This window comes from Temnothorax curvispinosus, unplaced genomic scaffold (genome assembly GCF_003070985.1).
Source record: "Temnothorax curvispinosus isolate PA1 unplaced genomic scaffold, ASM307098v1 QBEX01016584.1, whole genome shotgun sequence".
Lineage (NCBI taxonomy): Eukaryota > Metazoa > Arthropoda > Insecta > Hymenoptera > Formicidae > Temnothorax > Temnothorax curvispinosus.
In genome coordinates this window covers 27472-78352 of record NW_020226364.1, presented here as the reverse complement: position 1 = coordinate 78352, position 50881 = coordinate 27472, and the positions used below count along the sequence as shown (strand labels likewise).

The window sequence follows — 50881 nt, the reverse complement described above, 5'->3', positions numbered from 1 at the left end:
GAGAGAGAGAGAGAGAGAGAGAGAGAGAGAGAGAGTAAGAGAGAGAGCGAAGGATCGTAGGATCGTCGTTCTTGCGGATGATGAAGTGGCCCTCTTGTTATCCCTAAATACCATGCGCGGCTCATGAGCAAACAGCGACCGCAGTGAGACTGCCCGCCGGTTAACACCGCCGGTCCCTATGGGGGCCCATAAGACCCGCGCCTTAGGGGGGCTGGAGCCCCCACTGGCTTCTAGCACCCTTGTTCAACCCATTATAAACAAGGCCTGTCTGGACCCCAATGCATTATATTCCGATATTCCTGCATCAGCGCTGGATTCGTAACTCGCGCGGCGGCGGCGCCCATACCCCCTTTCTCGCCTCCCCGACCCTCCCTCATCTTATAATTCTTCTATCTTTCGATCAAACAGCTCGTTCAAAAAAGTGTGCGAGATAATCGATATGCCGATCATTCTCACAGCGCATTGTTAATTTGTGATTATACACTGCCGCGAATTAATTGGTTATAATAGATATCGATATGACAAGCATGAATATGCATTTTACTTCGTAACGAAATAAAGACATATCCAAGCAATGAAAGAGAAATAAGTTTAAGAAGAAGCAAATGCAACAAAAAAGATATTTAACAATTTCTCGAGGTAATTATGCTTCTTTGACGTTAAACATAATGAATCGATTCATTCTAATCCACCGTGGCATCGAAACATGTACAAAGAACTACACTCGTTAAAATCAAGTTACAAAGTGATTACAGCGATTACTTATTGTAACGAGACGATAGAGGCTCATCGTACCTGCTAGCGCCTCACTGGAATAGAATGGACCGAACTGGCCCCGCCGGTGCCAACCAATCATTGACCTCCACCATTCTTCTGTGACCCACGAGGGGCCTGTCCGATATTTACGAAGGGCGCGCGAAGAGCGTTGATTAAATATCGTACTAATTAAATAATTTATTACACCCGCGCGCCCACGCCCGGCTGATAAACGACGGTCCATTCTTCTGCGGACCGTGGCGGGCCCACGGAACGCTCTCTCTCCCCCGACTCCAAATAGGATTTTCTCTTTCCTCGACGTTGGTAGTCGGCGGGTCGTATCACCGTTTAAGGGATAAAAGATCATCAGCCCGTGGAATTAATCCTCCTCGGACAACGCGCGCGCTTTAACGCCGAGAATCGAGATGTCCGGTAAAAAACCGGCATAAAAAATTGTTCAAATATATCAAGCACATTGTGGAAGTCAATTTAGTACGAGAAGCTTGAACAGTGTCAAACGTTATTTATAACTATCGCTTTCACTCAAAACAAAATCCTTTTGTTGACGCAACTTTTGATTAATTTCTAGTCAAAAGTTTCTAATAAAACAATATTATATAAACGAGAATATCTCTAATCAAAAAACCTTATGAACAAGGACATTTCTAATAAAAAAATATTGTAAACAAGAGTTGAACAAACAAATATTATAAATGAGAAAAAAGATTCGGTTAATACGATGCGCGATGGCTGTTATTCTTAGCCCTTTACTCTAAATTGTCCTTAAATCCTCTCTTCAGTTTCGACAGACAGATACGACGTACATGTGGACCTGATCTTGTCATGCCAATCTTCGTATAATCCCGGCTTAGGAACATTGCCTACAGCAATGTGACAGAAAATGGCATAACGATCTTTAGGCAGATGTCGTCTGTTCGAATTGTTTGCAAACAAAAAGCAACCGCAAGCGAAGGCTCTATAGAATAAACTCTCACAATAATTACAGAAGGAGATATTTATCTCACGAACACTCACTACCAATTACTGCAATATTAATTATTTAGTATTTTTTTATATCCAAGCCAATAACTTTAAAATTAAAATTTAGAGTCCAGAATAAAGTTTTAGAATTGTGATTAGAATTTGGCATTAAAATCTCCATGTATTTTTTAATGTATCTTTTCACTTTAAGTATGTGATAAATATGGTATAAAAAATCACACAATATTTGCTATTAATAAGAATAATGGAGCAGTTTGTCACGATTTAGCAATATATGTATCCCTAGACGACTTGTCAGACTACTCCTATTCGCTACAGTAGTATAAGCTGCGTCATTTATCGAACGATAAATTAACAGTAACAGTGAAAGGAGACCCCGTTCCTGGATTGAATCGTTTCCGGTCGGCGCGTGTTTCTCCCCCGTCATATTACCGAGCCATTACTTCCTCGTGGACGACCCACAGTCACCCATCCCGAGTTACTAAAGAAGTCACCCTTCAAAAGATCGCACGAGAGTAAACGCACACTCAATTCATTGATAAGTTTATATCATCAAAATTTATCAATCGATATCTGAGACATGTTAATTATGAGATTTTTTTCTAATTTTTCAGAAGCAAAGGGGAGATAAGAGAAATTTATTCATAAATCTGGAATCAATTTTTCTTTAGCTAAAAATATTTTAATAAACTTAGAACTTAGACTTTTTTTCTTAGGAATACCATACAATAAATCTTGAAAATCCACTAAAAAGAAGCATGTTATATTTCGTGTGTGCTCCGCTGCGTCTATGTAATAAAATAATATAACATGTCTCCTTCTTAGAAATAATAAACTATAAAATGTGTGTATATCTTCAGAATTTGATTTGCATCACTTCTAATCTAAATTTATTCATAATATACAATATCTTTAATGTTAGTTAAAAGCACAAAGATAATTTCTACAGACAGTACTTTAAAAATTGCTGCCACCTCGCCAGAGAGTCACCCTAGCTGGTGACAATCCGGCCTAACAAAACGTCACGGGACTCCGACGGCGATGTTGCGGAAACGGTCTCCGAGAGAGGGGTCACACCGGATCAGAACGAATCATTAGTGCCATCGCGACACAATGGCACGGCCACGTGGACCCTCAGGAAGTTTAGCGCGGCGGAGATTGCGAAACGCGCCGGAGAGAAAGACAGAATTCTCCGCTCACCCCGCTTTCCTTTTTTTCCTCCTACAATGCATACACGTGATATCTAAATCTAAGTATCCGAGATCCCGGAACGAAAGCGGATCCCGGACATTACCGGGAATAATTTACGATTTGTTATTCCGTCCTGATGTACTCCAGTCCCCCGCGCCGGATACGTTCCCGGCTTTTTAGCTGACAAAAAGCTCATTCAATATCACGATAGAAGACAACGTGTATTTTCTTTAATACAATTAATTTATCAGAAAAGAAATCAAAGAATCTTCTATGTTAATCAAATAAATTGAGAATAAATAAATCCATTGCTTCAGTTAAACTCAAAGACTTTCAAGAAATGGTATTTTTAGAAGCAAATATTTAAAAATAAAAAAATTATATTATTATTAGTTTCTTAAATATTAAGATTAATGATTAACACTTCCAAAGATAACGTGTAAAAATCATTTCTGTCCAATAAAATTATCACTAACGAAAAATTCAATGCATTCTCCGCACTTCTTGACTTCGACTTCGACCACAACTTTCTAATTTTATTTAGTATCTTGGTATTCAGCGCCCTCGCGTTCGCACGATTCGAAATTGTATGTGCGCGATCATCATGTCCAGCGCTAACCGAAATAGGATTATAGAAAATAAGATGCATTCAGAGGCAGCGCTGGACCGTGAAGACGTTCGAGGCGCTCGATGCTCGATGCATCCCATCCCTGCCTCTAGAGGATCCCGGCTTCGAGATCGCGGTCGGAGACTAGAAAATATTTCAGTCCCACGTGGTGGTTTCGCAACTACCTTCTCTATCTCTTCCAATGGTTACCTCCGCGACGCGTCGCCGGCGGACAAAAATGTACGCCGCGTAAACACAATGGCGCGTTGGAAAGCGGTCCTCGATTTTCGGGTATTGTGATCGCATTCTGGGAACAACTTTCCCTCCTGCTCTTCGCCCTCTCGTGCGGTAACCCCCGGAGCAACACGTCAGAGGGACAAATTTCACCCCTAAACGCGCAAATAAAGGATAAAAGCCGCTAAATTAGCCCAGCGAAAGCGGCATAAATCAAAATATTAGAAAACAGCCGCGTGGATGGAAGCGGTCGGTGCTGGATGAAGGATTTATGGGGTTGGTTCGGTATATCGAGTCAACGCAAAAGCGAGGGCGTGCCTCCGCCATCCCCCCCCTCTCTCTCTCTCTCTCTCCCTCTTTCTCTCGCGTCATCTCTTTCCTCTCAATGGCCTCTCTTTTCGTTTACACCCCCTGCACCCTCTCTGATGCATCCTGCAGCGCGGATCAGCGCGACTTTTGTTTAAAACATGATCTATCGCTTAAATACCTAAAACCGGACTATTTATGGGTCTGCCACCTAGGGAGGAGAGACGTCACCCCGGCAGGACAGTGGCAGGATCCTCCTCTCCTCTCCTCTCCTCTCCTACTCCCTTTTTTTTCGCCAAGAGCGATGCGCTTATGCAGGTGAAATCCCACGCCTTTGAATTCTCCCTACGAACGTGAAACGCTTCCTCGTCCTCTCTGTCTCCCTCCCTATCCTACCCCCTTTCGTCCTTTTTCATCGACGAGGAGCGCCCTGCGACTCCCCTCGAATGCAATGAAATTTGACACGTTCCCTTTATAACGGCAGATATTCTTTTATCATTTGGACACACTTTCCTAGCGACGCGATCGAGGGTTTGGGACTCTCTCTCTCTCTCTCTCTTTCTCGTTTGTTTATTCTTCACAACCTTACAAAGGTGCTATCCACAGTGATAGCAATGACAATATGGATCCTCGAGCTACAACAAAGCTACACAAAGCGCGGTCAAAGAGCGAATAGAGATAATATTTCCTTGGACATGCAAATATCTGTCGCGCAATTACGCGCTACTGCGCATTTTTTAAGTGCATCGAATTCTATCTCGATGTGTGGCTTTCAAGTACCAAAAACATAACATGTAAAAATACCCGGTAGAAAATTTCTGTTTTAATTTTTAGTTAACTCTAATATTAATAAAAATGTGAGTATGCGAGGGTTCGGAGAGTTAAAGGAGTGTATATTTCGAACGTATAAATATTTGGCATAAAATAACTTAAGGGAGGTTTCTACCTTGTTGGGTCAAAAAATGCATTTTTATTTTTTTAAATTATCGGACAGATCCATCCTTTAAGAAGATTAGAAGATTAGATGTAAGTATTAAAATTTTCATTTTATACCCAAAATAAACTATGGTAAAACTTTAAACGCGTTTTTCTCAAAACTACATTTTTCAAGTTTACGGAAGTCCTCCAGGACGCTCTAATTAACCAATCGACTTGAAATTTTGCAGACACGTTTACAACACGTGTGTCTATGGCATGAACCACGATTATTAAAAAATATTGAAAAGTTTTTTTTTATAACCAATTATTTGCAAAAAAAAAATTGAGAAAATCGACACCTATAAGTTTCAATGTGTGTGTGTGTGTCGCCATTTTGGCATTTTTTATTTTTTTTTCTTGATTTTGGTTCATGCCATACCCAGTGTTATATAGAGTAAGAATATGTTTCATTTTTTTGTTTCATTGTCACTTGTTCCGGCAGCAGTACTTCCGTAAGCCTCGCCAGCGTGCCGCCGTCATCGTGTCCCCCCTCTCCTCCTTCGCATGTGGCTCATTGAAAAAATTTGTACTTATTTAATAAAAGCTACTTAAGCAGCACACATAATTTCAACTTGCTATATTCAATAGTTTTCTAAAAAAAAATTCGTAAAAAAATGCATTTTTTTGACCCAACAAGGTAGAAACCTACCTTAAGTTAGTAGACTAAAGCGTAAGTGTAAACGTAGATGTTAAGTCGCGTATGAAATTGTCAAGTTGACAGATCACAGCTGTTTAGTGATGATGCTATTTTCTCTCGAAAAATCATCATGATGTCTACACACAAACGCCCAAGTTCCGAATATGCCAGAAATGCATGTGTGGGCGTTTCTGGGCACCTGATCTACCTACTCTCTACGTTATTTTCCCGTTTTCTACGGTAGATTTTCCGGGCGATACATGTCGATTCTCGTGGCGCGATAAACAAGATGAGGAAGATCGTTGTTTCTGCGACAAGAAGCGCCATGCACACGTATCCTTTCTTTCTCTCGCCCCTTCGCTCTTCATCCGTTTCTTCTCGAAAAGAGAGAAATGAGGAACGCACTTTAGATGGACGCGTCGATAGATCAACGAGCTAACGAACGAAGGGATCCTCCGCGACCGCAGCGAAATAAAACTGTCGAGATTTGCGGCGCAGATTGTGTCAACTTGACCGCGGAAGCTACGTTCGGATTCATAACTTTTGGCCGCTTAAGTGCTTGTTGCATCGACCTCGTTGAACGCATCATGCGCATCTTTATGTCATGTCCTGCCAATTAATCGATTAATATGTTATGACGGTGTGCGCGAGACGGCAGGAAACGGAGCGCGGGGTGACGGGGTCTTTACATATCGGCGTGCTTTATTTGCTGAAAGGAAATCGCGAACGCGAACATCTTTAGACTTTAATGCGTCGCTCCGAGGTGTAATTTTACAACCGCAGATGCGTAAGCGCGCATTGCGTCGAAATTATACAGAAGATCGTCCGGGGGCAAGCACGTCGCGATTGGTATTGCCAAGTAGGCGTCGTAAAATTAAAATATTATTGCAGTCATTAAAGCGGATTAATCGGCGTTTGGTAACGGCGGATATTGTCAAAGTTAAATTTCAATACAGAAACCAGCTCTATGGATTTTTTCTTACCGAGAGGTGGAATATTTTTAGAAAACTTTAGGTAAAAATTACAACGTTTTTGGAAGAATGCTCTGTAAAATAGAATCATATCAAGTTGCGAAAGAATATTGATGTGCATACAAATGTTATATACTTTTTGTTTATAATGTCAATAATGCAACTTGTGAGAAAATGCCTATAGAACCACATTCACGGATTAAGAGTCAATACCAATTTACCTTCATACATAAAGTGACAGACAGCTGTTATTTTAGACAAACGTCGATAAACTGCGTAAAAACAGATTGCGTGTCATCCGATTGCGGTGCAATGTGCAATCGCTGCCGTATCTCGTTTTCACGAAGTTATCGCAAGAGCGCGGCGACAACAACAGCAAGCGACGTTCGCCGCGTTGACGGGCCCTTACGTAAAGGTACCAAAGAAGCGATACGGCGACGCTGATAAGACTTCGGACCACGCATTGTCGCGGCGATACGTAATATGCGCGAGCGCGGCGTACTCGCGTGAATAATGTATATAGCTCGCCGTTATCTACGTGGCGACCGTTCGCCATCGACGCGGGATATATAGCGCGATAAGGAACGACAGAATCGGACAGCAGCCTGATGTCCCGGGCTACCGCGAAGATAAGCCGCGAAATAGAAAAAAGATCGGAGGCGGCGAAGCGCAAGGCGCGGCAAACAAAAGAGAAGGAAAGTCGAGAAGGAAGAGAAGAGGAAGAGAAAAGGAAGACAAAGGACAAGGAAAAGAAGTCGTAAATGCATTTATGTATCTCGCGTGATTGTGATCCATCGATGCTCGCCTCCATTCTACTACGCTTCAGCAGGAACGTACGTCTCACCCAGGACCGCTTCGGGCGACAAACAAGACTTACGAGGCATCAGTTAAAGACATCCAGCTAGTCACGGTGGCATTATAAAAAAAAACTTGCATGGCACAAATGTCATTTTATATTAATCGTGATTTAACGAATCCTCTTTCCTCGTCGCACGCGTAATAGAATTGTGATTCAATGATAAGTCGAGATCGTTTTGATCATGGTTGATTAATTAAGATTATGTGTGTGATTATAACTTTCTATATATAATATATAAAAATAAATATGCAAACTTATAGAAATATATAAAAATAAATATGCAACATAAATATTGTAACTGCTGCAAAATATAAGTTCGATCAAAATAAGTTCGAGAAATATTAATATATAGGTGTCACAGAAACTGCGACCCTGCTCTCTCCTCTCTCTTCGTTCCCCTGACCGACATCATCGGCTCTGTCTCGCACCTCGATTTTTTTCCCGTTGGCAGTGCGACGTGCGAGCGCGTTTACGAACTACGTCGAGAAACCGCGCGGCATCGATCGCTCAAGATGTATTCACGAAGGCTCGTTTTACGGCGCAGGATACCAGGTCGACACGAATCTACATTGCGTATCGTGATACGTGGTACACGCGGAGGAGAGGACGGATCGTTTTGGGCGATCGATCTCGGGAAAATTCAGAGTACCGTCCATGCGCGAGACCATCACACAAGTAGTCACTTCGATAAAGATCAGTCCAACGTCATTTGCAACGCAAGTTCCGTACTGGCATCTCAAAATATCAAGCTTGAAAAAAAAAGAGATAAAAAATCTCAAGAGGATTAGGTTTTTTAGATATGAAAAAAAGACGTTGAAAATTAATTTTGTGGCAAGATTCACAGATAAGATAGAATTAAGAACGAATACATTCGTATCACAACTGACCGTAACTGTTCACGGCATCACGTACGGCCGTCTTGATCATGGCAAAAATCCATTTTTCACCGAGATCGCGTTAGGATATGGCGCACGTTTTATCTGATTCTGACGGAGAACAGGCGAGAGACAAAACCGGGCAGGTTGACCGCGAAGAACGTGCCGTTCTCGCTTTCCGGTATATCGGGAATCGTCGGGTGCGCAACGAAGTCGGGTTCCTTTTTTTTTTCTTTCCCCTGTTTTCCTCCGACTCTCGCTACCCCCGGATAGGATTATCTGATCTTTGCTCTCATCGCCGAAAGAACAAAACGCAAGTGGCCCTATCCGGCCACCATCGTGGTTATGGTACATGATCTACGCGCCGCTGTCGTTATCCTCTGCCGATCGAGGATACTTACTCGTTGGTTCCGAGAGAGAGAAATCTCTTCTATCCCTCGGGACCACGGCTACCATCTTGCCGAGATCGTACCTTGTCCGACATGTCACGTCGGAGTCGCAAGCTGGTGACAGATATAATGGATGTTCCGTTGGTTGGAATAGATACAATCCGTTGTTCTACAAGAACCACCATGTTAATTGCTCCGATAGAAACAAAAACACTCGTTATTGTCGAGGTTGCTTGTCTTTAACAGTACTTTGTACGAAAAAGAAAAACGAGAAATCTTTCTCGTAATATTTGAGAAAGCTCTTTTATTTTTCCCTAAAATGTAAATAATTATTTAATTAATTTAAAGTTAATTAATGTTTTAAATGTCAACTTATATAAGAAAAGCGGCGGGACACACATAATAGATTTTTAAGCGATGTATAATAATTAAACACGAAAGGTGACATCAGAATATCAATAATTATAAGAATGGATAACGTTCGATATATGAATGCGTTACGTTTAAGCAGTTCGCGAACGTTTAATATTTTAATGATCTGTCAGAGAGCGGTGAGACTCGATTAATTTTAATAACACGCTTCACGGCGATACCTGTCCGACAGTCTTAGCGCTCCGAGGGTGCGACGTCGCATATCAGCACCGCCAGCACCGCCAGCACGACAGGTTATCCTGGGTGCTTTCCTTCACGGATAAAGCAGCGTCACGGCGTGATGCGTAAAGCCGGAAAAGTTCAACCCACGTTGTTGCACCCCGCAGAGAGAAAAACGATCCGTACAGGTGCGTCGGAAATCGCACCTACCACAGGGACGACAAGCGCGCCCGTCAGAGATGTGATAAGGCCCGTGATAAACGCTTTCTTCGTCCCATTAGCGGATGCAACCCATTTAAGATATGTTTAGTGACCGACCATAGTGGTTGCAGTACAGATTAAAATTATCTCTGATAATAGATCTAGTTTTACGGGAAATTATATTATCCGTCATGTTTTATGGCTGATGAATGGCTGACGGAAAATTTTTAACTAATAATTAATAATTCGGCTTATTTTTATCTAACTCTTCTCTCTCCTCGTTTCTTCTATCCCTTCCCCTCTATTTTTATATCTAGTTTTTAATTATATTAATAAAAATATTGAAAATAAAAAGTACAGATTATTATGTTTTATTTATTAATGAAAGTGTTTCTCAATTGCATCTTTTGCATTTCTTTGAACCAACATCGCCACAAAAGCATTTTTTAAAAAGCAATCTTGAACGTCATATATAATATATCAGAATAAAGTAAGTAGCGGTCATGTCAATCCCGCCGCGTCCTCGATGCCGTTAATAAAATAAAATAATGTGAAACGTGTACTTGGAAAAGGACAACTGGCAATTAAATGCATTTTGGAACAAGATTGCTCGAACGTGCTTTTAAAACGGGCACGTTTCGTACCGCCACGAGACACTTAAATGTTAAATGACAACCACCGATACGATACAGATCGTGGAAAACCGTCGCGATGCGCCGACTGCCGGAGGTGAAATTGATGCAATGACAAAGTAGATTGTCCGTTACGCTGCAGAATTCGGAGCTACGACAAAGCTATCTAATCTTCTTCATGGGTCAGGTCGATCACGGTGGGATCGTGAGAAATCGCGACGGAGGACGTGGGTAAGCGTGGAAAGGAAATCCACGAAGCGAAATTAAGCCCAACGGGATCGGACGTTCGTCGAATTCCGCGGGGTCACTTATCCGAGGCGAGCTATTCTGTATCTGCCACAGAATTCAACGTGTTTCTTATTCGCATTATCCGTGGGCATTTCACGTTTTCCTGTTCACGCGAGATTTTCAGTTTTCCCGGCAGCAAAGTAATTTCTCGATGAGACTGCTAACGATTAGTAATCTCGTATTCTACAATCGCGCGATTATGGTTAAGGAAACAATGTTGCTTTTAAAAGAACGACTGCAGTCACGTTTGAAATGAAATAAATAGATCGAATATTGCTATCTCGATGTTAAAAATAGTTATTATCAGTTTCGGAAACTATTCGGTCCAAAAGACAGAAACTTTCCACTAAAAGATATTTTAGCCATACATATGTATCAATTCTTATAAATTATTATGTACGTATTAATCAGAAACAAGCCAGTTGGGAACTAGCCGCATACATAATGATGAACGCACGGGTGCAGTCGAGCGATGAAAAATGTTTAAGCTCACTTTTCGAGGATTATCAATTTTTCGCTAAGCGCACGTACATCGTACGTCAGTCACGGTTTTATCTAACGACCGTTATCTGTCGGACATTATCTACCTAGTCTATTTCAGTACGACGCGACCCTGCATAGTCGCAAGTTGAGTCTTCCGCCTTTTTTCGCCTTCAATGCGAAATATTCTCTTTCTTTTCAGAATATTATTGTATTATATGCATAAAATACTGGAAAATAAGTCTCAAAAGCAAATAAAGCCAATCTTTACAATCCTAGGGCTCCTTTTTTCGATGCTCTTAAAGACACATGAAGATCAGGTTAAAAGTTTTAAAATCAATTGACTGTTTCCACGAGACTCTACCTGCGGCTGAACGATACTTCATCAGCGTCACTAATTGTAAGTGCCTTTTAAGACTTCGAGAAGGAAAGCGACTAACCATATTTTTTTACGGAATTACTTTAAATAAGCGTAAAAAGAGGATAATTATGTCATATTTACGAAGCTATTAGCATTGTAAGCGTAATCAAATATAACTAAACTAATGTAGATAAATGTTTATGTAAATAAATATTATAGAATAATGTACAATAGAGAAGCATATCTGTTACTCATTTTAAATACCCGCTAAAATTTGTCAAAAGCATTTTTATATGCAATGTTACCTCTCCTTTCCTTGATGATTAAAAAAATTACGTACACACAGAATACAAATTTTCGTTTTATGCAAATAACTAACTCAAGTTAAATATTCAAGAAACCGATTACTAAACATACATTTTGACAAAAACAGCGCATAGATAGAATCAATTAATTGATAAGAAAGAGACTTTTAAAAATACACTGAATATGTATATATACAAAGCACAAAAATATTATGTTAAGAATGTTAGGCACTGTTTTGCAACAATATTAATGCTCTTAAAGCTGTACAAGTTTCGGTTAATAAAAAAATTTGATTTTATAGATATCGGAGTATCACTTTTACACTAATCGATACCGCACGGTTTTCTTAGTAATAATTCCGTTCTGTTATTGAGTAATATCTTAAGCCGAGATTTCATTCGGAACGTAAGACCGAAGATCTTTTTAGCCCCTAAACAATAGCTGCGTCGCATCAATTTTCTCATAAATTTTCCCGCTCGCCTCATTTAGAGACCCTGAGGTTATCAAAATCACGTAGACCACAGTAAAATTTTCTGTAGCAAATACAATCATACTTTGATTCTAAAAAGACCAACAGTTTTCTACATATAATTTTTTTATTCCTCATAATTAATACAACACAATTTTGCATAAATTAAAATTGTTTCACAAAAATAGTGTAGATTTAGCGAGTTACGCAAATGTTTTATATAACGTGGCTGTTCATCATAAAGAAAGCGAGAATAAATTTCATGCACTTTTCATGCGTCAAACTGTCTGAGAAAGAACGAAACCTATATGACGAGTAATGATACGTTAGGACAAGTCTTTCTTACAACGTAGTTTCGGCAATAAAGGACCAAAAGACAAATAGAAAAACAAAAGGAAAGGGGAAAAAAAGAAAGAGAAAGATGAAGTAGAATAAACAGCAACGATAGAATCCCCAAAGGTCCAGGTAGATACTAATGAGCGCCTATTGTTTTTTCCCCATCGTTTCCCTACCCGGCATTGTCCTTACAACGGATTCTCAGCTCCCTGCTCATCAGTTAACATTGTCCACAGCATTAGGTTGTCCTTGTTCCAAATTCGAGGTGGAGTCGTGTGTGCGCGACCTACCCGCTTTCGAGGAATGCAACGGCTTGCCCTCGAAGGGCCGTACGACCGAGAAAAAGAACACGAACGAGAAAGAAGAAAGCGGGGTAGGAGGGTGGGATGAGAGCAAGACAAAGGTAGAGGACAACAGGCTCGTGGAACTCATGTAAACGAGATCGTACGAATAGCGAACACCACCATGGCGAAGACGAAGGTTGTGCCACGAGTAGAACACGCTTCCGTCTCATCTATTACCTGGTCGGTTTGTGTGTTTACTTTCGCCGCGGTAAAACAAACAAGTTCATTTTCATACCGCGTGAAAATATTTCACGCGTCGATGCAAATGCGAGAATAGACCGATTCGTCGAGGTGTCGTCCCCTGATCCCCATAATTAACCCTAACGCAACGGGGATCTGAAAATATTGTGACTTTATGGTGATACAAAGGTGGCATAAGTCAGAAGGTATCATAAAGATGAAAAGATATTGTAAAGATGAAGTTTTTGCTCAAGATTTTAAATATTAACGTTCTGATCACTTATACCTAAACTGTCATCAATGACATAAAATTTAAGAAAAATATCTAATACATTTTCCTTCGATTAATTTCCATTATACTTTAATCACCACCAAGAAAGAAAGATTATTTAACTTTCATATTAATAATTGCAAAAAAAAATATTTAAATTTTATATTATTAATATATGCTTTTATAATGTACATCCTTAAGAGTATATATTCGAGTAAATCGATTATGGTTCTGTCTACGAATGGTACTGAACGTGATAATCGCGGCTGGTGCTAATTCGCAACGCGCAAGATTGATGTCTTATCTCGAGTCAGACCCGACGAGATGAGACTGCCAAAGAAGACGAAGTGGGTTAGGAAGAAGAATGAGAGAGCTAAAGGATGGCAAACGTGCTTCGGGCGGCTTCGGGGAAAGGGGGTGGTGTAGTTGTCTTTTAAACGGAGCAACGTTACATACCCCCTGACGAATGGACAGGAGGAGGTGCCGATATCTCAACCGTAATTTATCACCCAGCTAGACCAGCTAGAAAATCGACGGGCCCCGCCACACGGGCCCACGGGAGGAGAAGAACGCGAACGGAAAATAGAGAAAGAGGAGAGACACGAAAAAGGGGACCGCGCTCCGTGCTGCGCTGCACTCTCTTAGGGCCCCTCAGGGCCCCGGGCCAACCCTCATTACCACGCCTCCAGACTTCCTAGTCATTATCTGGTGGTTCCAATACCGAGATCGAATTTCATCAGGAATCCCGACACTGACATTCCACAGAGATAATCACACCCATCCTTCGCTCATATGTGCAAAGTCTTTTCCCGTGGAATCTCGATTTTTTTATAATCGGTGCACAATGTGCATTACATTTCGCAGAATTATACTTTAAATAGCATCGTTTAAATAGTTCACCATTAACGTTTACTCGATCAATGTAAGCCATCAAAATGAACCATTTTTTAATATTGTAAAACATTGCAAATAATTGCGAAATTAGAATATACGAAAAATTATAAATATCGATATAAAATAAACATAAAAATTCAAAAATTTTCAAATAATGTTAGTAAAAAATAAAAGCAAGAAAACAAACTTACCCATAATTATTTAATATTGCAATGTTATACACTTCTACAATATACATTTATACACTTCTTTCTTGTATAAAACAGCTGATCAACCGTACGATACAATCAGGTGATGAAAACTTAATCGCTAGTTGACGCGCGATCTCAATTTTCCCAAAAATTCCTGAACGCCCCGAAAGCAGCGAAAATTTCTCGGGATAGGTCCCGGAAGATTCCGCTCGTGGGTTGGTTGTAAATAATTAAGGAGGTCCGACAAAACAAATATATCGTTTCGCGCAGTGTGATAGATGATGTTGCTTATTCAGCGTCCTGGGTGAAGAGGAAGAAGAGATTGGGAGGAGACGGAGGCGGCAGTGGGATACGTGAAGGAAAAGAAGTACAAGGAGAAAGAGAATCAAGACTCGGTAGGTTTTTAGGGTCCTTACGTGGACCCACGAGAGGGTTCAAGGGCGTGCTGGATGTGGATGTTGCCGAGGCAAGGAAGGCGAGGCAATTAGGAAGCGCAGCAGGGTGCCAAAATCTCTGCCCTCTTCCTCCTCCTCACCCAAATCAAACCACCACCTACACCCGCAGACTTCCTTCTTCTCTTCTATTACTTCTTCGGCGAGCTGCGCCTCCTCGACGAGCTCATCTCCGCCGTTGAGATAAGTCGTCGTTACCTTCTTCGCGCGAACAGTATCCTTGATACTGTCACTTGACTTTTGATAAATTGAATATCGTAATATCAATATAGAGCTATTATTCTACATTAATATTTTTGCATTAATTCAGAATTCGACACGTCCCAGAAATTTCAAAGCTAAATTATAATTTTTATAAAATACCTATTCAATTTATGTATAATATTATTACCAATTTTGATTTAGCATCTATCATTGCACATACAAGTTTTGTTATTCTTAAGTTTGTATGCCAAAATATTAATCTGAGTCTGTTTTATGACGAATATTTATCTTACAGTCAGTCAAACATAAAGTCAAATAAAAATTGCAAAAGTAACCTGAAAAGTAACCTGAAACATCTATATATTAAAGAAAATGAAAAACTACGTGTCAACTATTCAATGTAACTCTTTCTGAATTCAATGCATCTATGTCAGCGGGAAATCAATGATTGAATAACATGATAGAAAAAAAAGATTTTTTCTGCTTTCAAGCCATTTGTACCTGACATCATAAACATTCTGATGACACGTGCAGTGAAATTGTATAATATTGTCTGATACAGTAATTGTTAAAAAGAAATATCATTCAGACAGAAGATTACCGCGATTTTCTTTTAATCTTTGACTTTAAACAGTTTTGCAGGAAACAATAGCTTCTGTTAGTTACTACTGGGCGTTCATAATAGTTTTGTCGATGACTTGGTACCGACAAAAGAATTTTATTTCCTTTGACATTTAATCATTAATTTTCCCCTGGCACCTCAGAAAGGATTATATTGAGCAGTTGATATCCCAGGAAAAATTTTTTCATATATAATTATACCTATATAAAATATGTCTATATACATTTTCGTATATGTATAAAAAAAATAATTTAAAAAATAATTATAAAAATAACGTTTGCCTTATTTTTTTATAAAAAGTAAAATTACGATAAGATTATACATTAGTATTTGTATAATCACATTTTATATACATTATTATTACATTTATATATGATTAAATGTAGGCAATTTGTCTCATTTCTTCAAACTTAATTTTTTTTGTAAAAAAAAACCAATGCAAAAATTATTCTTTTAATTATTTTTAATTCTTCTTATTATTATTTTTCTTATATGTACAAACAGAGATTATACAAAAAAGAAAATTTATACGAACATACTTTATATATAATTACATATAAAAAATTTTTTCTCAGAATGTCATTTTTTTATCTCCTTTGATATACAAATGCTTCAGATCACTTTTGTGATTTCTGAGTTCACTTCGTAAATCAAAATATTTTCAAAGTAATATTTACCGCTTAACTTTGATGCGCTGCTATCGGCAGTAGACGCAACCTGATGCCTAACTCGGTAAAGTAGAAAAGTATTGGTTCACCCGGTATATAAGTATCGATTTGGTCTTACCCAGTATAGGTAAACTTATCGACTTGACTCAAGGTAGAAATCAACCTTTCATAGAGCAACTTTGATAAAATAAAGAAAATAATTTTTTTAAGTTATATAGATAATTTAATATACGACGACATAATTAAACAAAATTAACAACTTTAAAAAATATTACATGCATTAAAAACTATTTTCAGCATTAATTTAATTAAAGTTACTCCGCCAGATTACGCCACGGTTACATTAAAGAACAACAAAACAAGATTCTACATATATACATATATTTATATATTAAATTATTGAATCATATTAAATCATAGTTGAATGATTTAAAAATATATATAATTTTAATAATTTTAAAATTTGAATTTAATTTTAATTCTTTAATTTTGAGTAATAAAGTAAAAGATAATATCCTTTCCCCTTTCATAAATAATAAATCAAACTTTAAATTTGCATACATAATAATTGAGAATCATGAAATGCAGATTACGTATCTTGGATACGAAAAGTAGCAAGTCAATAAAGGGAATTTCAGAGTTGATCCGTTTCCATAACGACGGACACAAAGAGTCCAGTAGCGAACAAGAACAGTCCTGAGAAACCTTCTTACAAGAAGCTAGAAACGCGGGGAACGATATCACAATTTCAAAGAAAAATTTCTGCGCAATTAAATTGTGCAAAAAAAATTAACAATGATTACAAGAACGACGGAGCAATGCCGAATGTGCAATCGGGGATTGCAGTCTTACAATATACCCTTCGATACACACGAGAGGAAGGACACCTACACTTTCGTGAAGAGTCCAAGGGCGATATTACACATTCAAAAGAAGTACAGAAATCCCCCAATGTAAGTACAATCAATCACTTTTGATAGCAGATAATAATGTTATGACATAATAATGACATAACGTTATTTGAAGAGAGACTCATCTGAAACTCGAAAAATTGCTTGGCAAACATCGGCAAACTTGTAAATCTCGAATAATTTTCTAAAGTGCTAAATAAAACAATTTGTCTATAAAGAAGAATTAAGGAAATATGCATAATTAAGACTTTATTGTCGTCCTTGTTTAAACATTAAGACTTTTTTGTGATTTCGTTTCTAGGCAGCTTAATTTGTTTCTTTAACGTAATAAAGTGACATAAAGATCGTAATTTCACGATAGTAATAATTGGTAGTCACTTTACGCGATTAATAAAGAATATTTTTTTATATTTATAGTTGCACATAAAATTGTCATGTTGTTGTCGACGCAACAAGTGTACAATATACATATACTTGTAAACCATTTTATCCGTTTACGATCTTGTGCAAATGTATGCCCTAAACATTCTCTGAATTAATGATTCCGAACATTGTAAGTGACAGAAAACACAGATTATGTTCGCTTCTCTACGTAACCGTGGCGGTAAAGCAAGCTCTACATATTTAACACTATGCTAAGCTTACGCGAAAGTGTGAACTTTCAACTTTACAAAAGACGTACACACATATTGACGTCAAAATCTTATTCTACTTCTCGCAAGTTGTTTATTTATAGCTTTTTTTTTACTATTTCTCAATATTTCTCAAATATCAATGTACCAAGAAAAATCCATCTTCTGAAATTTTTCTACCTTACAATTCTCAATAAACTCATTTAAAACAATCTCGTTAAACTAAAAAAGACCGTCATTATATATCGATAGTAATATATATTTTATTAATTTCTCGAATAAAAACTTATAGACAACTTATAGAAAACACTTTTTTTTTTTTCATTAATTTACATATTTCGAGAAAATTATTAGGATTAAGATTTAGAACTAGAAAAAGAGAATATATCAATAACTGGAAAAGCCTAGCACATAGATAATGCAGCAGCCATTTAGTCTATAGATTATGCTTATAGACGACAAAGGGAATGACCGCGGCGGTTGATTTTATCGTTGACTATCGTACACGGAAGAATACAAAATGTGTGATGCTATGTATTCGCTTCACGCGATTTCTACTTCTATCAAAAGAAAATATTTATGCTGTACAGAGTGTACAGCTTAGAAATAGAAACGCCTCTTTCGTGACAGATTGAGGACTTAAAATAACTTTTCTTATTAACAAATTCAACAAAAATTTTTAATGAAAGCCAGGATAAGATTTGCTTTTGTGAAAAATTTTAAATTTCGTAAAACTTTCGGAATTAAGATTTATCATGTGCATTTAATCCTAAATATAATTAATTATCAACTAATTTGTTATTAAATAATATCACTATCAACTGAAAAAATATTAAATTAAACAAAATTACACGACTATTATTCTAGCATAATTCAATATAACAAATTAAGATATCGTTAAATATGTTCGTCATAAAGAACTCAAAAGCAACCCATTTGTACCGTTCTGTAAAATAAAAATGCAATAGTATTATCTGAAATAACGTTTTTCTGGTTGCTCATTGCGCACTATATTTAGCATAAAGCCATTTGCATGTTGCATAATAAATATCCAGCAAGTCTTATTGATTAGGATAAAGAAACGCATGCTTTATATACAGACGAGACATTCAATCATGAATTAATAATAATAATCTCTTACATAAAGCTGTCTTGAACGAGAGAATGTCAATTCTCTTTATAAAATAATTAAGAGATAAATAAGGTATATATCTATATATATGTATATGTACACATACATACATACATACATACATACATATATCATATACCATGTGTTATTAAAGAAATTGTAATATTAAAGAAAATTATTTTCCTAATTTATTCGGATGGATTAAAGAAATTAAAAAAAAAACCGTATAAATTCATATATGTACATGAGTGTCCTACTTATTTTATTGATTTTCTAATGACGAATATCGGCGCCCTAAACACATAATCGCACGCGACGTTTCACGCAAAACGCGAGAAACCAAAGAGAAACTTCTTCAAGGATTTCTGCAGCGTATTAACATTAATACGAAATACAAAAAAAAAATTACAGCTTTCATCGAACTACAATTTAACTTCTTCTAAATAAAAAGATTAACAAACAAATTTTGTATTTACCTGACACAGTCAGCACGGAATAAATCTTTCTTGTCAGAATTATATGAAAAATAGACTGGTGGTTCTATCTAAGAAATTGATGGAACGAGATAACGTTTTAGTACCGTAAGCTACTACCGACGATCGTAAACAGCCGTAGGTCACTATTTCCGATATTATTCGAGTATAGGTTGACCAATCAGACGATTACGCGCTCATGCAAGGACGAGAAAGACTATCCCATTATAACACCTTCTACGAACTTCGAACGAACTTGGACATAAATTTCTACATGTTAAATGTCACTTGTTATTTTCAAATTTCAATTTAGATCAATACTTTCTTGAGATATGTCAAAAACTTTGTTAATAATAGTATATTAATATACCGCAAATCTCTGTATTATCTGTTATATTTTATGATAGAATCTGTAGAATGTATTGGCATTATGCAATCTGTGATTGTGCAAGAATTATGTCTAAAATTGTTTGTACGAATTCTACACGAATTCACTCATGTAGGTCACTATTTCCGGTATTATTAGGGTATAGGTTGACCAATCAAGCGATTACACGAATTCACTCGTGCAGAATTTATACAAACAATTTTTATAGAATCTTTTTGAAGAATAAGCTACTTCAGCCCGCTTCGTTCGCTGAGATTTTACAGTTAGATTAATAAGCGTAATAGGTAAACGTCGGATGGAATATATTTTCGAGCAGCACGAAACCATACTGCTTATCGCAGCGATAAATGCGATTGCGATACTTATGATATAAGAAATACAATGGAGTTGTTTAATTAAAATTCTTCAAAAAGACTGAAAGTAATACAATATATGACAAAGTTGTAATTTACTATAATTTAAAATATATTATTGTAAAAAGTGTTATTACACACGTTTATTACAGAATATATGTTTCATATTCATATTATGTCTGATTATATTCTGAATCTAAATTTTTATGTACGTTATTTGCATAAGTCGTGTGGCAACAAAATGCCTTACTCATCTCATAATTCATTTTCCTACCTACGTCTATCACGCGCACACATGTACACACTTGCATTAGTAAATAGCTACCCCTACAAACCAAAGCAACTAGCAATATACCTTCTCGAAGAATAAGAAACCTCGACGCCAAGGTTACCCGAGCAACTGCAATCTTTTAGATGCAGTAAAAAAACATACATATATATATTTTTATTTTATTAAAAAAAAGAAGAACGAAGGAATAAAGAATGTCGCATGTCTGTATCTGGAACATGAGTGTCGTGTTTTCGCGACAGGCCGACGCGACGCGACGTGATCAAAAGTGCGGTTTCACCTTGAAGTGTTGCCAGGGTTGGAAGTTCCCGGGTAGGTTCCCTAGGCAGGTAAAACCCCGACAATATTCCACCCTTTGTCGGTGGACTTAAGCATGCGCAACGTTCGCAGTGGTCAGCGTTATTGAGTGGCCGGTCGCGGGGTGAAGATATACGTGCAACTTGGCCTATGCGGTCTATATCGGTCGATTCTAAGGACATTGTCCAGTCTCTGAACTCCCCCGAGCCAGTCAGTAATGCCGCGGCTACACTCGACGAACGATCACGACGTTTTTCCTCGATCTTCCGCGGTCAGCAAAACCGCCGGTTTGGCGTCAGTTTTGCACAGTACGTATTGATGTGAAGCGATTGTAAGAGGGATTGAAGTCGATATAATTTCAAAGAGCTCTAACTTCGATATTATAAACACGCGAACACAATTTCTGCGTTTATGTAGCACGAAAACGCGATTATGATATTTTCTTGGTTGTAACTTCAAAACTTTAAAATAATATGCGTCCCAAAATTGGCCTGATAATAATAAAAATGTTTTCAAACGAGTTGTTATCTAAATAATATACATGTATGCAAATAACTCACCAGATCTTATTACGTTTTTCACAAAATTTGCAATAATCTTCATATCTTATTATTTTTATCAAGATTAATAAAAATATTTCTTCTTACCATGAGTTCTCACCGTTAACTCTCGCAAATTGCTGTTCAATTAGATAAACTTGCTTATAGCTACACCTCTCGTGACTTCATCGGTGAATAATTAAAGAAATAATTGCGAGCGCCACGATCACGTTTCAGCAACTATGTATCATGTTCTCACTTCGCGAAAGTACAGACAAACAATGAGCGATCAATAGACTCTGAGCTCTGAGATAATAGCTTCTGAGATTTTCGAGGCACAATTACCTTCCTCCACACAATATAAACGCATAATAAAAATGTAATCTTCAAACTTTTGAAGGGGAACGCTTGAAAAGTTAAACACGACGCACGATTTTAATCCTCTTCGATCGATTCACCATGTCCGCCGCAAAATCGGGCGTCTGAAAGAATCGAAAGGATGCCGGCCGGTATTTCGACTCTGGCACCGTCAACGGATGCGGAGTCTTTCGATTATGAGACGAAGGACCCGCCGGCCTTCACGATCTTACAGAAGGATGGCCTGGACTCGAGTCTGCCGCTCTTACACGTCAACGAGGACGATGAGATAAATGCGTCGCAACTCACCAACTTGAGGAACATGAAGAACGCGATGAAGAATAATCTCTGTAATCGCAGACGCATCAGCAAGTCCAATGAACATCTGGTCTTGGCTAATCTACAATCGCATCAAGTTAATCCTCTGAAGAAAAAGCATCAGAGTAAAAGTCAAGATAGCTTAGAGTTGTTAGCTGAGGAGAGACCGTTTACGGCTAAGCCCAGCATCGTCTTATCAACGGAGGATTTCAATGAGGTGCTGAACGCGAAACTGAAAAAGATCCAAGAGCAAGCCGAGGCGGAGCAAGGCCGCAAGTCGCCCAAGAAATCGATCCAGAAGAAGCCGTTCATCACGACCGTGAAGACGGGGGAATTTCTAATGCCGCCGCCGGAAGTGGCGGCCTTGCTCGGCATCGCGCCCAGCAAAAATGAGGAGGAGGCGGCGGACGGATGTCCTCTGAAGAGCAGATTCAAACCACTGATATCGCTAGTCGGAGGCAAGAGGCCGGAGGTACGTCACAATAGCCACAATGCCCGATGTCCAGCCGCCCTAAAGGCTACCGTAGACTTTTCCCTCGGTATGATGAACGCCACTACCATCGCCACCGCCTCGACCTTGAACGAGCAGGCGAGGAGGTTCAAGAGGAGCGAGCCAGCGTAAGTGACGCTGAGGTGACTTAGTATATAGCTGCCTTCGTAAACACCGTTTAATTGGCATGTCGGTGTCGTGATTGTTGTCTTAAAATCAGGAGCGGATTTATAGAGAGAGAAAAAGAGAGAGAGAGCTGCCACGATGTTTCAGAAAAGCGCAAAACACTTTTATTTGCAAGAAAATTTGTCGATTTTTTAAAAGTTGTATTACATAAAACAGGAACATTACCTTTTTAATATCTTCTAACTTAATTATATTCTTAAAGAGCATTTAAAAATTATTTATCTCAAATCACAAAAAGTAATCCGCTCCTGTTTCTATTTCTTTCATTCAGAATGACGATACAAATTTTACCAAAAAACATTTTCGTGCAAATTGCAATATACGTATCTTACTTTAATTTTGCATCGTTCTCATCAAAAATTAAATATTTACGAAATGAGATAGACATTGCAGGAATGTAATCAATCGGTCTACTAAAAGAGGCTCGCTTATCGAGCTTATCGCCGGCACGCGTCTCAATTTAAAAGCGTGAAAGGTGTCTCTGTCCCAAAAGGCAAAATGCGATTATGAATTCAATTAAAGCGCGTGAATGAAGATAATGAATTCAATTGAAGCGCATGAATAAAGATAATATGAGAGGCATTCCGAAAGTAGAGAAAAAGGGTGTGTAAGAAGAGCGGGAATTGTTTTTCTAGCAGATTCCCGCAGACGCCGCGAGCTTTACCAAAAAAGTTGGAACCGATCGAGGGCATGATGAATATGCTGCCGAGCCTCCGCGGGTAACGAAAATAACCTTACAAGTGATACCACACTTATCACTGGTCTTTTAGTTGATAGCAGCTGCTTTTTCCCCGCTTTTTTTTCTTCTCGTCGGCCCGACGATTTATTCTCGTGCGCTTGTGGTCACGTTCGAGTTTCTCTCTGTCGTCGCTTCTGGTGCACCACATTCTTGAACGAAAATCGCGTACGACGTGAAACAACTGTTCTCAACCAATAATATTAACCCTAGAACCTCACATTGGGGTCCACTAGACTCAAACTTCACGCATATATTTTAAATTATGTAATTAAAACTGTTGTGTGAATCTTAGCTCTTCATTCTACTATGTGACTAGTCATTTTGTTTCTCTAGTTGCTTACTGTGCAAGTGAATAAAAAAAAATTAAAAAGACCCTCGAAAAGACCAGTATAAAAAAATAGGTAGCTAAACAAGTAGACAAAGGGTTAATTTTTATTTTTCTTCTATTATTAAATGGTTTTCATAACCAACTACTCTGCATTAATAAAATATAATCGGATAAAATACAAGACTATTCTACTCTTTAGTAATTTTATTATTTTCATCTAATCAAATATAAAAATTTAATCTTGAATCTTCAAAAATCTTCTTTGAATATGGGTAAATGAGTTCAGCACATGAAAATATGTTGTAAACGTTTTATTGCGTTCACGATAGAGACTGTCGTGATTGTTATCGAAACCATTAGCGTGCAGCAGGGTCGTAGACACCATCATCGTGATGTTTTGTTACTATGCGATTGAAACGCATGCTTCAATAAGTGCTAGTAGATAGATATATCTCGAATATAATCTTTAATAATGGATTATTTAAATTATTTCTTTTCTATATTATAATTTGCTGCGTAGCGACACGTATAATCTCTATTTTAATATATATCATATAAAATTAATACTGCTGAGTGAATAGTCTGATATCAGTGACTATTCACTGATTCAGATTTAGAGAGTATATATATATATATATATTTTTCGATAATAGTCGATGAGTTAGTTTAAGATTTTCTTACGTAATTAAATTAAAATTAGGAGCTACGCTCCTACACCCCAAAAAACTAATCTAACCCAACCCAATTTGTATCAGTGTGATAATAATATTGCTTATTAAAGCAATATCATTAAAATATAAATTTAAAATATGAAACTTTTAGTAAATGTGTACATTGACTAGTAAATTCATACATTGACTAGTAAGTGTATATATTTACTGATTTCACGCTTTTACTGTGACATATACAATTTTTAAAAATTCATTATTTTGTAAAAAGTTTGTCGATGCTTGCCTAAGAGAGAGATGGCCGTTTCATAATAATTATTTCTCAGCATGTTCAGCTGAACTTTTTTTAAATTTGTTTAATGTTACCATTAAGAATTGAGTTTTACTACAAACACAACGTTATTTTGCAGTGATCAATCGGTTCCTTTCGGGAATATTATGTTTGATCGCCGAGTGGCTCGCGGAAGCACAATCGCTTCCGTTCCTCTCGTAAGTACCTCACTAATTTTTCGAAACAAAAGATCCGTATTTTTTTTGTGAAATTCGTATTTATCTAGATCGATGGAGAACAATCAATAGCAGCGAGGCAAGCGGAAGCGAGACGAAGACATTTGGCGAGAAAACGTGCTCAAGTGCAAGCTTGCAGAGCCGTCTGCAGGACGGGTTCGCCTCCTCCGGTTCCTGGAAGAAAACACGAACCGGTGCAAACTGAGATTTTTCTCGAGGAGGTTAATTGAGAAGTCTTCATTTATATATTTCTTTATTAATAAATTGTTACTTTGCATTAAGGCAAGCTAAAGCATATATCAAATTTTTAAATGTATATTCAAGCTAACAGAGAAACCGGATGAATCCGAGGTAGCCACACAAACCGATTATTTCTTGGAAAAACCAGTACTGCCGAGCTATTATCCAGGCAAAGTTGGTCGAGATGTGTGCACTCAAATCGAACCCGGGGAAGTACGTGCTCTTAATATTTTCTTACAATAGTGGTGTTTTATTATAGTCAGATCGATCTGTAGAGCAAATTTTTTGCATCGCGATATTTCCAGCTCTTCGATTACGACACGGAAGTCCAACCGATTTTGGAGGTGTTGGTAGGCAAGACTATCGAACAAGCTCTAATCGAGGTTCTGGAAGAGGAGGAAATCGCTGCTCTTAAGGAGCAGCAGAGAAGATTCCTCGAATTGCGCATGGCTGAAAAAGCTGAAGAGCAACGACTGGCGGAAGAGGAGAGGAGACGTAGAGAAGAGAAGGTATATCGACTTTCTATTTTGATCTTTTAATATTTCGGCACTCTAATCCTTCAAATCCTTCATTTACTTTCTTTACATTATCATAAATAGAGAGCAAGAAAGTGTGTAAAATAAAGTAAATTCGTTTTCAACCCGCAGGATCAACGCCTGAAACAACACGAAGAGGCGGTGAAAGCTCAGCAGGAGACCGAGGAACGAGTCGCGGCTGCGGTATTGTTAACAGGATACATCGCCGAACTTTTGCCCGCGGTTCTGGAGGGTCTGAAGATGTCTGGCTACTTACTGGACGAGATCAAGGCTGGTTCGTGAGCTCGCAAAAAACACAATTTTTCTCAAATTTAATAATTGTAAAGGCTCTTTAATTTCTATCTATATTTATCGATTCTATATTTCTATTGAATTTGTGTTCATTTCCTCCCTCCCTCTTAATTATCTTGCTATTTATTTGGACGATAATGTATCGCGCATATATTTCCAGACGTCGAAGAAGGTTTCATGCCGTGGTTAATGAAAGAAGTAAAAAAAGAAATGGGTAATATGATTGAAAGCAGAGAATTGTTAATGGGTAAGGCTGAGCTTAAAGTAAAAAATCTTTAGAAGGCATTCGTAACTGTACTTTCTCAAATTTTATTTTTAAAAGACCAAATATAAAATAGAAAAGAGATTTATCTAATAGAGCTTTCTGATGTAGGAAATAGACATATACAAATGTATAACAATCATTTCACAGAAATTATTAGAGAAATCTTGGAAAACCGCGCGCAGACGTACAGGCAGCTTGGTGAAGAATATGATATTTCAAGAAACAAGAGACTAGCAAACGTATACAATTTAGAAGGAGGTGAAACTGATAGCGATTTTGTGAACTACGAATCACCCGCGATGGAAAGTCATCACGCAGTTTAGCGTGATAAATAATTTGGTACGATATCCTGTATATATTTGCGACATAAAGATTTAAAAATTTATTTTACCAGGCAAGTTGCGAAATTAAAATCTCAGCAAAATTTTATTTAACTATTAAATTAAAATGAAAATAAAAGTAAAATCTGAAAGAGTGAACGAAGATGTAGAAAATGCGTATTATTATTAGATCATAAATATTTAGTAATGGTTCGGTAGCAATTTTTTTATAACATGTAATTTTTGTTATCGCTAACTACATCACTGTCGTGCAATTTAAAAGACATTAATGATGCCGGAAAATGGGCAAACCATAGTTAACTTTTAGATAACAGGATTTACTTTAACCAGCACAAAGCAATATCCGAACCCGGTACCTTCTACATTAAGCAGTATACACAGCTGTGCAACAAATCCATCTCCTTCGCTTGCACCCTCTGACAGGTCACCGCAGCGCTCGCAATCCCTATCGCAAACAGTAACCGCCGAAAGAACGAGAAAGGCCCATCAGAAATTAATTATCGATTCTCGAAATCAACGCGGTATAATTGCTCTCGCTGTCATAGAAAAGATGCAAGAGCTAAAGATAAGCTTTATCCAAATCAATTTATCTTAAATCAAAATCGTTCTAAACTATACAAGATTTTTCTTTTGCTGAGGTCTTAATATGTACTGTGACGTAACACGTATTATGACATTTGTAGAAGACAGATATTTTTCTTATACAATATTTAATGTATTATTTGTAATACATATAATAATTCGTCATTTATTTGTTTGCAGTTTAGATTAACATGGAAACGCTGCACAACGCTTTCAAGAATGAGAATAAAAAGCTGATTATATTCTAAAAAGTAATTTGTAATTCCAGAGATCTAAAAATTTAAGTACATATGAAATAAACAAAAATATAAAAAAATTCATTCCATACGCACAACGAATATTTCTTACATTAGAAATTACTCCTGTTTACCAAATTAAGATATTTTTATTTTTTAATAATAATTCACGATCTTATAAGATAAGATTTGTGTCTCCCTCCCTCTCAAATCAGTTGTTTTAAAATTCGCTTCCATTCTCAATTAATCAGACTGTCGTGGATTGTCGTCCTAACCCACATTGAAGAGCTAACACAGCTGAGAATATTTCTCCTACGTCGAAAATAACAAATGCAATGTCACTAAAACAGGATGTGTTTTTACACTCGTTAGTCAGGCTAAAAGCACGCTAAAGCAACACCGCCAACAGAGCCAACTACTTGGATCAATCCAAGCCTCGTAGAAGAACTTGCGAAAACCTTAAAGTATAGAAAGATACCTGAGATTAATGAACTACAAAACGAACTGATGAAGTATGAAGGGAAAGAACTATAATCGCAATTGACGAAGCAGTTCCAGAAAATACTAAACAACGAAACTATCCCAAATGACTAAAAGAACATTATAGACATTCAAAAAAGAAGATAAAAAGCGGCTAGAAAACTATAGAGGAATAACTTTTCTCAGTAATAAAACTGCTCATCAGAATCATTAGAATCATTCTTTCGGAGCTAATATACATGAGTGAGAACAACAGGGTTTCCAAAAAAAATAGACACTTTATTCGTCGCCTGACAGATATAATATAATAGATAAATCAATAGAGAATCAATAGATTCGACAAACCATTTATGTACCTCATAGACCTGACCGAAACATTCGATCGAATTAGGTTTTATGATATCGCTGACAAACTAAAAGGAGCAAACATGCCTATGGGATATCAAAGTAATTGAAGCTTTGAACTCTAACACGACTCGTATATTTGTCAATAATATACTGACAGAACAAATATTGATACTGATGGAAATAAGACAAAGACTCTTTAAGCTCGTTTTACCTCTTCAATCTCATATGCACAAATAATAGCAAAAATAGCAGAAATGAAGAACGCAGGCCATTCAGAACACATGAAAGGAAAACACCAATCTTATGTTAAGTATAACACTGTAATAGTATCCGAAAATGAGGACGAGCTACAAAGATTACTACATCAATTTTACCTGACGGCTATGTACAATAACATAGTGAAAAACAAGAAAACTGAAGTCCAAAGTTAGACAACAAAACGGTAAGAATGTCGGGATGTTTAAAAAACCTTATATAGCAAAACAACTACATAAAACAAGAGACCAAGATCAGAATATACAAAACCTGTGTTTGACTAATAATGACTAATGAAAATGACTTATGCAACGGAACTAGAGCTGATACAAAATTAAAAGCATAGTCCGTATTGTACAAATGAGGAAAAATCTGTTATATTCAGGACATCGTCAGGTAGATAAGAGACAAAGTAGAGAAGCCATGTATCAAGAATAGAACAACAATAGAATTGTAAAGGCAAGGGACGGAAAGCTACAGTTCAAAAGACCACCAGGCAGAAATCCATTAAAACGCTGGAAAGACAGATGGACATCAACATCGCAAGAAACGCCATAAAATCGGAAAAAGGATTCAAGCCTAATTCCAGAGGAAGAAAGAAAAGGAAAAATTAGCCTATTATTTCAACTAACTGAGATTTCAATATGAAACGTTCGTATTGATCGAAGTCTTTGTTATTTGAAATAATGTTATATGCACATAGATTACATCGATAAGAACAATTAATAAAATTTTCTAATAGAATTTGCTAAAACGTTAACAAAATTAACATATATATTAAGCATTTATTCCAGGAAGAAAAAATGTGTATGTGTAAACCTATTAATACACATTGCACATTTTGTATTTCTCGTATATTTAGTCGCAAAATATAACATTTATTAAAACGTGTTTATCATTAATATTAGTGCATTTTTGTATTTATCTAAGGTACGACAAATATTGAACAGAGATTATTTCTGAAATTCACCCCCTAGACACGATCATAGGCCACCGATACACCGCCAAAGTAAAAAACCTGTCCGCTCCAATCAGGATTAGACCGATCGTAATGGGATGAGGTTTCACGCTGAATTGAGATCGGCACAGTTTTAAAAAGCCACCCACCCTCTTTAACTAAGCCCTCGCGGGTGAAGGGTGGAAACGGAGTGAGACAAGGGGACATATTGTATTGGATTAAATTAAGCAAGGGGAACTGCTTTCTCGTACCGTGCATTATATGCACAAAAATTGTGTGCCAAGTGAGTCGTGTTTTTGGAGGAGAGGGAGAAGGGGTGGTCTACCGCACGCTGAACGAAGAGGGGTAAAGATGTCCAATGCACCGGGACTGGTATGCCACGAGCGCCCCGACATTATTTTGCCATGTGACCCGTGTCACCTGCATCTTCACGTGATTTTTTCTCGTTGCGAATGCGACACGTGCAAATTTAAGAACTATTGTAAAAATACAAATCAACGTAGTTCTTGAGAAAGACACATTTTACTTTTTTTTAAATTTAACTTTACGGCTCTTACAATAATTATTTGCGATAAAAAATTTTTAAAATTTATTATATTATGTAATTTTATATTTTATAAAAATATCTTCCCGCTCTGGGGCTGTTGGCTTGAGTGAAAACGAAACACTATCGTATTTTAATATTTACCCGTGGACAATCATGTGAATTGGATTGACTCTTAAAATCAAGTAAACAGTTCCTAATGGTTAAATACTGCCACGCGGGGCGCGTGGTCGGAATGGAGAATATCTGTGGGGTATTCGGTGGTCACGTGTCGTGTTACATGGCACTCGTTTCTGCGGGACGCGAGCAATATGTCGACGTGGCACGTGGACAGCGGAAGTGCACTTTGACTTTCCTGGCATGGAATGCAATGCAGAAAAATTTGCAAAACACATCGATTAAATTAATCTAGATTAGATTATTGAAATATAATAAAAAATTTTCTTTATATGTAAAATTTTGTACAAAAATTATCAACAATTTATTATTTAATTATTAATAATAATTACAGTTGTAATAATTGTTAGCAATATTACAATTATTATAATAATAATTGTTCCAACATATTTTCGCAATACGATAGATATAACAAACAAAAAATAATATAAAATTAAATTAAAAAATTCCAGAAGATAATTATTGGCAATCTTTAGATAGCTGTAGTTTATCCGACAAAACTCGCCAGCTAAACCAGTCTGGCCAGCGCAATTTGCAGCGAATATTAATAATACATAAGCCACCGTCTCGTTCGAGGCAGCGTTAGACTTTTGACACTTGCAGAACCGAGACGAATCACCTTTATGACTGCCTCCCCGCAAAGGCGACCATAACTCAGGATTTCAGTAAAGGGACACAGAACAATGAAATTGGTTCCGTCTCCCCGTGGCAAAAGGTTCCAAGTCTACGCGCATCTTTCGTCACCGACGATTCGCATGCATGTGTCTCTATACGCACTTTTAAATGTATGCAAAATATACTTATCGTTAATGATGATATAATATAGAAAGTTCATAATATATATGGTGCACGGCTATATCAACGTATCATACATACCGATATTATAAAATATCTTTTTTTAAATCCCACTTGTTCACGAAAGAAAAAACATAACAATGCGTACATATCGAATAATATAACATGCAAGAAATTTGTACATTGTATGACATTAATGTATTATTAAAAAATGAAATATCATATTTATAAATTATTACTTTTAAAAATTAATATTGTTTCTCCTTTCACTATAAAGCTTTCTTATTTTTAATACATAAGGAAGAATTTCCTAGTTAGAACTGAACGGTATATCCTGTGCAAGACCAAAATGCACTTGCGTCTCCTCGTGCATCGTCACACCGGGTGCTTGGTGCACGGCTTGGTGCGCGAATACAAGATCGCGGAGGGGTGCTTCCGCATAGGCTTATTTTGAACATCCCACCCAGGAGGGTGCGGCGATAATACGTAGATGATAATCGCGATATTAATATCGCATTGGGAAGCGCACACATGCGTGCAAGGGACCCATTGGTCACGGCGGAACACTTGCTCGCTTGCTGGCTCCGCGGTTGTCTGAATTGCACCCTGATTTTAGAAAGAAACGACTAAAGGGAACGACCCTCCGCCGCAGTGCGAGCAACAAACAAAATTTATCAGCAAACTGCGAGAAAGGTGAGTAGGTGTAATATTGTTAATATTCTGTACGATAATTTGTTTAAAAAATTATTGCATGCAGAGCTAATTATAATTAATTTACTAAATTATTTTATATCCATATTGATTATTATATTGTTTAACGAGAAGATCTCGGCAGATAAATATCATAGTCAGAAAATTAGATAAATTTTGCGTACTTCCCCGTTACGTATCCCTTCCCCGCCGCATATTTTCTTAAATAGCTACACCTTTAATAGGGCCTTTACAAGTTCCCCGAATCTCTCATACTTCTGCTTCCTACTCACGAATCGTGCAAGGGGCTGAAACACTTGCTGCGTACATTTTAGGGCGCGATAGAATGGTGAAACACTCGTGCTCGAGTTTCTAGCGATTCGGGGAGAGGTTGGTGCAGGGGATGGTGCGGCTTGTGAACACTCGTGTCATTCCCTGCTCCGACATCCACACACGCGGATGAATCACGTCATTCATTGAAAGAGATTCGCGGCCTGAAGGAACCATGCCCCTTTTCTGGTCCCGAATCAGACTGGTGAGCTACGTGTATAGCTTCGAAAATATATCTTATAAGAATTCGTGAAATATCGTATTCGCGAGAGATCATATTTAAAGTCGATAGCGGTTCACAAAACATTAAAGCAATTAAATACAAAGTCAAATATGTGTATATGTGAAATCCGTTTTTATCCATTTTCGAAATAAAAATATACGTCATGAAAATGTATTGCTTTAGCATTTGTATATATCAATATTCAATTGATGTGCATAGCTAATTCATCACATAGACGATTAATCTTGTCGTTAAAACGATAAGTACCGTCGTGTCCAGCGAAAAGCGTTTTACGAGATCATCTATTGCGTACATAAAAAAAGAGAGAGAGACACGCATTGGCAAGATAGCGCCAAAATGTACTGGGTGCATCGAGATCGACGGACGATTAGACAAATCCGAACGATATCGCGCCTACGCGATCAATGGCATGGACCACCGGGAAGAATAAGCCACTTAATTTCCTAATCAACCGTTGATTCAGATGCACCTTTCGGTCGATCCCTCGCATTGGTAATACGGAGACGCGTAGTGGGCCGCAGCTGAGCCAAACAATGTCTTTTCACATGAAGCTTTTATAGCCCTATCGAGAGTACGGAAGGTCTGTCTGCTCCTGGTCCTACCCTACCGATCCGCGAATTGCACGCGTCTTCATCAAAATCACAACAATATTTTGCACTACACTTTACGATAATACGAAAAATCACGACGCAATTAAAATTAAGACGCGCAATACGTTGGTTATTATTTTCACAAAAATTTTACCTAGATGTAATGCAATCTGTATTTAGATTAATTTTATTAATAAATAAATATACATATACGTATGCATATATATCTCAATTTTTAATTGTTGCTCCTTTATTAGCAACGTACAAGGCGTCCGTAATACCACGTGACGAGAAAGTAGCACCTGCTACAGCAGGCAGAAAATCCCCGAAAGCGAACCTACGACCAGCTAGCTCCTCCCATTCCACGCGGTTGCACCAACGACACGATTCGCAAGCGACCGAAGGGCCTGTCTACTACCGGCCCTAAATACAATTACGTATACGTATCTACTCGTACGGAGAAGGGTAGAGGGGAGAATACATGCAGCTAAACCAATGACCAAAATCAGGCACCACCTCCAGTACAGATTTAAAGCATGCATGAAATATACCTCTATCTTAGTTGATATCTTAACTCGCGACTATGCGGATCGGCGTACAACGATTCAAGGTACGCCTTGAAAAGACTTGGCACTGTGTGACAATCAACATCCGCGAATGTTCTGCAATACTTTGTGAAATGTTATAGTGCAACTTCAATTTCATCGAATATATTTATTGTAATCGGAAAAATATCACCACGTTCTAACGCGTTTTCTGAAAACATAGTTTACAAAGAGAACTGATCGATGAAGAACTAGAGTTTGTGAGGAGAATTTCAAAGTGTCCAGTACCTATCGAAATTTCAAAAAAAACTGCCCTACAGAAACTTTTAAAGAACGCGCAAGTGATGTATCCCATAGTATCGGAATACGAGGCAATAACAAGAAGAAGAAGCGAAGAACCAGAAAGAACTAGTTTATCTCAAAGATACCAAGTACAAAAATACTTAGCGCAAGGATATGTCAATTTAACCATGATTGGAAAGCCCAACTTCCTCATGAGCAGACCGTTCGTTCGAGCCGCTGGACTTCTTAAAGGAAACTCCATGACGGAAATTATCCCCGTCAATACGTTGCCCGAAGGAAACACATCAGTCATTCAACATGTATGTGGTGTAAAAACTTTTGTACAAATTCTATATTATTTTATTTAAAGAACTAAATTTTTCTGTCTTGAGTTTCTATTTAAAAAAAAATATTTTCGACGTTTGTAATAAAGTGATTTTAATGCGCACGTTAGAGTATAGAATATCTCACAGAATTTTAGTTTTAACTTAAAATCTATTAAATATTAATGTTCTAGAGTGTCATTGAAATTATCGACATTGGCGGTCGTCTTCACTGTCTCAATGGATCTATAAGCCCATCTTGTTGGCTGAAAATCATCACCTTGGCGACAGATTTCCAAAATTACAACGTTCTGCTCACGATTAGCAATGGCGGACTCGTGTTAAAAGCAATAAAAGACATATCATCAGGAGAACCGTTATTAATGTGGTTTGACGATTGTATTTCGACAATGTTAAACATTCCATTTTTAACACCGATAAATTGCAACATTCAAGGTAAGAGTCTTGGAAGAGAATTTTCCTGGTCTAATTTTTCCGCATGTCATCAATACTGGTTATAATCCTTCGCTAGTTTTCTGGCGACCATTAAATATCATAAAATGCAAAGTTAATTACAAGATTTCTTTATTAGCAAATTTCTTACTATATTGTTTCAAGAATCTAATCATTTCATAACACATTATTAAAAAATTGAATATTAATGAGCCATTTCGCTACTATTTAGTATTTTTAAAATAGTTAATAAAAAATAAAAAAATGTTTTTCAATAAAAATTTTGTAGTCTATATCATATAATCAATCTATCAATGTAAATTAGTGATGGCACTTCTTTAATTTAAACTTGTATTTATCATAAATCTCACCATTAATTTTTATTAAAAAACTAAGTTACAAGACTATCTCTAGCAAACAGAATTAAACAATAATAACAAAATAAGAAGCTTCCTTCGCCAGTAAATAAATATTATACAAAACAAAAGTCGTTTTTGTTCGACCCAACTGGCCAAATAATTAATATATTTAAAATTCACAACGTTTCAACCGCAATTCCGGTCCTTCTCAATAATAATCAACAATAATCTCAATAATAAACAATAATAATCTAAGTCCATAGTCTTACTATCTCATGGCTAGGCACTAATTCAATTCAATTTTCATTCAAAACAGATTTTAATGGTCTCACGGTACGGTACTCAAAAATGATCAACTTTAATGATTAAATTTAATGATAACATTCGCAAAAAAAGTAAACTCCAATAATTATAACTTACATAATTCTAAACTGCATTAATGTACGATAATAATGTAAATTAATAAACGCATTATTAAAAAATTGAATATTAATGAACCATTTATTAATAGACGATTGATTTAATTATTGCAGGTCAGGTTTACATGTGCCATAACTGCAACAGCTGTTTCAATTATCCAAATCCTTTGAAGCTGCATTTGGCGTTGGATTGCAACCGAATGGACAACAGTTACATTTGGATACTTTTGGCGAATAAAATTCTTAATTCCCCGAGAACGGATTTATCCTTCGGTCAGGCAGGCAGAAGCTTCACATTTGAGCTGAAACCCTTGCCCGTTTCCAGGCCAATAGCATTGCCGATCGGTATTCCAGCGTACCCGGTGCAAACAATTGACACTACCACCCGTTCGTTGAGGAACGATTCGCCGTGCTCGTCGAATCAATTATCGTCCGTGTCCTCGAATGGTCCCTCACCGGTACCCCCGTATTCCTCGGTAAAATCCCCGCCGGCAGAGATCTTACCGAGCACATCGACCTACGAATCGTCCATCAAGAATATGGAGAGAAATCGCTACTTGGCATTGAGGCCCTACGAAGCCCTGATGCATCGAGATGTCTACAGGAGTAGTTTCATACCCTACGACATGCATTCTAACATGCAAGCGGAATCCAAGAAGAAGGATCCCGCGGAAGTGGAGACACTTGCCAGCGACATGGGCAAATGCGGTGCTGGCTATAGATGCATTTTTTGTGATAAAATATACTCAAGAAAGTACGGACTGCGGATCCACATTAGGACGCATACGGGTTACAAGCCTCTGAAATGCGACTTTTGCCAGCACAGATTCGGGGATCCCAGTAATCTCAACAAGCACGTGAGATTACACGCGACAAACGACAGCCCCTATAAGTGCAATATATGCGACAAAGTCTTGGTCAGAAGGAGAGACTTAGAGAGACACATAAATTCCTGGCACTCGGAAAAGAGCGATACTAACGTTTCCAACGTCGAGGTCAATGACGGAAATTAGAAAACAGCGAATTTTGCAAGGTCTTTTATAATCTTTGACCGATACTGAAGAAATGTCATTGTCTGTGATAAATAGATTATTTAGAGAAAAACCGATAATCGTAAACAATGACATTTTTCTCTAACTTTAAACCGCGATTTTATATATTAAGATGTTAAATAGAAAAATATATTATTTTGAAACTAGTCATAAGAAATAATATCGTTCCTCGCTATTTCTTAACACATTCACAGCAACTATTAATCTTTCATCTCATTGAAAATTCCCCCGAATATAAATAATACAAATAAATAATTATAAATGTATTTTTGTAACTTAAATCAAACTATAAATCGCTTGTTTATGGATATAGCTTTATGCTATGCGCATGTTAAAAACCGATTCTCTATTATATATATGTCAATAAACAAAGTCAGCGTATTTTATTATAAGATTGTTGTTATTGAAAATAAAAACTTATATGCATCATAAATTTTTAGATGTTTTAAATGTATTATTTTCTTGCATTGTTATACGTTCTTTAAAGTTAGTGTTATTGCTACAATAGTATTCTCAGTTATTTGGGAAACTGAGAGTGTGCCCAGATAGAACAGAAAGTCACAATGAAGTCAAAATGACATCCAAATGATGGTATAAACAAAAATCGTCATTTTGCCATCAATTCAACATTATTTTGATTTTATTGTAACTTTCTGTTCTACCTGGACAACTCTCTCAGTCTCCCAAATAACTGAGAATACTACTGGGCAGTTCATAAATGAGAATAAGAGCTCAAAACTGTATCTTGAAATAAGATGCTACTATGAATTCTCTCTATGTTTCATTCCTTATTTCTTATTCCTCTCATTGTGCATGAGTCCCAATTGTATGAAAATCTCCTGGTGCAGCAATACGACAATCACCAATATTTTTTTGTACCTTCTCGATGCTACACGCCAATTTTCTTGCAAGTAATCTAAAATCATGATCCGAATATGACGAGACAAGTGGTTTTCATAACGTAGATATATTGTTTTATACACTGCATTATATAATTAATTGCAGTCACGGTTTTAATCAGAAAAATAAATATAGGTAGTGACCGCGACTGCGGCAGAAAATCATCGCGAATATTATTAGTTACTATCACATAATTCGATTAATTCATATACGTAATCGGTTTATAAAGATTCCATAAAAAAAAATAATACGATCGCACGAAGCTCTCACTTGACGGAACCATCGCACTATTGCAATATACCATATCTAATGAATTCCACATCAGATTTTCTATCACATTTGGAGATTTCGAAGTGGCAAATCCACCACTAATACGTATAATTAACTTTCGTCTACACGCTTATGATTAATCATGTAATAATTATAAATTCACTCACCAGTCGTTGCATCGCCTGCGTTGTCACTGATTGCCATCGCTACTCTGGCTAGAAAAAGAAAAGAGATAAAAGATAAGTACTATAAGTTACGGAAGGTCTATAAGAGTATTAAATCTTAAAAAGCCATTTACATCAACCGTCAAGATCCTTTTTTCACCATATCAAATATCGCTTCAACACACACAGACGTCCACTTTACCAGAGAGAAGTCGGGGAGAGGCCATCTCGGCCTTTTTCGTGGGACTGTCGAAAGCCCCTGTACATCGCCAGTACATCCATTTTCGAAATTGGTACTACATAGCCACGTTCATTTTCCAACACTATCGATAAAACATCATTTTGGTGCGCGTCCGTGCTACATCTGCAAATGTAATATATTATATATGATGTATATTATACATTTACAGTTTGCAGATGTACCACGGACGCGCACCAAAATGATGTTTTATCGGCATTGTCGAAAAGAGAAAAAGAGAGAGAGGGAGAGAGGGCTATCACTTCTATTAAATATTTATATATACGTAAAATATAGATAAATATATTAATATACAAAATAAGTTAATATTTATGGATACATGTAAGATATAAATATTCTCGATTGTAATTGATTGAGTATCAGTTTAATATTTATATCTTACAATGTCTTACACGTATCGATAAATATTAACTTATTTTATATAACTATTTATATCATATGTTAAATATATAATAGCCCTCTCTCCCTCTCTCACTTTCTCCTCTTCTTTAATTTTCACACTTTTCATACAGCACAATGTCCAAAATCGAGACATATAAGTCTTTTAGCCATTTTTTCGTAAGACATCAAAAAAAATTTCTAAAAAATGTCTTTTAGACGTCTATGTCCCGCTTTTATACATGCTGTCTGAGTTATTTCAAATAAAAAATATGTATCTCCTATCAATTTAAAAATCCGAATACGAGACAATAAGCCTTTATGAAAAATTTTGTAAGTAAAACGAATAATTTGAGGAACAAGCAATAGAGAACATTTATAATTTTTAAGTATCTTGACGACCGACGGTTTATCGTCTTTCGGAGGCAAGAGACACGACACGAATTCCGAGGTTATCGTCTCGCTGCGACACGCGGACCAACGATTCTATTAAAGATTCGGATGTATCGCGCTTCGAATCATTTGTCTCTCATGCACAATTCACTTATTACCGATCGGCGATCACGGCACATTGCAGGAGACCCGTCAAATCACAGCCGGGAGAAGCGGGAGGGTGATATACGTACGGGCGTCCAGCACGGCACTCGGCGTTCATTTCGGCCATCCCACTCGTTGTAGTCGACACGAGAAGAAACATAATATTCGGCGTACATTCAGCTTGCAACACACGCACTCTGTAACCGGAGGATTTTGTTTTCGTTCGCGAGAAATACTTTACACGAGCGACAACGACTCGCCGCGACTCGTAAGCTTACATACCGACGATACCGACGTTCAACGAGTAACGTATTACTTGCGCGCGCGCGCCGCGCGGCGACTCGAGCCGGAAGCCCGAATCCGGCCGAATCACGTTCGGCTTTCGGCTACTCTCGCCGCCGGCCGCCGACGCGCCCCGACGCGGCACGCAGCACTTGGCAGGCGTGGCAGGCGCGATGCCGCGACCGTAGAATGAATCCGCCGATTTCAGAGCAGCGTACGCGTACGTTCAAATAAAGTCGGCGCGCGGACGATTATTTCCATCGGCGAGACGGCCTTGCTACTTGTTTTCGTCGACGCTCGGAATACCGTTACCCGCAGATATGTTACTCAATTTATTCTCCCGATGAATTTCAAGACAGGTGTGAAGTGTTTGCCGTGGGTGCTGTTATTCGGAACGCGCGCTTGTTCGCGCGATTGGCATTCCTGCTCCTCGTTTCGCGGGAATAATCAACGACGCGCTCAATGCATCAAGTGTATCAACTGTATCAAGTGTCGTGAATGAATGTGTCGCGTAAATCGAATCGCTCGCTCGAGGCGGAGATGTCGAGGCGAAGGTACCTGATACGGCAATTTGTTGTGAGTGAGTGATTTGCAGTTTCGTCGTGATATTCGCGGGTGATAAATCATTCGACCCGCTCCGGGCCGCCGTACGTTTGGACTATCGAATGTGCATGGCATTCATTATCTCGAATCGTGTCGTGTTTTGAACGTGCTGTGCCGAAATTGTCGTGTGATTATCCCCGATTCTTTTTGAAGAGCGGAAAGAAGTAACAACGTGAAATTGTATCGTGATTCAAGTAAGTGATTCAAGTAATGGCACACTGTGATACAACATACAACGCTCGTTCATGAATATTTCTTATTTTCGTGTATTTTGTGCCGCGTAATCGCGACTTCTCGTTGTGCAAAGCATGCATATTAATAGTACTTACACTATACTTACATTCGCGAGATTTACGTGCTCGATTCCGTAAAATGTGCGTACGACATTTAATCTTAATTGTGGTTTTGTTTAATCAACTGCGTATCTTTACTAACCGTCCACTTGATTCGCGTATAATATCTCGCGTCAAGATCTTCCAACATTTCATCGCCATTAACGCGACTGCAACGCAATGATAAAACGCGGAACGAATCGGGGCAATCGGCGTCGCGACTCCTTCAAATTTGCGCGAAAAATCTATGTTACCTGTTATATATTACAGAGTAAAGTACTTCCTTCCCATGGGTACGACCTTGGCGAGGTGGGAAAGCCCAGTACTAAGTACGAGGATTTTACCCAAGCAAAACTCTTGTTCTGCTTGGATAAAAATTCAAAGACGGGGAAGCTAACGTACCCTTGTCCGCCGATTTAATATTGAATGAACGAACCGCAGCCGGGGTTCGTCGCGTTTGTTTCGGGAGTGACGTTCAAGTAATCGGACTAAAGAACTTTTTTGAACGCGAGTCCTGTACAGTATCGCGCGAGAAAGACTTTTACTGAAATTAGTCCGCGCGCGTGTAGTTTATTATCCGCGAGTATTTCTTGCGAGTGTCCTGTGCAGTGAGAGGAGGAGGCCTGACGTCCTGAGAGGAGGAGGAGGTCTGGGAGAGACATCGGGCCCCGGCAGAGCAACCTTGAGGTGAATATAATCTGCATAATAATTCTTTTCCATTTATTTAGATTTGTTGTTTTATTTTGATAAGTTAAAAATAATTAGAAAAAGAGGAAAATTATCTAAAGTTATGTTCTTATAAAAGAGCTTTTTCGGTAAATAGATAATAATTGTACGTATTGCTAAATATTTCATTGAAAGACGAATTAGAGGCGCGTAAGAATTATCTTTTGAAATATTGATCATTCTGAACGCTTCTTTAACTTGAATCTTATGCTTGTATGTTACAGTATTATAGGAGCACCGTAGCTACGGAGCTGCATAACTCCGCCCGTTGCGCATCGGATCGGTGAGTCAATGAGACATTTTTTTATTGAGGTAACGAATCTACGAATAATCAAATATAGAGCAAAAATATATCTTGATACATGTCGGATTACAGTAAATTATAGTATGAAAATATTTAACATCTCGTAGATCCGTTGCCTTAAAATGGATACGTTAAAACTGATTATGGCAAATATTCAATCTTGGTCACTTGTTTATTGATGTATTGTGCGATTTCGCTTGAGGAAATCCTCGCACACATATAGCTTGCAAAGAGCTCATTATCGTTGAATTACGTTGACAAACCTTCGCGCGTTCTATATAAATATTTTTTTAAATAAAATTTTAAGTCCTAAATAAAATATTATATCGAATCAGAATTTTATTTCGCGAATTTAAGTTAGTAAATTACACAGTAAGTTAAATTTTCGAAATTTTTTTTACGTAGATTAATTCTACTTACAATTAGAGTAATAAATTAAAAAAAAAATACAAAGAAATAAGAAGTAAAGTAATCACTATCACAATTAAAGTAATGATTTTAAAAATATAAAATTTTTATTTAGATTTTTTATAAAATTATTTTTTTTTAAACAAAAGAGAAAAGTATAAGATATTGTGTAAAAATAAAATAAATAAATAAAAATTTCTGTAGATAGGGAAAAATTATGAATTAGTTAGGATTTGTGTTATTTATACCCTTCTATTCCTTTCCATATACTTAGCCAAGATTAAATATTATAAAAATCGATGCAAGGAAACAATATATAATAAAAAGGATAAGAAGATTTTGGTTTTATTATGCAATTTATTTTATAGAAAACGCGATATAATGGTTATTAATTACTATTTATTTTAACAAAGCACCGATTTTACCCTAATTTTTTGTAACCTATTCATCTATTTTGGATTGAGAAATTGGCTTTGTATCAATCAAGTAATATATGACGTGAGATTCTAATTATTCTGTTGAGAAACGCTGAACCTTTTTAAATTATTTTAGAATTGATCGTATAATACAATTATATATTCAATTTTACAGTAATATATATGAATATACACATCAAAAATAATTTTGGTAGAAAATGAAAAATATAATGAGATATATTTATATCAATATGTAAGTTTATATAAAGATTTGCATATATTATTCAATTAAGAACGCAATTATTGATTAATTGTAATATACAATTATATCAATTGTGCGGAAAGTTACTTTTTTTCGGATCTCACGTCATTTATTCTGTATATAGTGTATATCTTATTTGATATATTTTTAACATGCGTGCCGCATGAATAACATGCACAATCACGCATCTTTGTATTTTCGCGATCGGTTTTCGCGGTCAGTTTTTACATCGAGAAATTTTCTCTTATTAATTTTTTAATTTCGCTTACATTATAAATTTCAATTTTTCGCGGAGTATAATTGAGATTAATATTTATAACGCGAAGTAAAATTTTTTCTATACTTGATTACAATTTCAAATTAAAATAACGAGCCACAAGAAACGGTCAATCATTAGTATTCTCAAGCAAATAACGGTATTAGTGCATGATAGAAATATTTTTGATCAATGTTGTACAGTCAATTTTTATAGATTAATATTCTTTTGTAAATTAACTTCTTGTTGTGCATTTTTCGATACAATCAATGCTCACATATAATTCGAATCGAACGTAATGATATCTGTCAGCGATGATAATAATTGTCACAATGGAAGGAATTTTTCTCCTTTATTGATTTGGTCGAAATACGACCAGATTGTATATGGTCAGGAGTAACAAAAGTAAGTCCGATCTGGCCCGACGAAAGAAAATTGGATACGATAAGGTAAGTGGTCAATATTGACCACAATGGTGTAATGCATAAGGTAACATATAAATTGATTTTATATAATATGTATATACATATATATTTATTTGCCCAAAGTAGGGCTATTTAGAGTATTTTCTCTATATTTTGTCGCATATATACGAGATTAAAAAACCCCAATTAAATTTTAATCGCGCGCGTGTTAAAACTTCCAATTTCACATTTCCCATATTTAAAGTGATCGTGTCACTTTCAGGTATTCCGCTGGATTAACCAGCAAATCAGGCCTGTTACAAATCGCGATCTTAATTAAAGACTTGTATATTAAATTGTAACACGGGTAGGTAGGAAAATGGACAGGTAGGATTATAGATTGGAATACGGGTAAGTAAGTAAGGATACGGGTAGGCAGGGACAAGAGGATGTGTAAATCAGCGCTGAAAGCATCGCTCCATCTTTATTTGATATTCAACGTGCAACGAAAACAAAATGATGCTACAGCGCGGAAAGCGTTTAAAAGGAACGCAGCCTTATAGTGTGCAATGTCTAATTTAAATACTTTAAAAAGTTTAAGAGTATGTTTAATATTTCTAATAAGCAATGTGTTAGCAATAAGCTAGCAATTTAGTAACATATTTAATGAGACATTTCGATAAATTTCAATCAAATTGTATCTGCATTAAGCTTATAATCTACTGGTGTAAAATTTACTGATACTCGGCAACAAAAGAAGTGAGATAAGATATCACAAATAGGTTACAATGTAACTATAATGCCTTGAAAAATGAGTGAATCTAATTAATAATGCTAATTTTTTTGTGTGCTTTAAACTTATTTTGTGCTGTCGTGTCTCTTCTTCATGTTACAGTCTAATTTGATACATTTATTTACTTCATCTTCTGAGATATCTCTGAGATCTCTGATGATAGAATAAAAATAATTTATTTGAGTCACTTCTTGAAAACTTTTTGTTTAGCTCGCGCGGAAAACAAATACGTAAATGATTCCGTTAGAATACAAACAAGTATATATATATATATATATATATATATATATATATACACAGATACACATCATATATATCACAAATAATGTAATATTTAAAGAGATACCTACGTTTTAAAATTAAATAAATTTAATACAATTTAATCTAAAAATTTAAGAACATACGAAAAACCTTTCTAGTATATAACGAGTTAGTAACATGCTAGCAGTTTGATAGCTGTCAAATATTTAAATAATTAACGACAAATGTATCTGCAGTAAATATTCTAACGCACGACTGAACCGCGTAAAACAATTAGGTTTATATCTACAGAATATCCAGGACAAAAAGTTGTTTGTTAAATATGACATTTTGTATTTATAATAAGATCTGTTATTATCATTGTTAGTTTGCGACGACCTTGCAAAAGAGTGAGATCGTAATCGTCAAAGGTATATTTTCAGTAAATCTTAGACCGTCGTTTGTTTAGCTCGCGCACGGCCTTAGACCACGATTTCAGTAAATTATCTCGACATTATCTCGTTTCGCGGTAAGTGGTAAAATAATATTAATTATGCTTCAAAAAATGATATAACTTAATATAATAAAATAACTTTAATAAATAAGGTGAATTGTTAAAACTGTAAGGCTTACACATAGATTCTTTTGAAGAATAAATTGTCTGAATGTAGACACAGTTCTGCTTATTCAAAATTGTCATTTATAGAGTTATCAAAGTCTACGATGTTCCAATCAACATCAGTAGTCATATATTGCATGTTTTAGGTAGCGAGAAAACGATCAGAAATACATGAAATCATTTGCGAGTTTAGTAAAATACAGAATTTTAGATCAAGGTAAATTACAACAAGACAACAATAAACACCATTTTCAAATCTGAATCTAAACTATTATATTTCATTAATATAATTATTAGAATAGTAGAAAGGTTATAAAATAAATAATTAACATGTTTGTTACTATTTTACATAATGGTTGTCTATTGATTGGACAAAACTCTATGCTACCTTCATTACTAATTGTCAATTTTCTGTGAAGTAGAAACGTTTCTGCAAGTTCTTGAATGAAAAGTTGATGCAACATGAATCTGGAAAACATGCGCAGCACTTTAATATTCATCATCGCGGCAACCATTCTTACCGGTGGCAAGTCGCAAAATAATTTTAGCATTCCAATCGAATCCATCCGTTTATCTGTGAACTACATGGTACCGATTCACTACAACATAAAGCTAATTCCAAATACCCACATACACGATTCCAATAAGGCAAAGCCGTCAATTATAATAATAAATCATGGCCATGTTTTATTTGATGGCGAATCTAGTATAACTATAAATATCTTACAATCTACACAATATATAAAATTACATGGATTAAATCTGCTGATATCTCTTTCGATAAAGTTGTTTAAAGGAGATGGCTTAATGTATAAAATGAGTAAATTTACATATGGTTCTGAACCGGACATTTTAGTGTTTCACTTTAACGAAATATTATTTCCCGGGCTTTACTGCATGAAAGTGGATTACGTTGGTCGAATGACAGACGACGACACGGAAGGCTTCTTCAGATCTTCCCACGTAAACAAAAATGGAGATACAGAGTAAGTAGATGTGTTAAAACAAAGATTATTACATTGCAATGTTATCTACAATGTAATTATTACTTATATTTTTTTACAAATTGTTCCCGTAACAAAGATACAAAAAGATTTAAACTATATATGTCTTATAAAATATAATTAATATTATTATTTAAGGACTCTTTAAATCAATTTGTTTACTCCTATAACAGTTTTTAATACCAATCATACTGTAGTTAAAAAGTTAATTATTTCACAATAATATATATAAAGAAATTATAAAAATTAATAAAATGTGATAGGAACATAGTAGCAACACACATTCAGGCGACTGGAGCTCGACGATTATTTCCCTGTTGGGACGATCCGCAATTAAGAACCACATTTGCCATCTCTGTAAAGCATCACCGTAATTTTACAGCTTTATCCAATATGCCGATAAGAATGAATTATACAGATCAAGATTATACAGATCAAAATTATACAGATCACAGTTTAAAGTGGACACACTTCTTAACTACTCCTCCAATAGCCACTTATCACGTTGCGATTGCAGTGACGAATTATATCCCCATTCGCATTAATAAAAATATTTATTTGTGGTGCAGAAAATATCTTAAAGATCACTTTTTTGAGTTGGCAAAGCGAGTTATTGAAAGCGTCACGTCGCACTTGGAAACTGAATTTCAAGGAATAGAAATTCCAAAAATGGATCATGTTGCAATTCCAAACTTTCCACAAGATGGCACATCGAAGTGCGGACTCATTTTTCACAGGTAATATATAATTCAGAAAACATAATGAAATCTATCAAATGACTAATCTGTATTATTCAAAATTTCCGGAAATAATCATATACATTACTTTCCTGCGATTAATGTATCAATTAAAGTCCATAATACACGTTTACAACTTGATATAATATGAATTATACAAATTATTATAACATATAGGGAAATGGATCTTATCCATGATGAGCAATTAGATCCAGTAATGCGTAAAATAGAAGTCGCACGTGGTGTAGCACTTAAAATAGCATATCAATGGTTCGGTAACGCAATTAGTTCATCACGATGGTCTTTTTTTTGGCTACATGACGGTCTTGCCACTATATTCGCAGAAGAAGCTGTCGATAAGGTTTTTACATTTATCATCGCAGAAATATTAAAGACTATTAATTTAAACTTTTCATTCGTTTTTATTTCTACAAACTTAGATGTGGATATTATAGACATTCAAACTTTTACAAAGTCTGTATTAAGAGAAATTTGAGGCAAATTTTATAAATACATTTGAAACAGAATAATACAAAAATATCTTGTAAAAAATTTGTTTATTGATTAATTGTTTTGATATTTTTTATATTTATATTATATTTTAACAATTCCTTATTATTCCCAAACTTAGTTATAGAAAGTAGAAAAACTTTTTAACAAAGACGTATAAAGTGTGCAGCAGTACGCACTAGACCATATGGACATATCATTTGATCTAATACTGATATAAGTATATTCACTTGTAAAACTTTGTTTTTAGATCCTCATTAATTCTGGAATAATGGATTTCTTTATAGTTCGGAATCAATACGAGTCTCTTCATTTGGATTTTTACTTTAATATGAATCCCCCATTAACGAATAATCTGTCGGAGACCAATTCACTTTTCAATTTTCCTCGTTACATCAAAGGTAACATTATATATGTAATTAAACAATTATATTCAAATTTGCAAAAATAAATGTCGTTGAATAAGAAGAAAGAATGTAAAAAAGAAATTTAGTTTTATTATATTTGAATACACTTTATATATCTTTCATTGTAGCACCTATTGTTTTACGGATGCTCCAAAATGTAATGACCACTGAAGTATTCCGAAGTGGTGTTCGTTCATATCTATATAAGTAGTGAGTAACAATTATATTATAATAATTACATATTATAAAAACAGAAATAGCTATAATAGCTGCCAAATTTCCACAAAAAAATTTCTCATTTTTTGTTGCATTTTTTGCTACATCTCTGAATATTCTATAGTGTTATTCCAACACTTTCTTTTTTCTTGATTGTAAGTAAATTGTATCTAATCCTACTGTTTTGTATCCTTCTTTTTATTTTTAATTTTTCAACATTTTGTAACATTTAAATTTCTTCCTCTCGTCTTCCCATTTCTATAATTTTTATATCATTCCGCGAATTCCAATATTCTTTAACAAACTATTATTTTTAAAAGTTAAACTGATTAGATATTAAATTGCAAATTATTACAAATTATAATATAAATTATAATGTTTAACACAGATATTGTACAACATGTTATATGTATTTGTAATATGTAACTATAGTACAGACTACAGAGTATAATATATACAATGTAGAAGTTAAGTTAATTGTACTTTTATATATTTTTATATTCAATTGATAATATCATTAGTTGTCAATAAACAAACACTGTTAATAAAATTTTTAATTTAGCGTGCATAGCTCACTGGCTCCTTATCAATTTTGGTCCATACAAGAAGACCTAGCTAATGAATACCTGTTTAACATATCAAGATATGATTTCTCAGCTTGGATAAACAACAGGCATTATCCTATCTTGAATTGGACACAAAAAAATTCTTCCTACGGAACGATGAAGCAATGTCTTAACAAAACACATTACGGTAAATGGTGGATACCTACAAGGATAATTACAAAGTCTATTTTGCCTAACAATATCAGAATACAAATAAAACCACAAACGTTTTCATATTTGGATTACAATTTTCAAGATGATTGGGTAATGGTCGACATTCAGCAAGCTGGTAAATATTTATCAAAAAACTTATCACACACATTTCAATATTTCACGTGATCATACTTTCGTGTATTGAGTACTTATTGCTATTTATTTATAAATATCAAAAATATTCCACATGTTGCATAAAGAGAGGTATAGTAGTATATGATATAATTCTGTATAAAATATTATTTTATATGTATTTGAAATGGTATACATATTGTGTACTGTGTCAAAATTATTTTTATAATACAAAAGAATAAAATAAGTAAATAAAATACAAAATGCTATACATTTACACTTTAAATCTCCAATCAAGTTTTTTAAATTATCAGTAAAATAATCACTAAAATAGTAAGATAAATGTGCATAAATGTGCATGTAATCATTTCCATAGTAGGTATACTGCTTTGACGTTCTTGTAATATAAAAAACTGAAAGAAAATAATTGGGAAATATTTTTTTAAATTTAATCGCATGCATATAGATCAATACAAATCTGCTTATTGTACAACAGGATATTATCGCATTAGCTATGAAAATAAAAACTTGCACCAAATTGCACATTACTTGAATTCAGAAGAATATGAACATATAAGTGTCATCAATCGTGCTAAAATAATTGATGACGTGTTTCACTTCATGATTGCACGCCAGCTCAATATTTCTATGTTCTGGAAACTGACAACTTACTTACGGCAAGAGACAGATTACGTTGCATGGTATCCTATGATCAAAATGTTTGAATATGTATCGAATGTGATTCCATTTGATACAAACGCAACTGGTTTCAACATTATGGTATAAAGCGTATATATTATTTAATAAAAAACATAACTTATTAACTATTGTCTTTGTATAGACGTGTGTAATTTCAAAATTATTTTTTACTTCTTGTTTTATACATTGTATATTAAACATTTTTTGTACATGGATATTAATTTTATAAAAGATTTGAAAAACATTAAACGCGCGCACAGACATTAGGTACGTTTCTTATAATTTATGTTATTTTAGCAAAATTTGAAAGAATTGTTGGATGGACTTTTTGAAATACTAAAATCTGAAAACTTTATACCGAAGAATGACCTTACTATATGTTTAAGACAAGAAATCCTAAAATGGGCATGTACTTTCCGTCATGGTCCGTGCTTGGAAATGGCCAAAAGAAAGTTACTATCGCATTTCGACAATCCTCTAAGCATGTAAGTATCTGCAGTATACTCATCGCTAATTGAGCACATTTCTTGCAATTCACACCGTGCTAGTTACATTTTCTCACCGAAATACAAACAACAAACAAGATTTTTGTATATACGTTTTTATTTCTTTTTTCAAATTAATAGAGATTCACCAGAGTGGAAAGAATGGATATTTTGTAAAGGTTTATTAGAAGCAAATATATCTGTGTGGAACATCGTAACGCATAAATGGATGGGAGATAAACGATATGAGCTTCTACCATACGTAACTTGTACTCGATATTCTTCTATTCTTTTAGAACACCTTCCGTATATGTTCGATAAATGGAATCTTACGACACATAAAGATACTGCAATTATCCGTTCTTATATAAACATTTTTCATACATTTGTTACAAAGCATGTTAACAACTATTCTATCCTTACGAAGATTTTAGTGAATCTTGAGCGAATAAAACCCAAGTAATTATATTTTTTAATAAATAAACACTGCTTTTTTTAATAGATACATTTTTAATATAATTATAAACATCTCTGTTGCTCTTACAGAAATATCAGTATAATCTTAGCATTAACGGACATCATTAACCATGTATATTCTAAAAAACACCTTGATAAAGTAAGTGAAATAAAACCAAATATATACCACACGCGACGTACGCACACATATACACACACAATCAGAAGAATAAAGAAGAGAACATATGCGTACATATGAGTGTGTTAAGACGTACGTGTGTGTATGTATGTGAGAGGAAGAGAGGCGTGGATGGGAAAGAAATTTTACTTTTTCGTATAAATATATATGAATGTGCATATGGCATGTTCGCAGAAATATCATACGCACGTGCGCGATAGCACATAATTTACGTTAAAAACGTTTTTGTGCAATAATATGTTAAAATTAACTTTTATTGTGAAATAATCGTAAATTATTTAATATGAATGAAAAAAATAAATTTTGTTTCAGATACTCATTTATTTGGAACAACAAAAATACATAACTGATGAACAACAAATTGCAGAAATTCAACGCAAGATACAAATACGTTCGTCTGAAATTAAAGATCAAATAAATCATTTTCAATTTTTAGTTTGATCAATCTAAACTGAAAATTATATATTTATAAATTTTGGTGTATAGTATGTCGAATCATTTGAAAACAATAATGCGGCTAATATATTGATGCCAAATATCTCTTTTAATTTTGAATATTTTTGCTACATTTTTTTTTGTTTATTCTTAATTAGATATTACTTGTGAATGTTACTTATATTTTTTTTATTAGTTTCATTAGTAGTTTTATTAGTTTCATATTATTAATATTACTATTGTTCTTGTATGATTTGATATATTTGGTATATTTCATATTATATTAAGATCGTTAATATTCCAAAACCTACAACGTAAAGAGTGCATGTTATAATTAATAATAAAATTTTATAATAATTCTCTTATGTGTCTTTGTTCTTAAATATCCTTGTCAAATGTATATAATAATCAATCTTTGTTTGCATATATAACAATGGTCCGCGTCATAGAAAA

General features: G+C 35.8%; 3 protein-coding genes across 5 annotated transcripts; all 3 read left to right on the top strand.

Moving 5' to 3' along the window:
• Window positions 1–20978: 20978 nt before the first annotated feature.
• LOC112466824 (radial spoke head protein 3 homolog) lies at window positions 20979–27441 on the top strand. 3 transcript variants are annotated; one of them, XM_025035154.1, is made up of 11 exons: window positions 20979–21078; window positions 21710–22602; window positions 23299–23379; window positions 24806–24884; window positions 24953–25123; window positions 25227–25355; window positions 25448–25651; window positions 25790–25952; window positions 26130–26216; window positions 26382–26573; window positions 27338–27441. In XM_025035154.1, exons 2-10 carry the CDS (start codon window positions 21809–21811, stop codon window positions 26555–26557), a joined length of 1884 nt encoding a protein of 627 aa, XP_024890922.1. In that variant the 5' UTR covers window positions 20979–21078; window positions 21710–21808; the 3' UTR covers window positions 26558–26573; window positions 27338–27441. The 3 variants fall into 3 exon arrangements, with proteins under 3 accessions (XP_024890922.1, XP_024890921.1, XP_024890923.1); XM_025035153.1 differs by having other exon boundaries at window positions 23296–23379; XM_025035155.1 differs by lacking the exon at window positions 23299–23379.
• Window positions 27442–33693: 6252 nt separating this feature from the next.
• Window positions 33694–36198, top strand: LOC112466831 (zinc finger protein 672-like). Its single transcript, XM_025035160.1, has 3 exons — window positions 33694–33951; window positions 34149–34410; window positions 35300–36198. The coding sequence occupies exons 1-3, from the start codon at window positions 33694–33696 to the stop codon at window positions 36196–36198; spliced, it is 1419 nt and encodes a 472-aa protein (XP_024890928.1).
• An 8654-nt stretch (window positions 36199–44852) lies between these two features.
• Window positions 44853–50434, top strand: LOC112466830 (aminopeptidase M1-like). The gene is made up of 11 exons (XM_025035158.1): window positions 44853–45376; window positions 45658–46131; window positions 46309–46492; window positions 46892–47042; window positions 47177–47258; window positions 47827–48158; window positions 48651–48934; window positions 49151–49338; window positions 49480–49797; window positions 49885–49954; window positions 50306–50434. Exons 1-11 carry the CDS (start codon window positions 44853–44855, stop codon window positions 50432–50434), a joined length of 2736 nt encoding a protein of 911 aa, XP_024890926.1.
• Window positions 50435–50881: the final 447 nt, after the last annotated feature.

Coding starts and splice junctions, on each gene's coding strand:
- LOC112466830 (XM_025035158.1), top strand. CDS start 44,853: ATGAATCTGGAAAACATGCGCAGCACTTTAATATTCATCATCGCGGCA. Junction 46,132..46,308: donor TGCGGACTCATTTTTCACAG/GTAATATATAAT, acceptor TATAACATATAG/GGAAATGGATCTTATCCATG. Junction 49,339..49,479: donor TTCGACAATCCTCTAAGCAT/GTAAGTATCTGC, acceptor TCAAATTAATAG/AGATTCACCAGAGTGGAAAG.
- LOC112466824 (XM_025035153.1), top strand. CDS start 21,809: ATGCCGGCCGGTATTTCGACTCTGGCACCGTCAACGGATGCGGAGTCT. Junction 25,356..25,447: donor CTCAAATCGAACCCGGGGAA/GTACGTGCTCTT, acceptor CGATATTTCCAG/CTCTTCGATTACGACACGGA. Junction 25,652..25,789: donor GGAGACGTAGAGAAGAGAAG/GTATATCGACTT, acceptor TTCAACCCGCAG/GATCAACGCCTGAAACAACA.
- LOC112466831 (XM_025035160.1), top strand. CDS start 33,694: ATGTATCCCATAGTATCGGAATACGAGGCAATAACAAGAAGAAGAAGC. Junction 33,952..34,148: donor ACACATCAGTCATTCAACAT/GTATGTGGTGTA, acceptor TTAATGTTCTAG/AGTGTCATTGAAATTATCGA. Junction 34,411..35,299: donor GATAAATTGCAACATTCAAG/GTAAGAGTCTTG, acceptor TAATTATTGCAG/GTCAGGTTTACATGTGCCAT.